General features: G+C 42.9%; 2 protein-coding genes across 5 annotated transcripts in view; one reads left to right on the top strand and one right to left on the bottom strand.

Moving 5' to 3' along the window:
• Positions 1-4,860, top strand: part of UBR7 (ubiquitin protein ligase E3 component n-recognin 7) — a 17,515-nt gene extending 12,655 nt beyond the window's left edge. The window contains exon 11 of the mRNA XM_034992388.1: positions 2,619-4,860. Coding sequence (XP_034848279.1) covers positions 2,619-2,711 — 93 coding nt within the window. The 3' untranslated portion in view covers positions 2,712-4,860. The remainder of the gene's footprint in view (positions 1-2,618) is intronic.
• A 9,789-nt stretch (positions 4,861-14,649) lies between these two features.
• BTBD7 (BTB domain containing 7) lies at positions 14,650-70,447 on the bottom strand. 4 transcript variants are annotated; one of them, XM_034993069.1, is made up of 10 exons: positions 70,197-70,447; positions 68,408-69,487; positions 37,940-38,148; positions 36,358-36,433; positions 32,847-33,007; positions 28,119-28,262; positions 26,409-26,598; positions 23,619-23,797; positions 21,655-22,104; positions 14,650-19,912 (listed from the first exon to the last, which is right to left on the bottom strand). In XM_034993069.1, exons 1-10 carry the CDS (start codon positions 70,276-70,278, stop codon positions 19,097-19,099), a joined length of 3,387 nt encoding a protein of 1,128 aa, XP_034848960.1. In that variant the 5' UTR covers positions 70,279-70,447; the 3' UTR covers positions 14,650-19,096. The 4 variants fall into 4 exon arrangements, with proteins under 4 accessions (XP_034848960.1, XP_034848961.1, XP_034848962.1 ...); XM_034993070.1 differs by having other exon boundaries at positions 19,097-19,912; positions 68,408-68,535; XM_034993071.1 differs by lacking the exons at positions 14,650-19,912; positions 21,655-22,104; positions 23,619-23,797; ... (2 more) ...; positions 32,847-33,007; positions 36,358-36,433 and adding an exon at positions 37,416-37,854.
• Between the last annotated feature and the right edge of the window lie 1,642 nt (positions 70,448-72,089).

Genomic DNA, 72,089 nt, shown 5'->3' with positions numbered 1-72,089 from the left:
TACAGTTATTCCTGTTCCTCTGGTTAACGTAGACTCACACTTCTCTCTTGCTAGAACTGAGAATGTTCATGGGGCTCCTAGGTGGCTCAGTCAGTTAAGCATCTGACTCTTGGTGCAAGTCTTAATCTCAGGGTCATGAGTTTGGGCTCCACGTTGGGCTCCATGCTGGTTATGGAGCCTATTTAAAAAAAACAAAAACATAATGAAGAACGTTCACAGTTGTAACTATTTTAACCTTGGAACTTTTTTTATTCATTATTTATAGTTAACACACTATAATATAATATAATGTTATATTAGTTTCAGGTGTCTCTTAACCTCTGCACTGTTAATGGACATTTGAGGTCTTTCAAACGTGTCAAAGCGTGTGTGTTCATGAGTCTCATCTTGTCCCTTCTGCTCTTGTGCGGTTTGTGGTCACAAGGCTCTTTATTGATTTTATTACACACACTTGAAATCACGTAAAAGAAAGAACAAGGAATTTTATTCGAAGTCTTCACCTGTAGCCTCAACATACGGAGCTTTGTCATCACTAGGACCGCTTTTTATGAGTCTAACATAATTTTTTATCTGATGTGATGATTTAAAAAGACAAAATATTTTTTATTGTTTGTTCCATGACATTAGTAACTAGATCTAAAAAAAAAACAAACGAATAAGAACCTTAAGCTGCAGTAAGGTTAATCTGCTTTGGTTGTATTTGTACAGATAAGAAGTTCTAGATGTTCTCAGATGAGGGACTGCCTTTCATTTTATGTTTGTGTCTGACTATAAAAGAAAGAACACTTAGAAACTACAAAATGTATGAGAAAAACCAATAAAATGATTTATTATTGATCCCCAGTATTTACTCTTTAGCATTTTTACTCTGCATGTTGGCTGTGACCATTTGAGGATCTAGAAGCTTAAAATTGCGCACTCTATTTTCGTGCTGTTAGGTCACCTCTCCCAACATCCTTGCAGGAAAATTTCTTTTCTTTTATTGCCTTTCGGTGTTTAGTATTGGTGATCCACCGTAGGGACAGTTCCTTCAAATTGGAATTTCCAAGTGTCCTATATATTAGCATTTTGTAAGGGTGAATTTCCAAGCCATTCAGCAAATACAGTAGAGCTTTGAGTTTCAGCGTCTCGAGTGGATTAGCCACGCAGATCCTGCATCTGTTATGGGTTCTGATTCTTCACTGGTTGACCAGCTGTTTCACCCTTGGTGCTTGTGAAGCTGGTGTATCAGTTACTAGTCTGTGTTGTTCTTCCCTTTAGAGGACTAATAAGTATCTTACCTTACCCCAAGGAAGTCCTCCAAGTTGGCATGGCTGTGTACGTTAGCAGCACTTACCTTTGGGGAGAGAGGGGGAGAGTTTCACTTTATACGCAAGGATTTATCCACTTTCTTACCTTCTCCCCCTCTCTCCCTCTTGCTTACCTGCATTCCCCAGGCTTTCTTTCTCTCTTTCTCTTTCCCTCCCTCTCCCTGCCCCACCGTCATTCCTTCATAACAATATGTTACCTTTGTAATTAAAAAGTAAATTCGCAAACCTGTCTGTTTTGATGGACTTCAGGGGGCAGTTAGGTTAGATCAGCTGGAGGTCAGATCAGCTGGCTAGACATTCTTGGGGTGAGCAGGGACTCCTTCCAGGTGGTCCCACTTTACTTTTTCATCCATATTGTCCCTTTGTCTTATCTTCTTATTTCTAACATTTTACTTTGCTAATATCATAAACACCTCTGTATGATGCTCTAATCCTTTTTCCAATGAAATGCAAGATAAATTTCTCCTTGCATAAAATGGATATTCCATTTACTAAGCGTAGTGCTTCTTTATTTTTGGCCAATTATTCTTTTTATGTAGCACACATTTCTAATTTTGGACTCATGAAGAGGGCAGAGTTTTTTTCGGTAAAGAAGAAAACACAAATCTCAAGGCAAAACAGACTTTGTTTTCTTTGGGCACTCACACAGAGCTCAAGGACATTCCCAAGAGACAGCTGTGGTCACAAGAGAGGGCAGTGGGCTTGGGAGACCTTTGGGTGCTCAGTGAATGCTGACTCTGCCCCTTTCTTTTCAACAAATGGTTTGTGGTTTGGTTTGGTTTTTTAAGATTTTTATTTATTTGAGAGAGAGAGAGAGAGAGAGCACGAGCGGGGGGGGAGGGACAGAGGGAGAAGCAGGGTCCCCGCTGAGCAGGGAACCCAACGTGGGGCTCCATCCCAGGACCCTGAGATCATGACCTGAGCCGAAGGCAGACGCTTCAGCGACTGAGCCCCCCAGGCGCCAGCAACTGATGTTTATTAAGAACTTACTTAAGGCAGTATTCTTAATAAGAGGCGGTGTTTTACCGGCATCACATCTGATCTGATCTGGTCTTCCAACGACGCCGTTAGATAGGTGCTGCTTTTATCTCATTTCGTGGGAGGAAGCCCAAGTGGGCCCTGCTCTGCTCTTCTTCTTGGCTGTGTGGCCCCGAGCAGGCCCGCGGCTGTGAGACGGAGGCTGTAATCAGTTCCACATTGAAGGCGTTCTCACCAGCCGCCTCGCTTGCCTCGTTTGTGCAGATCATGACCGGTTATCGCTGTTCCGGAGCGCAGAGCCCCTTCCTAATGTGTGCTTCTCACCAACAGGTTGTGAAGAGAGAGGACATCCAGCAGTTCTTTGAAGAGTTTCAGTCAAAGAAGAGAAGACGAGTGGACGGCATGCCGTACTACTGTAGCTAGACGGAGGATGGCGCCTTGTCTCGGCCCGGCCTCCGCAGAGGCCGCTTACTGTGCCAGGAATAAAAGGGGCGCATCGCACACCTGGTCCTGTTCTGGCCTCTCCTTGGAGACGCCTCCCCTCCGGCCTTGAGCTTCCTTTCCTCCTCAGCCACAGTAGCCACAGTATGGATGCTCATTTCACAACCCGCACCCTCCGACTCCGCAGACCGCAGGCCTGCCACCCGACTACCAAATAACCCGCAGGGTGTTTGCCTCGAGGTTTTAAGCAGTTTGATTTGGTTTTGAGAAAGTAAACTAGTTTCTTTGCTAATGATTTGTTCTTTAACCCCTGAACGTGTCTCCCGTGGCACAGAGCTGCTGTGTCCCGGGCCCTGCTCTGCGGGGCGTGGCAGGAGCCTTCCTCCTGCCCGCCAGAACCCCCCCTAGGTCGCTCACCCCTCTGATCATGGTGCCTTGGGTCGGCGCTTCCTCAGGCCTGGTCTGCCTCTTCTCCCACATCCCTGCTTTCTCCAGTGTGGTCAGCGCGCAGCGGCGTCTCGAAACTTGCTTCTCCTGGGCCCAGCCTCCAGTGGAGCCAAGGGCCGATGGTTTTCTGGGCTGGATGTCTGTCGTAGGCAGGGAGGCTGGCCAGTGGCAGGATCGAGGAAGCCAACCTTTGTTAGGACTTTTACTAATAAATTGCAAGTGAAACTTCGTTCACAGTTCTCCTGGCATCCTAGAACTTCAGTACTGTAGTGCTCGCGGGGCTTCCTGGACGAAGTCCCTCCGCCTAGAAAACAGACCGGGTACTACCCTGTGAAATCTGGCTGGTTTACAAAGTCCTCTGGATTTCTTTATATTATCAGGGATATTCGTAAGCATATAGTAAAAACGGACCTATTTTGATACGGTTCTGTTATGAGAGTTTTCTTAGACCCCAGTAAATTATTATTTCCCCCTTCAAATCTGTGTTGAAGAAGAAAGATACTGGTTTAGCTTACTTGTAGCGAGCAGGGCAGTGAGTGCCCTGTTCCGGAAGAGGCAGGCGGTGTGTTAGAGATTCCAAAGGAGGCCCGAGGCTGCACGAATGACGAGCTTTATGTAAATAAAAGTTAACGTCCACAGCTGGTTCTCTAAGGACCATGAGATCTGCTTTTGAAGAACCTTGTGGACGGTTGTATAAAACCCCATATTTGAGGGGAAGTCCTTTCAGTTGGTATGAAATCTCTTGATGGCCCCCCGTCGATGTGGAAAATACCCCTTTGATGAACACAGAGCCCTCGGTTGCTCTCCCTCGGGAGCGACACGGTCACTGCCCACCATAGATGACACGCTTTAAGGTATGGGACTCTAAGCATCGGAGGCTTTGGGGCCACAGGGTTGCATTCCTTTCCCTGTGTGGGTCCAGTGGCGGCCAGTACCAGCCCCTGGATGAGATGAACTCGGCCCAGAGACCAGCAGGGCCTCAAACGGTCCAAGCCCTGGTTTTCCGCACCAAGCCTCTTAATTCCAGGTCCCCGCCAGGAGTGCCGTGTGGAGCTAGAAGGGCCTGTGGCCGCAGGAGATGCTTGCGCGCCCTGAGCTGGTCCCTGTAGAGAGGCTAGGGTGCCAACCTCGGGGCATCTCTGAGATGGTGAACAGGCCCCAGCTTGGGAGCTCTCGTCCGAGTCTGAGGACTTCTGCTCGCCCCGTGCAGGCTTGCGCCAGGCCTTGCGGTGGCCTGCAGGGTACCAGCTTCCCCGGCGTCGGCTCGAACTGCCACAAGGTTCCGGGCTCCCAGGACCGGTCAGGGCCGCGCCTCGGAGGCTGCGCGGACCCAGGCAGCACAAAGTACACGTCTCCCAGGGCAGAAGGGCTCCTCTAGAAAGGTACTGATCCTTCTTTTACATTAACCAGAAAACCTCTTTTTTTTTTTAACCTATGTTCACAACCAGTTTTCTTATTGACCGCACGGACTGTCTCTTCTTGGGGAGACGGATTTTGGCCAACATGTGGCAGTTGACATAAATGCATGTTTTATGCAAAACAAGAATATGGGATTAGTTGCTTTTAAGGAACTTGGCCATCGTATGTGCGTTTTTGTAGAATTGTTACTGGACTTACAATGATATACTTCAATCAGGTTTCTGTAAAATTTAAATAAAACCAGTTCAACAAAATGGTGGCTTTACAGGTTGTTTTTCATCCTATTTATATGTGCACAGCCCCGCGCGCCCCCCTGTCTTATAACAACACAGGTTATAAGAGAAATGAATATAATGGGAGTATTCTAGCAGCCGTTCCTGCCCTGGGGTCCTGCTCAAGCAGAGGGACTGGTTAACTTCTCTTCTGCTGTTCTAGGAGATGTGGCCTGATCTGAGGTCCACCAGCGGGGCCCCTGCACCCACCCTGGCTTTGCAACCCCTCCTGCAAGGGAGGGTCCGTGATTCCCACTGGGGCCTCGACGAGCAGGGGAACAAAGAAAAGGGCTTGGGTTGTGACCGATGGCAATGTGTTCAGGGACTGCTCCTTGTGGAAGGAGAGAGGCCAGGAGCCCACGGTCTGGGGAAAAGTTGGGGTCGCTATTATTTCAAAAGTAAACATGAAAACAAAGCTAAAAGCCAACGTAGAGGCCCATCTTTGGCCTCATCCCAGCTCTTGCCGCCGTGGGAATTATCCAGACGTGGTCATCAGCATGGCGCGCTAAGCTCAGGTGAATGAAGTGCTGTCTACAGCCCCGAAGCTGCCCACAAGTCTGAAGACTCAGGCTTCTATCATCCTCAATGCCAGGAAAGCTGCAGTTCTCCCAGCTCCCGGACTAAAGGACCTTGGTGGGGCGGGAGGAAATTGAGAGCCATCCAAGTACTGCAGGGCCTTGGCCGTGACCTAGTTGGGCTTCCCAGTGAAGAGGAGTGTGGTCTGGGAAATGTGGGAAGTACAGGAAACCAACCCAGTTCCCAGGGGCCAGTGAGGCTGTCTCCCAGTCAGGTCACCTCGAAGTGGCTGCTGGAGGCATGCCTTGGCCTGAGGAGGCAGGCAGCATTTGGCCCTGGGCCAAAGCCAGATGTACCTCACTTGCCCCCCTCCCCCCCAAACCACTGGGCATCAGATAGTGTGTGTCCCCTGCTTACAACCACAGGATCCCTAGATTGGAAGGGACCTGAGAAGTCACCCAGCCTCCCCTTCTGTCAGGACAGGAGGCTCTCCCTCAAGGATGAGCCTCACAGGCGACCTGTGCTGGTCTTGGCCACTTGGCTCCCATGTCTCCATGTTGTTGGGGGCAGTGCCCCAACTTTCAGTGAGCTCCCTGCCCCGCCACTTCCCTGCCATGTGATTTGAGGGGCACTGACCATGCTGCTCCCGGCCGCCGGCTTCTATCTTGTGAGCACCGGAAGGGTCAGCCTTTGGAGGGAGTCGACACCGTGGAAGGCAAAGGGAAGAGAAAGATTCGGTGATTCTGACATCGAGCCACTGGATTAAGCCTTGCCTGAAGCTTGTGCCGCCGGCAGACTTTTCTGCAGCAGAGAACACTTCCATGGTTCACTTGGAGCGACAGAATGCTCGCTGCCTCACAAGGCACCCATCCCCTTCCTCCCAGTCCTTGATGTATTTTCCTGAACACAAAGGCCAGTTGCTGCTTCTGGACTTTTCCATTGGCCTCCCATCCTCATCTTCGGTCTTCTCCCAGGGATTTCTCTAGCTGGAGCAGGAGAGCTGTTCACGGCGCTCTCGGGCACCTGGCCTGGCAGCTCTGCCCTGACTGCCCCACCTGGAGCCTCCCACCTGGGTTTCTCCTCAGTCTTTCCTCCTGTGTGGGGCCCATGGCTCATGGTACTCTGTTTCCCCCACTCACGTCTCAGCCTCCTGGCTTCCCTCTCTTGCCTCTGCCTCGGGCCTGAAGGCTCCTCAATGCAGCTCACCTGCAGTTAGATCGAAAGGGTTTACAACTGTGTTGGGGTTCTCTGGAGAAACGGAACACACATTCATATATACGACATGTATTACCCTATATATATCATAAGGAATTGGCTCACACAATTATGGAGGCTGAGCAGTCCTGCGATCTGCTGTCTGTCAGCTGCAGACCCAGTAAAGCTGGTGTTGTAGTTCCAGTCCAAGCCGGAAAACCCAAGAACCGAGGGGAGCCCGTGATGCAACCAGCCGCCAAGAGCTGACGGACTCTCCCAGTTCAGGAGAAGAACCGTGTTCCAGCTCAGATGGTCAGGCGGAGAGTCCATTTTCCCTTTGTCCGCCTTTTTGTTCTATTCAGAACCTCAGCAGAGGGGACTGTACCCGTACCCCACTGCTGTACTCGGGGAGGGCCACCTGCTGTACTTGGTCCCTCCATTCTAATGCTCACCTCATCTGGGAGATGTCTTGAGAGCCAGGCATCTGGGCGCCCCATGGCCAAGTTGACACAAAATTAACCATCCTAACAACCCATCTAGTTTGTCTCACTCCGCCCCACGCCCTGTTTGTGGAGTAAGGGAGGCCTCTGGGGTCTGCAGGGTCCTGGGGGCCCGTGGCCTGGGCTCTGCCGCCTGTCCCGTTTGCTCTTGCCCCAGGGCACAACTCTTCCCATTGTCAGAGGCCTGCTGGGGGCCACAGGTGGGGGGGTCGGGCAGGCACGTCAGGTGTGTGGCGAAGGTTCTCTAGGCTCCCTCAGGAGAGCGCCACCCCAGTCAGCAGGCCTGCAGCTCTGAGTAAAATGGCAGCAACTGGGAAAATAAGGAGCTACTTTGGAATGACACATGCACCTTCTCCGCAGGTTTATTTACAAAAACTGCAGAGTCAGAAGTTGCTCATCTCGTTCCATGGGTTGGACCAAGAGACCTGAGACGCTCTTCACTGTTGCACATTGTCCTGACCTTAGCTCGGGCAGCGGTGATCTATTTGGGATTTGTTTGTTTAATATCCGCCCTCCTCACTAAACCATAAATCCTGTGAGTCAGGGACTGCCTTTCCAGCTCATTAATAAAGTGCTGGAGGCTGGCCCAATGCCTGGCCCTCCGCCTGACCGTCCACGAGGCTGGACAGGAGCTCCATCGTGACACAGACGGGCATGCTTGCAAGCGTCTGGCAGCGCTGAGCTCGGCCATGAGCTGGAAGCTTCTGTGAACGTGATCTCACTTCACTCTCATATTCTCATAAGAATATGAGATGTAGGAACTGAGGCTCCGAGAAGCAGAAGGTCCACGGCTGGTCCAGGTGACCCGGGATCAAAGGCAGGCCTGACCCCGGGCCTGCTCGGTCCACTGCTCCTGCCTGGCCGCGCTGAAGCGGGCCGCCTGGGACCAGTGGAACATTCCAGGCAGAAATGCAGGAAGGTGCTGATGGGCCTTTGTCTCAATCACAGGATGCCACGTTTTGTCCTGGGGTATGACACTGACCCTTTTCTCGGTTTGGTTTTGGTAAATTGGCTTAGACTCACCCAACAGAACTGGACTCGCTTCTGGGGCCTAAACCAGTCCGGGGAGGTTTCTCTAAACCCTCCGGGAAACCTGACTCCAGCTCAGCCTCCCGAGGCGAGAGGCGGGAATGGAAGGTGGCCCAGATAGAGCTCGTGGAGCCTTGGCCCTGTGATGGTGTGACAGGGGAGAGGGGGGAGGGCCAGGGCCCGCCAGGCAGAGCGAAGCAGGTGAGGCGGGGCTGACCACTCATGGGGATGTCCTCTTGGTGGCTGGAAAGCCCACGCACGGCCCGTGGGCCCATCGTCCAGCCTGTGGTGCAGGCCGCCCGCCGCCCGTGGACAGCCCTTCCTGGCGGCCCAGGCTGCGGGGAGGCGGGGAACAGGCCCTGGGTTCCCGCTGGCCGGGGAGCGGGGGGACGGCAGGCAGCTGAGTGGGAAAGAGGCCTGAGGGGGAGTGAGACCTGCCACTCACCAGGGCAGCGTCCTTGCCAGGGGGTGAGGCTCCCGTGAGAGTCCGGGGCTAGGGCAGAGGGGGGCGCTCCAGCAGGAGGCTGGACAGACCCGCCAGGATCTCCCTGGGGGCACTGGCCTCCGAGCCTCGGGCTCCTCGTTGGCCAAACTGGGGTCACGAGGTGCCTCCCCGGGCTGAGGCGACACTTAGGGGCCTGGTGCAGACGGTGATGGTTAATGGTTAACCAAGTGGTAACCATCACTACTACATAGTGGCCGTGAGGAGACAAGGTAGAGGAGCAGAGCCGAGCCTAAGGTCACTCGGTGGGAGCGAGGCAGGACCCTTGCTGTGGATTTGATTCAGTGAGGTTTTTGTTTTTAAGATTTTATTTATTTATTTGAGAGAGAGAGGCGTGTTGGGCTCTTGAGAGAGGATTGGCCAGACTTAGCTGCTGGCAGGCCCCCAGCTGCAGGGCAAACAAGCAGGGTCCCTCCTGCTCGGCTGGCTTGCCCCATTGACGGAGAACGTTCCAGAGTTTCTGCCCTCTTTGGGTAGCTGTTTCCCAAGCAAGAGGAAGGAGAGCAGAGACGGGCCCGTAGGCAAAGTCTTGCCTGCCTGTTTCCTAACACCAACGCCCAGCAGTTGAGCGTGCTCCCAAGTGCCCTGCCCACCCCCATTTATTGCCGTGAAGGTGGCTGGGGGGGGCAGGCCAGGTGTGGTGGGTGGGGGGCAGGCGGCTGTGGCCGGGGAGGGTGGGGAGCAGACCCCCGGAAGCCCAGGGAGGAGGGCGGCTGCAGCTGGAGGATGCGGGCCTGGCGGATGCGGCTGAAAGGTCAGAGACACTCGGGCGACTAAGTGCAGTGTGAGGAGGTGATGCCCAGAGGAGGTGAGAGCATCACGGACCAAGTGAGGGCCGTTAGGAGACAGGATAGGGTGGACTCCAGAGCCCAGGCGGCAGGAGGGCCAGGCCACCTCCTGGCACCAGAGGGGCAGGGGATGTGGGTGGGGTGTTGGTCCAAGGCCAAAGCTGAGGGAGTGTCCATGTGAAGGCATCTGGCCCGCAAGGCCAAGGAGCAAGCAGGGAGCTGGAGGGTGGCCCGGCGGGAAGGTGGGAGGGGGAGAAGGTAGGAGGGCGGCCCTGGGCAGAGCAGCCGAGGGCTGACTCACAGGGCTGGGCAAGCCGAGCCTAGAGCCTGGGGACCGTGGGGACTGTGGCTGTGTGATTGTCTTCAGTTGTCCCCCGAGGCTGGGTCCAGGCGCCGGAGATCACGTGTCCATTGTTTATGGCTGGAGTTTGGCCAGGAGGATGGGGCTGGCAAGGTGCACAAGGGGAGGAGGTGGGCGCCCGGGGGAGGTTGGGCCGCCCAGGAGTGGAGAGGAAGGAGGTCAGAGGCCAGAGTTCCAGAACAGGCATAGGAGGGGCATCTAGGGGGACCTGGACAGGGGAGAGGGCGGCCCGGGAGCAGGAAGTGAGGTGAGGATTTCAAAGGCGAGCCCTTCTGGAGACAAGGGGAAGGTGTGTCGTGGTGTGGGTGGCAGAAACGGAAGAGCAGGTGGCTGGACTCGGTGAGGACGTGGATGGACAGCACAGTGGCGAGGCTGAACCAAGGCCTCAGGCCATGAAAGGAATGTCCGTGGTGACGGGCGCCGGGGTGGGAGTGGGACAGGCAGGTGGTGGGAGGCGCTACCGAGGGAGACCGCCACGCACCACCCGTCCTGACCCTCGTCCATGGAAAGTGCTGCAAGGAGCCCATTCTTGGGAGCAGGCTGCAGGGTGTCGGGAGAGCTGGGACCCCGCTGAGGTGGAAGAGGAGTAGGAGGGTGTCGGGGCGGGGGGGTGGCAGCAGACCACCACAGGCAGGCTGTCCTGCGGCTGGGGTCAGGGATTCCGTGGGAGCCAGATGGGCTGGATGGCGGAGGGTCCTGAGGGCTGTGGAAGGTCTCGGCAGGGTGGGGAACACAGGTCTGGGCAGCCCTGGGGCGGTGGGAAGTGGGGGGCACTCTGGTCTCTCAGGGGTTTGGGTGCATCTGTTGGAATATGCAGAAATGGGAAGAACAACTGCTTTTAGTTCAGGCACAGAAGGTGGGGAGATATTTATGGTAGATCCAAGAGAAGATTCTGGATACGGGAGGATATTTATGTAGCTAATAGTGTAAGGGTGAAGGGTTTCAGGAGGAGTGTGCACAAGGAAGCAGCTGCCCACAGCGCCTCACAGCAGCCCTTGCTCTGAGAATGGCAACAAGATTTTGGCTCACGGTGCCTTGAGGATTAGGAGGAAAAGTCACAAACCCACCATCAGAGCTCAACAAGTAAACTGCTGTCACGCCACTTAAGGATGGGGACCCTGAGGGTTAGTGCTTAGCCCCCCGGTCCTTCAGGCCTGGCCGTGCCCTGGTTGGCACCCTGGTGACGGTCCTCACTAGGCAGGCCCTCCTTGGGAACACGAGTCCTTCCTCCCTCGGGTTTCCTGGCTTTGGCTTCCTCACTCCCTCCGAAGCCCGGCCACCATCCAGCAGATTCCCCAAAGTTGAGAGACAAGTGATGCTCGCCCCCAGATCCGAGGCTCTCCCCCACCGGGGAGACCTCAGAAGAGGACATCTTCACCCCGGCGCTGGTGCAAAGCTCAGGGCTGACATCTGCGGAAATGTGCATGGCTATGTGGACCAGCCAGCTCTGGGGCAGGTGCGGGGGGCGGGGGGTTCAGAGACTGAAAGGGGTCCATGGGCCAGAAATATGCAGATGGAGGGACATGTCAGGAGGTCACTGAAGTGAGGCCCATGACAAATCCCGATGTCATTATCAATGTCACGCATACAGCTGCGTTTGGAGTGGGGACAGTGCAAGTTTAGCAGGTGACAGAGGGGGCAGAACAATGCAGCTCACTTCCATCCTTTCTGTCAAAGGGAGCACCCTTCAAACCCAGACGAGCTGAGCAAACGTGACAGGGAGGATCTGGGGACCCTGAGGGTCACTTCTGCGGAAGCAGCATGCTACTGTGCTTCTGTACAGGAAGACCAAATACTAGAAAGGAGCAAATGTCTCCGTTCATCTGCCCTGGTACCGTTAAGTGGGGGATGGTAGGTTCTGGTAAATGGGACAGGGCACCTTCACCTGTGTTCCCTCGAGGATTCTAAGATGAACTACTGAACACTCGCAGAAAGCAGATGGATTAGGAGTGGGGTGTTTTAAGAACAAACGCTGCTGAGCCGGCCTCCTTTCCACGTTGATGGGGTCAGCAGTTCTCGAGTGGGGGGGTACGCCCCAGCCAGCCTGCACCCGTGTCACAAGCGGAGATGAAGAGACGGGGCGGCTGGTGGAGAGGACAGCACCAGCTTTGGCAGTGTCCCAGGCCCCCCACAGCTCATGGCCCCTCCGGCCCCGTCCCCTGCACCCCTCCCCCGGCCGGAGCCACTCAGGCCTGTCTCCGTGCGCGTCTGAGTCTCACCTCCATCTGCCCGGCCTCTCTCCGCGGCTCGCCGCCACGCCGCCCTTGCCAGCCTCACTGGCCTCCGTGCTGCCAGCCCAGAGCATCTTTTGGGCCTGATCTTCCCGAATCTCTGAGCAGCAACCACTGGGTTAGCTTTTGAGGAGGGGCGGAATTGGTCCCTAATCTCTTACTTGTAATTAACTTGAAAAGGTAATACGTGCACGTACCTTGAGAATTCAACCAGGATGAAACGTGTACAATTAAGCCCCCGCTGGATGACGGTGCCCCTCGAGGCCGTCCTGGGAACATTCGCACAGGTCCTTGCAGACATTTTCAGGTCTATGTGAGTGTATTGCAGACCTCCTGTGTCTTCTCCATGAGTGGGAGCATACGTATGCGTGGTTTTGTGTTTCACTTCTTTCACTTCCTATATTCTGAAGATCATATTCCCTGCTTTTTAAGGGGTGGCCTTCGGGGAGCCCCACACTGCTGCTTTCCTTCTACCCGGTAGGCCGCCTTGGCCAGAGGCTCCCTCTAGCTGAACTGTAAAGGTTGGAGTTCCTCCAAGTTCATTGGGCCTCCTTTTCATGTCAAACCTTCCCCCAAAGCCAAGCTATCTACTCCCGAGGCTGTCCACGTCAGCCACCTATGTGGCCAACTCCCACCTAGCACCCCCAGCTTGGACACCCAAGCTCCTAGCTCGCACCCCATTGCCACGTGCACACGGCCACCATGCAACTGCCGTCTCTCTGCTGACCTAGCTTCTCCTGCTCTCCCCGCACCCAGCAGGGGCTGGTTCCTGTAGCGGTCACGCCACATTCAGAATCACGTTCAGCAGCCTCCTCCTCGTCTTCTGTTGGCTGTCTGGGCTCTTCTCGGGAAGGCCGCACCAGCCTCCTGCCCGGTCTCCTGATCCGCCGCAGCTCCTCTGCAGTCCGGGAACGTGGAACACACACATCTGCTTACAACTCTGGCAGCTTCCCGCTGCCGCTAGGATCAAAACTGGCAGCCCGCCCTATGAGGGCCCGACGGCCCTCTCACTCCGCCAGGAGCTTGTTTCCTCCGTGCGTCTTCCTGGAAACCCTCCCCCGACACGCCCTCCCCCTGCCCTGCGGTTCTCACTTTCCCTTGACCTGCACTCTCACTCCGAAGGTCCCTTCCACATGAAGTCTTCCCCATCCCGGGGCCAGTTAGATCCCCAGCCTCACCTCTGTAATAATCCAGTGTCTTTTATTCCTTGACAGCCTACAACCGTTATGGGGCAGGGCTGTGTCTCGTTCATTACTGTCACCTCAGGACTGAGCAGTTAGAAGTTACTCATTGCATGAATACATGTTTGCGGAACAAATAAATGCCACGCTTGTGCCCGCCTCCACCCCCTGCACATTATGCTCCCCCTGCCTGGGTCACCGTTCTCTCTGGGGTGCAGTATGTTTCCATGGTTGAGAACTCCAGCTCTGGAGTCACCCCATTTGGGTTTAAGCCTCGGCTCTACCGACCTATTGGGTGTGCGACCTTGGACAAGTTACTTGCTATCTCTGTGCTTTGGTTTTCTCATCTGTGACAAAATGGCACTAATAATAGTATGTAATTCACAGAGGATTAAAGGAAATGCTATCTAATTCATTGATTAAAGGAAAAAAAATAAAGTGCCTGACATTGAATCCGGCATATATTTCTTCCCTCATTCATTCCTGGGCCATGTCAAGCCGGTCTTCCCCTCACCCATGATAACCTCCTACTGCTCTGTACTGCTTTGTTTCTAGGACAAAAGTCATTTCTGGCGAGTCCAGAGTTTCTGAGAATAGGTATCCTGTTGGCTCTGTCTGCTGGGAAGAGCGGACCCAAGAAATATTCCCCAGTGCACCGAGGAAAGGTAAAGCCTGACATGGCTGAGGAGCTGGCCGGCACCCACCATTCCATGGGCCATCTGCAAGTACAGGAATGAACATTGACTTACTCAATTTTTCTTTTTTAGGTTTTTAAGAAGCTCACCTACAAAAAAAACCCTTAGCTTTTATCTCGAGAGTCCACACAGTTAAACCTAAGATGATTACAAAATACAGAGAATCGCCTTAGTGAGACATGAAGGGGGAAAGGCTAGAATGGAACTTATTAGTGAAATGATTAAAAAAAAAAAAAAAGATACTGATTTTACAGCAATTGAAAAGATGGAAATTAGAAAACTTTCTATTTTGCATGTTTTTTCAGAAACCTAGACTAGATCATGACTCCCTTACCCTTTCAATTTGAAAAATATGAATGAGCCCGAGTTGGAAAGAGGAAGAGCTCAGACACATGGAGACCTGTGAGTCTTGGGGAGCATCTGGGTTTCTCATGGCCCGACCACAGCACCTGGCACCCTCCAGGTGTGGGTCCACATGGGTGGGACGCTGAACTTCTTTTGGAGACCCCTGTGCAAGTAACTCTCAGGTAAAATTTGTAAACCGAAATCTCTCAGAAGTGTCCCAGTAAAATAATAGAAGAGAATGAACTCGATTAAATGAAAATGTGGTATTTTCAAGAAAACCATAATAATTTTAAAGAGCCCCTGGTTAACTGAAATCCTGGAAACAGAGAGGAAGTTCACCTAGAAAGCCTCCCAAATCTACCCTTAGTGGAGTACAATCGCTTCTGTAATTAAGGACTGCGTGCTCTAGGGCTCAAACAGACTGTATCCAACTCAGCAGGTTCTATACAAGCCATTTATTTGAAATGCCAACTATATGTAGGATAAAGTCAGTGCTACATGCTTATCAGTAACAGTAGAAAAATAGAACCAGTGGAAACCTTTGTACAACCGTAATGATACTCAAAAGAGAAATGTATCATTTTACAATGCTTCACACAGACGAATTCAAGTTTGGAGGTACCTAAATAAAAATACTATATATTTCTTTAAAAAACACTATGTACAATTGAAGCGTAAACAAGTTTTACAAAGTACTGGTTATGCAGGTTGTAGAAAACACTTGCATAGGACATGGAATCAGTTTAAGAAAAATTTCTGAGCCTTTAGCATTGAAGGCACTTGACTTTACACCGGTAACAGCACGACCACAAGGACTGCAGTGTTGCAGAGGGTGCCGCCTCTCTGACCGACAGATGTGGTACACGAACAGCAAGGGGGTTCAGGGAGCGTTATCTTCCAGCCACCCCATCTGAGAGCAGGATTCCATACCACCTGCCCATGGAACCCAGATACACAGTCACGCGTAGGTACACCATGAAGCTTCCAGAGCTTATCTTGTCTCTTAGAACCCACGTAAACACACAGACACGAGAGGTTATTTTCAAGACACACACTTGCAAGTAATCTTTCTATTATAATATTCAGAACGTGGAAGATTGACACACGGTCTGAGGGTTTTCTAGAGGAAAAAAAGAAATCCAAAGACTTGCTGATTAAACAATTATATAACAGCTATTGCAATCTACAGGACAAAAAGACAACTTAACATTTCATAAAACATTGTTCATACAACAGTGTTAATGGAAAATAGTAAAAATACTTTTTAGTGTGTGACGGTAACTCGTTTTTAGTAAGGTTATGTGTGAGGAGGTTTGAAAGTAAACCACTTAGTAGACAAAGTAAACCATTGCAGAACCGGGAACAGCACCCATCACTGCTGCTTTAATAGTAACTTTCAACTGAAAGTTGAAAGTCAACCAAAAAAAAAAAAAAAAAAAAAAAGTCAAATAAACATTTCCCTTTGAGTTCATTCCTAAGGTAAAAACACGAATGCCTCAGAATTGCAAAACAAGTGTCTTACAAGTGTTTCATGAAACACGTTTCCCCCTGAAAGGTGGATTACACATTATGAAAATACCTATTTTGCTGAGTAGTTACTGAGAAGTGTTCCCGCTTCCCCGGCAGAGACCGGCGCGCGGCCCCCGCCGCCCCGGTCACGCTCTGCAGCATCACCCACGTTCACGTGCACAAGGGCTGCCTGCTACCAGAACGTCAAAAACCAGTCAAGAGAAAACCCAACAATAGGTGGCAACTGTAGTAATAAGAGTTGTTGAGGACGCAAAACCAAGAATTAGGTAAAGTTTCACAGACAGCTCTACAAAAAGACTCAAATATAAAGAACCTGTTAAAAATCCTTAAAATCCAACTGGTTCTGGAAACGCCAGGAGAGCTTAGGTCTAGGGGCGTGTGCCTATAAGGACCTAATGGGGCAGGGGAGGAAGGCTGTGGTGCATGGAAAACTGAAACAGCTGCTTTCCACTGGTAATTTTTGCCTTTCATGCTGCTATTTCTTCTTGAGTCACAGGTGACTTTGAACTTATCCATCAAAATCACAAAACTAAAACAAAAATATAAGGAGAGAACCAACAGCATCTTGAAGAAACATGGGTCTTCTCTTCCCGCTCGAGGAGCTAAATGGTAGTCCTCTAAACCGCAATATGGCGGGCACTGAAGGTGGCGATTGTCTGACGGCCTGATTGTCCGTGGCCTCGAGAGGAGATCTGGTATTTTGAGATTTGGTTCTCATGAAATTTCTAAACCAAGTGAAATGCCAGGTCCTGTGGCCTAAAGTTTATATTATACATACTTTTTTTTCCTAAGAGCAATCTTAACTCAGACTTCACATTTATTTTAGTACAGCATTAACAGAATTTTAATGCCAAGTAAGCGTTGCAGAAGATTGGAGAGGTGGGCTCAAGAGCCAGAGGCACACAGCTATGCAACCTACCTTAGCCACCATCCTTCACAAGATACATCAGAAGTCCACAGACGCCTGCCCTAGCATACACAAGCTGCACCTGCTTACCTTCTGCAAGTCCCACCAGTCCACAGTCCCACTGATTAAAGCAAGTCCCTCTCTATACACAGTTTAGTCAGATCAGCTACTAAATTATTAAAAGCAAACTTCATAAATTAAAGTAGGAACAGTGGCCACTTATTTTTATGTTTGGGGGATATGAAAGAATATTTAATAAGTTTTCAGGAAAATGAATGGTGTGACATCAAACAGCTCTTGTCTAACATTTTAAAAAACACAGGTCAGAGATGAGAAAGCTCTTCCCCACCCAAATTAGCTCTACTCACTCTTCTTTGCAGTACCAGCACAGTACAGTCTGAATTCAGAAGAGAAATTTAAAACTATATCAAAATAACTCATGTCGATACATGTATATAAATACACATTAAGGAATATGATGGAATTAACAATTTTGTTTCTGAAGAGAGACAGACTGAAATAGGCTTCAAAAGACACCATCATCTATTACAGAGTCAAACCTCCTAAAAATGAGCATAGAGTCCTATGTTTTTCTATCTTTAAAACAAGGAGCCTCCAAGGCGATGCTAGCCAACCTCCCAGGGGACGAGCGTGCGCTCCGGGAGGCGCGAGGCTATGCACGCACCACCACCAGCATCGACGACCACGCGAGTAGTAGCTAACGAGGCAGGCAGAACGCGGGGCAGCGCTGTGCCGGTGAACGCAGATAGACTGACATGCTCCCCGTCTTTGAGACTACCTACTGTTAGGATTTTTTAAAATGTCAGATTATTCCTGAGTGTATATCCACAGGGTAAAGTAGGAAAGACTGTTAAGAGAAACTACAGCTTCGGGAGAAATCAGAGTTGTTGACGCCCAATAGAAACCTATTTACTTAAAAGTGCATGTAATTCATTTATATGGTAGCTTGTAAAGGCTCCCTAGCCCTGCATAGTTTTAGAGTGAGTGTGAGTGATTCATAGTTTTATATATATATACATACGTAGAAAAGAGGCTCCCAGACATCCTTCCCATGAGGGAATGTTCGGCAAGTCCCTTTCTTCTAAGTGCTACGGCTGTGTACGTGTATGTGTTTGTAAAAATACAAAGTGAATGCTCAAATAATGTTGAAGTGATTTAAAAACTCAAATACTAATATATTTACATTGGAGAGTAAGAAAAAAAACAGTCCTTAGCTCACACATTGCCCTTCAAAGGGAGAGGATCTTAAAAGATCCCATGTGCTCAGTGGTTCAGTAAAATCCCAAACCAGCGTCCCCAGTGGAGTTCAAGTAGGACATGTAGTGTTTCACTGGAAAAAAAAAAAAAAAGGTTTCTTTTTTGGTGACAAAGCATTATGCATCCTTCAACAACTTTTTTAGGACACCAAAATTCAGACAAACTTTGAAAAACATTTAAAAGAAAACATAGGCTTACAAACACCAAATGACATCCGTAAGACTGAAGCCCTTTTGTTTTTTTTCCCACAGAGAGCAAGAAAACTGAAGGCAGCAGCAGTCATTTCCCGTCTCGGCTGGAGAGTCGGCGCTCAGAACCCGAAATCCCGTCGGGCAACCCTTAAGTTACTTCGCTATTTCCGCTGCTTTAGGATTCCAAGAAATCCAAGGTCTTGAGAACCTCATCTAGCGCTAGGCTAATGCGCACGACCAGCATCAGCGGGGATTCTGACGGCGCCCACACGGTGAACAACGCTACAGCTTCAGCCCGGGCACAAAAGGCTTTGCTCCTTTCGGTTCTTTACTGAACCAGAAAACGTCAGGATCCTGACTGGACTCCCGCTGGAGAAATGAAGACCAGCTCCCAAGACTTGTTAAGGAAGAATGATATTAGACTTAATGGAGATCGAGCAGGAAGATTTCTGAACTAAAACAATTACCAAAGAGAGAGGAGCATTTTGATGTGCTGTTCTTTGGAATTTCTATAATTAAAAAATAAGCACAGAACTATTTCATAAGAAAATACATCTTAGTGTGCAGTCCAATGCACGTGGAAACTGGTAGATGAAAGGTAAAATGCAAAAAAGTATGAAAATACGGTTCCTTTAAATGTGGCAATAAAGTTTGACATACTGATAAAAAATCAATACAGATAAAATAAATGTACAAGTGCAAAAAAATTCCATCATTTGTAAAGAGGAAAAAAAAAGTGCCAGCTTGCTTGCTCTTAAAAATGCTTCCCCACACAACTGTTCAAACACAAAACAGACAGATGCAGCATTCAAAAGAACCCTCGTAGCATGCCACGTCTCATAAACATGTATATACAAAAACTAGAATAAAATAACGTGAAACTGAGTTAGCTGGCATCGATAAACTGGTCTCTAAGTTGTCGGGTTACATCATAAAATGGGATGTTTCACATCTCAGGCACAGACGACTTGGAGGTTGCTCTCAGAGGGCAGACTTTTTGTAGAGGAAGTCTGGCTTGCTTGGTGACCTCCTTCCCCTGCTTATTGAATCTTCCCTTTCTAAATCGGTATTTCGCTGAGCTCTGTGGCCCAGGGACTCGCTGTCCACCAGTCTCCTATTGGATTGCTCTTCCGGAACTTCAGAGCCGCATGCAGGATGTGGGGGTCTGTTGGGAGTCAGCCCAAAAGTCAAGTCAGTTTCTACTGCTGTTCGTCCCCTGACGTGGGCTGGACCACTGCCAACATTTTCTGGGGCTGCCAAAGGAAAGTCTGACCGCTGGGGTGGCTGCTCAACAACATCAAGGTGGATTGGCTCATTCTTTTGTCTGTGAAGATGCCCGTCAGGGGAAAGTGGATATTCTCTCCTAGCTTCTTCCTGCTTTTTCGGAGAGGTCTGGCTAGGTAGGTAGGCTGACTTTAAGCCACTTGGTGATGCCTTATTGTGGCTATATAAATCAGGACCAAAATATCCACCTTGCGAAGGGGAAGGGGTGCGTCGGCCAGGAGCAGGCGTAGAAGGTCTGCAAGCAGCATTTGAGAAGTCATAGAAATCCGGATATTCCTGCTGATTTTCTCGAGCATCTGCTTTTTGCTCTAGTGTGTGTTTCTTTCGAGATGTGTGCGTATGCCTCTGTGGAATACATGACAGATGCTGGGGAGGCCCTGGTCCTACTTCAGAAACGGACTGGCTTAGCTCTGTGTCTACAGCCAGTTCTGGAAGCCTCCTGTCCTTAAGTGACAGTGTGGAAACACCCATGGCGATGTCTGGCATTAGATCATTTAGCACAGGTTGTGTATACTGCCAAGAGAGAGAAGAAAAGGGAGGGTTAAAAGAAAAAGGCCCACGACTCCCTCTTTGTACCAATGATGTTCACTGGTTTTGCTTCCTCATTATAAAAGTGATACATGCTTATTTTTAAGAATGATAACACTATAAGGGCGCCTGGGTGTCTCAGTCAGTTAAGTGTCTGACTTTTGATTTTGGCTCAGGTCATGATCTCAGGGTCGTGGGATCGAGCCTCATGTCGGGCTCAGCGTGGAGCCTGCTTGTCTCTCTCCCTCTGCCTCTTCCCCTCCCGCCCCCGTGCTTGCTCACGTGCTCTCTAAAATAAATACATTTTAAAAATCTAAAAAAAAGATTACAACATAGAAAATCATAAAGGCCACAAAAACAAAACAAAAAAACCCCACTAATCTTCCCTACTGCGATAACCACTGTTAACATTTTGAGGTGTTTTTTTTTTTTTTTCTCTGCTCATATATTATTTTTCACAAAATGTAGTACATATATAAGTCTGTCACTAAATTTTGAGGTTACTATTTAAATGACAGCATAATATTGCACTGTATTGATGAATCATGGCTTATTTAGCCATTCTCCCACTGCTGACATTAAGGTTGTTTCCAATTTCTCTTTATTATAATCAAGACTACAGTGGGGCACCTGGAATGTATAACTCTTGATCTCAGGGTTGTGAGTTGAAGCCCCGCGGTGGGTGCAGAGATTACTTAAAAATAAAATCTTAAAAAAAAAAAAAAAAAAAGACTGCAATGAACATACAAATAAATTACCTTTAAAGGGAATTTTATTTAAAATCAAAAGTAGTAGAACTTTTGAAATTGTGGAACTGAGGGCAAGGCCAAAAGGATGGAAATTTGGCCTATCAAACACTACCAATCCCTACTGTTTCTTCTTTTTTAGGGGCTTGGGGGGACAGCAGGGAGAGTAGGTAGAAGGGTATAAGGTAAGGAAGGATCGTAATTTGACCCAAGGTGTACACTAGTCCAATGTCCAGAAAGTCATATTTTAATAAAGATTCCCTGAACTAATATATGTATCTTTTGTTTTTCTATTGAAAACCACTGACGGACAACGTGTGACTGAGCAGGAAGGTTCAAAAATCACTACTGTTTTTTTTTTCCCCAAAGGTATTATATAAACAGAAATTCAACCTCCAATACAATGCAAATCGACCAGGAATTATTGCTTAGTTTACTAGGTCCTGACGCTAGCTACTGTGACCCCCAGGCAAATGTGCGCTCTGATGGAACAGGCTGCCAGGCCGAAGGACTGATTATCTGTCCATTTTCTGAGCTGGGAGTCTTTCACCACATGGCTCCCGACAGTATACACAGCTATAAATAACTTCCCCTTCCCGGCCCATCAAAGCATTTGGTGGAAGAGTAGATTCTATAGAAATGAGGGCAGCTTCTAGACATGTGCTTGAACGGAACATCACTAAACTGGTAACATCCACTGGCACCGCCCAGTAACGTGACCCCCTCTGAGTACCCGCAATGAACACGAAGACAAGGAAGGTACCAACTAGCCCCGACGCACACGCCGTCTCTCCCCCACGCTCCCACTCTGCTCCATTATCCTTCTCTCTCTTTTCCACAGCCCTGCAGTCTAAGCCCTCAGCTTGTCGATAACACCCCTGGGCATTGCTGAGTCCCAGCAGGGATCCTGGGGTCAGGGAAATTGCTTCTAATATTCCAGGAACATTTTATTTCAGGTAAATCAGCGAAGTGCTAACTTACCACTGGTTTCTCACATGCTACTGCTGCCGAAGGGGGGGCGGCGGCGGCGGCGGCGGCCACGGTCTGTCTCCCCGGTCCTGTGGTGGTGGTGCAATCAGGTGCTGCAGCTCTAACACCTGGCAAGTAGACTGGAGCGGGGCCGGCTTTAGGGGCCGTTCTGGAGTGAAACAGCGAATGATTACAGGGATAGGAGAACGAACGTGAAGGGTGCTGGCTGGGAGGTCTTTGTTTCCAGCCTGCTTTGAGCTGGTTATGGATTGGGGTAGCTGGGGGGTGGTATGGAGGTGGTGGGGGGGGCAAGGGTGGATGGAAGGCCACAAAAGAGTCCAGATCTGTAAACATGGTTTCTGCAGTGGGGGTACTGTTAACACGACATCTCCCGGACTGTCTCATTGTCAAGAGTGGACTTTCATCCCCAAAACGTTCATCCGGAAAGAACTTGTGAGGATTCTAAGAAAGATTTAAACAAACAAACAAAAAGGACATTTATTAGCAAATTTCCTAGATAGAAATTTACAGGTTGAGAGCATTAAGTGAGATCCTGAGAAAACCACATTCAGCAAGAGTATAAGGCACAACATATTCCTCGAGGCCAGAAGCCCAAGAAAAAATTACCTTAGTAACAGCACAAAAGGATACAGTGGAGGCTCTGCAGCCTAAGATATGGCTATCAAGGAGAGCTGCTTAACTAAATATTCCAGCAATCAGATCAGTTATCTCTTGCAAGATCACGTGATAATGCAAAAGCAGGAAATAAAACCTAACTCAAACGTGTCTTTGCTGAGAAAATAAAATTAAGTACCAAAGGAAGAAAAGGCATACAAGTGAGGATCCTCCTAGAATTTTCTGACAACATCTCCACTCTGTCTGAAATAACTATAAAATGCTAATCTTTACCTGTTATGTATGACTCAGTTTGATTAGTATTTTGATAAACATTATATAAGAATATTTAATTTATAAAACTTTTATACATCTTAAGATATCAAATTAAGATACAATTTAGAATGGCAAAAGGAAAAGAAATGAATAGATAACAAGACTCTATTTCAGGGATGGAAACCACGGCAAAAAATGAAAATCAAGAACGGCCTGCTGCCCTGTAAACACCACAACCACATTCCCTTTGAAGACTCAGGCTAAACAAGTCTGGAGTCAGGGGCAAAAAAAATCCAATCACTTGACCAGACAAAATAAAATTTTATTTTAGGCTCTGATTTCGCGACTGTGAACAGACCACTTTACACGTTTTCCTTCATCGCAAAACCGATGATACTGCTCTGGTACTTGGTAAGAAATGAGTTTTTTCCCTGCTCGTTAAAGAAAAAACAAAAAAGCACTCATTCCTTGATTCTCAAGCTTATAGGATTTTTAACTTCCTGCAAAAAATTTCTTATTATCTGGAGGAGGGGAGAGGAAGAAAAGGGGCATCTGGCAGATCTGTTAAGTCTGGTAGTAGGCCACAACCTGAAATCTAGAGACCCAAAGAGGTACAGAGAGCAGTGGAGGGTCAGAATTTTCTACTTCCTCTTTCACCTTCGATGGGGATGCACACCATGAACTTTTAGCGGGCCTATTAGGCACAAGAGACACAGCTGCTTACACACGGCACCTCTTATCTTCACAACATCCACTCTACTGCTATGGAAACTGACACTCGGAGTGGTTATGTGGTTGGCTCAAACTAACTAACTGATAAGCAGCAGAGCCAAGATATAAATTCAGCTCTCCCTCCAGAGCCTGTGCGCTCCATCCACCCTACATACGGTCTCTACAGAGGGCGGGGCGGGGGGATGGGTGCCTTGGACAGGACAGGACTTCCAGGCTATCACAGTCCCTCAAGGCAGCGAAAGGGAATGCGCTAAGAAACAGACGCACGCCGTGAGGGCTCCTTGAGAGGTCTGAAATAACTTCTGCACAATGATCAAGTCTCCCTATTGCACCTAGTCGAATGCCATCCCCACCTGCAAGAGCTCTGCAGCAGCGTCCGCGAGACCAAACTCTCTTAACACTCGAATTTGAATTTCGTAGCTGACCGTGGCGCCTTCCCCACAGTTGAGTGCGTAGGCTCTCTGCACCTGCTCAGTGTGCCGGAGTTCCTGCAGACGTCTGACCATGTCTTTCATAATGAGGAGACGAGGAACTGAAAAAAGAAAGGGTTGGTTCACAAAAGATCGGAGCTGCATGCAAGACCACCCACTGAGCACAAGAAAGAAAGCATGTGTTCTGCATTAGAATCTTCTTATACATTTGTTGATAGCATTTTAATTTCCTGGAAACATAGTAATTTATATGCTGCCTAGAGGAGGGGAATCTGAGTCTGGAAAAAGAGAAAACCAGGCAGTTAAGAAAGTAGAGTGAAGGCACGTGTCTCGAGCAGAAGGACCAGGCATGTGTCAAATGGGCAGGTGACAGCATGGCACGAGCAATGGGCATCACTAGTAGCTTAGGGTTCAGAGGTACAAGCAGGAAGAGTAGGAAGAGAGAAGGCGAGAAAGATGGGTAGCAGATCATGAATGACCCTGCATGTCACGGTAAGAACTACAGGGAGTCGCTTGTACAGGGGAATGACAGGATCAGAGGAGAGCGGTGAGGCAGTAAGCATACTCTGAGAGCAGGGTAAAGCAGGGGATGGCAAACTACAGCCTGGAGGCTGAATCAAGCCTGCCACCTGGTTTGTAAATATAGTTTTACTGACACACAGTTACACCAACTTGTTTAGGTAGTGTCTCTGGTGCTTCTGATGGTAGAGTTAAGTAGCTGCGATGGGGACTGCAGAGCCAACAAAGCCTAAAATATCTACCAAATGGCCCTTCTGGAAAATGTCTGCTGAGCCCTGGTGTAAAGGCCAGAATGGGAGTTAGGTTAGAGGCAGGAACACCAGTTAGGAACCTGGACTAAGGCTGTAGCAGGGGGCTGGGGAATTGGGGACACCGTCTATAAATATCTAAGAGACAAACTGACTAGACTGGCCATGGCTATTATTTCTGGGGAAAGGGGAGCTATCATTTACTGAATGTTTACTTTGTGCCAGGCGAACTCCTAAGCATCTTACTCATGGTACTTCCTCAAATCTTTGTAACAACCCTAGAAAGGAGATATTATAACCATTTCGCAGACAAGGAAATTAATGCTCAGGGAAGTAGTTATCTTGTCAAAAGTCACACAAATAAAGTGGCAGAGCCAGGATATGAGCCTTATTGGCATCTTCTCCAATAAAGCTATAGGGCCTTCCTTAGGGTGAGGTGAGCAAGGAAGAGGGAAGAATCAGGTAACACCAGAATAGGACCAGGTCTTGTTAAATAAGACAACAAAGACAAGTCTTATTTTTCTGAACATACTTAATTGTGAACATCTCTGGGCTTTTTAGGTTCAGTTTTAAGATTAAATTATGCTGCTATTCAATTGTATTAACTCAAGCTGATAAAACCAGGCTAATGACCATAGCTTCAATATCTGCACAAATCAGCTATAGTAGTATTTCTTTTCCTACTGTTGTATACTTTTTATTTATTTATTTATTTTTTAAAGATTTTATTTATTTATTTGACAGAGAGAGACACAGCGAGAGAGGGAACACAAGCAGGGGGAGTGGGAGAGGGAGAAGCAGGCTTCCTGCGGAGCAGGGAGCCGGATGCGGGGTTCGATCCCAGGACCTTGGGATCATGACCTGAGCCGAAGGCAGACGCTCAACGACTGAGCCAGCCAGGCTCCCCCTGTTGTATACTTTTCAAATAAATGATTGTCAATATTTTGCCCACAGTGGCTAAATGTGATAAGGCCAACAACTGATCAGACATCAGTCCCAGAGTAAAATGTATGTGTTCAATTAATAGTTCCTTTATTCTTTTATTTGTCCTTTATTGAAACAGACATTTATAAGCAGAAAACGAACAGTGCCATTTCTACTAATGCTACAGTCTGCTGATGTTTTTGAATCCTGTGGTGGTAATTGGTAAATTGGTAAATTTCTATAAAATTTCTGACCCCCAGATCACTGTGGATTTTACCTCAAAACCTGACACTAGCATCCTTTGGTTAAAATCAACATTAACTGATGCTCAGAAATTTTTGGACATAACAGTTATATCTCTAACTAAGGTCAAGGAAAAAATTTCCTCAAAGTCATGACAGAAGCCTGCGCTACAACAGAATTCACAGAGCAGATCCTGGGGCGCTGGATGGATCTCTAGGAAACCAACAGTGATTGCATTTGGGAGACATGTCTAGATTGGAAGATACAAGTTTATAACTCTCCTCAGAGTCTTATGTGAGCATGCTTTATGGTGATGAAAAATCTGAATTCCTTTGAACTAGTGGTTCCCAACAGCAAGCGATTTTGCCCCACAGAGCACATTTAGCAATGTCTAGAAACATAAAAATGTTTCCAAAAGGTCGTCACAAAGGCGTGCGTGCGTGCGGTGCGCATGCGTGTGTGCACATGCTATTGGGCACCTCGTGGGTATGGGCCCAGGATGCTGCTGAACACCCTTCGGTGCACAGGACGGCCCCTCCAACAAGGAATTGTGTCAAGACCACCAAGGTTGGGAAACCCAGGGCTAACCGGAAAACCTGTACACACTGGAGAATAAAATATGAAACAAAAAACCCTAGCTTAGTAAGTACTAATTCTTTAACGAGAACAATGCAGAATGGGCACTGGAAAGTGGAGAGAATTAGCACATACAAAAGGCTACACAAATGATCAGATTATTCATTTAATATAAATGCCCGACAGAAGGCTACCGTCTCACCTGGAATTTCATTGGCTACGACTGAAGGAGGGCTTGACTGGTGACTGCTGATCTGCTGGTGGCTCATCATGTGACAGCACTGTGGCACGGCGGTGTTGACCATGTAAAGTGTGTCTGGCACGTTGGACATTCTAACCATTCGCAAACGCACAAGATCTGTTTGCTCCACCATCATCTCATCCAGCACTGACTGAAATAATGATTCAGTATTAAGAGAATCTGTCAACTCATCTCTGTAAATCACGTTTGGAGAAAGATTATAGCCTTCATCATATAAAAAAGGAATTTATTGTTTTCAGTGCATGAAGCTTAAAATTAATAGTAAAACGAGAAAGAACCCCTAAGAATCTTTCTGTATCATCTTGGAAAAGAAATAATTATCTTCTGATTGTTTGCTTTTAATTAAAGTATTCGAAATTTGAATGTATAAAATTAGTCAGAAGGAAATTATACCTAAAGTTACTATAAAAACAATCTATACATGAGCTAAATATCAGATCCAACAACAAATGCTCAAAATACAAAATACTGAAGATTGATTTTAAATTCAACAGACCTACATATAAACCCAATTGTTAATTTAGTTTCAGATGAATCTCAACAAACTACAGAATGGCCAAAACGATGTATAAACCCTTCCACATTTCCTGGGGGCAATTATCTATTTAAGTGTGGGTTCAGCCATCAGGAAACAGGGAAGTCCCAGGAGGACTATCTGATTAGCTCCCGCTGCCCCATTCTGAGACAGAGCAGAATGCAGGATCATTTATTACAGACCTTTTCTTTTATCACCAGACACAACCTTTGGTAAAGGCCTCTGCTACTTGCGTGCTGTTAAGCACTGAACTTATTTCCGAAAAACCAGACCCAACCATTTTACTTTTTTCCTATTTTAGATTATTTAAAGTGTCAACCACTCAATAAGAGGTAGATTATTGACCTACTCAATAAAATTAACTTTTCAGAAATCCTTTCGCATATCTTAAGCTAGGAGCTCTGGCAATCAAAATGAGAAAAAAAAATTAAGGTAACTTAATTCTATAACGAAACACAATGTGTTGCCTGTTAATTTGTTTCACAAAGCTTAATTAAGGGTGATTTCTGACTTTCAAAGAGTGTCAGTCAGTTCCTCAAAAGGCCATCCCAAAGTTCTAATGGCCAAATACAGCTAATAAACATCACAGTATTCCATTTTCACATTACCATATTTTCTTGGAATTCTTCATATTATAATACACAATTTACTTAATAAGCCTGAAATTTTATCTTAGTTTTGTGCACTTATTCTCAAACTAAACATAATTTCCAACAGTCAGCCATTACAGAAACACATTATAAGAAACCATGTCATTTCTTTAGTTTAAGAAAGACAAAATGTGTGCAATTTTCTTTCAGAACATTTTTCCCATCTTGAAGATCACAAAATACTATCATTTCAGTAAAATTTATTTTTTTCCAAATTAACAATTTGCAACACAACTAAGATGAGAAAAATGTAAAATGCAATTCAACATGACCTAAGTTATAAAAATACGCTTGATAATTAAACATTTCAGAAAACTATTCCCGTGAATAGTTGAACTAGAGTTTACTTTCATTTTCCCTATTACTGGATATTTAAGCGATTTCTAAATGTTTACAGTACCACAATGAGTATCTTTGCGCTAGTTCATAAAATGTACTCTAATATCTTAAAATGATTTTCATTACCTTCGCTTCCTCCACATAGGGAGAGAAGAGTCGAGGACGAACATATATTCCAGCATTTTTTTGCCGTAACCAGGCATTTGATTTTCCACCTTCTGTTGTAGGAAGCATATCTGATGGAGGAGTACTAATCAAGCCTCTTTTCATCTTGAAAAAAAATTATTTTTAGATGAACTATAAAGATTTGTGTAGACCTAGAATACTATTAAGATAAAAAATAATTACACCTATAAATCATGAAAATTTAGGAATATATGTGAAATTTCAAAATACTCTAAATGTTTAAGAATATTTAAAGGATTCAGCAATAAAAAGGTACTATAATGTACCACTTTTCTCTATACAGGGGAATGATGCTTTTATTTTTATTTTTTTAAAGTTTTTATTTATTTATTTGACAGAGAGAGACACAGCGAGAGAGGGGACACAAGCAGGGGGAGTGGGAGAGGGAGCAGCAGGCTTCCTGCCAAGCAGGGACCCTGATGTGGGGCTCGATCCCAGGACCCTGGGATCATGACCTGAGCCAAAGGCAGACACTTAACGACTGAGCCACCTAGGTGCCCCCGGAATGACGCTTTTATTTATTTATTTATTTAAAGATTTTATTTATTTATTTATTTGAGAGAGAGAGAGAAAGAAACAGCATAAGAGGGGAGAGGGTCAGAGGGAGAAGGAGGCTCCCCGCTGATCCGGGAGCCCAATGTGGGACTTGATCCCAGGACTCCGGGATCATGACCTAAGTGGAAAGCAGTTGCTCAACCAACTGAGCCACCATTTTAAAATGATGCTTTTAAAACAAGAGCTATAGTAATTAAAAATACAGTGAGTTGGATTAGCTTTCAGAACTTTTAATAAAAACCAATTTCTATTTTTTTTCCCTTACTCATTTAGAAACGGATTCCATCCCCACCCCATCCACCTCAAGACAAAGCAAGAACATCTTCTTGGGCCTATATCTAGAGTACAAGGATGCAGGCAGTCTGCCTGGTGGTTAGGGACAGGAGCTCTAGGGGAGGCAGACTGGACACAGATCACTAAGTCCCCATTTAATAGCCATGTGAGCATGGACATGTCCTTTCATCTGGACCTCACTTTAAGGGCTCCCAGATGACCCTGGAGACAGGACTCTGCATGACTAACTAAATGTGGTGGCCTTGTTTCCTCGTCTATGCTAGGAGAAAATAAATCAAGTTACCTATAGCTCATTAAGGTGGCTGTGAGGATTAATGATGGTAATACAGGTAATGCACTCAGCACAGTGCTCAGCACGCACTAAGAGTGTTTTATGCTTAACAGCTATTATTAGCAAACTTTCACTGGGGACTTCTGGGCAAAGCACGGAATTAAGAAGAGAGATATGTAATTTTTCTAAGTCTACTAAACCAAAGTTCTAAATTATCTTTCTAAACCAAAATCAGGGCTCACAAACCTTGGTTTGTGTCCCAGGTTTTTTTTTTAAAGACTTATTAGAGAGAGAGAGAGATCTCATGCGCGTGTGCACAAGTGGGGGAGGCAGAGGGAGAGGGAGAAGAGACTCCCCGTTGAGCAGGGAGCCTGAAGCGGGGCTCCATCCTAGGACGCTGGGATCATGACTTGAGCTGAAGGCAGACGCTTAATGGACTGAGCCACCTAGACGCCCCTGTGTCCCAGGTTTTTTTAAAAAAGATTTTATTTATTTATTTATTTATTTATTTTTAAAGATTTTATTTATTTATTTGAGACAGAGAGCATGAGAGGGAGGAGGGTCAGAGGGAGAAGCAGACTCCCTGCCGAGCAGGGAGCCCGATGAGGGACTTGATCCCGGGACTCCAGGATCATGACCTGAGCCGAAGGCAGTCGCTTAACCAACTGAGCCACCCAGGCGCCCCCTTATTTATTTATTTGAGAGAGATCAATAGCGAGAGAGAGCACGAGTGGGGGGGAAGGGTACGGGCAGAAGGAGTAGACTCCCCATTGAGCAGGGAGCCCAACACAAGGCTCAATTCCAGGACCCCAGGATCATAATCTGAGCCGAAGGCAGATGCTTAACTGACTGAGCCACCCAGGAGTCCCCCAGGTTTTAAATAAAACCAAGTACTGTAAAAAAACAAACAAAACCAGAACCACACATTGTTTTGTGTCAAATATTACTCTTGTTAAATATAATAAATGTCTATTTGCTGCATTAGTTAAAATTGTTTTTAAGGTTTTATTTGAGAGAGAGAGAGAGAGAGAGAGATTATGAGCAGGGGGGAGGGGTAGAGGGAGAAGCAGACTCCCAGCTGAGCAGGGAGCCCAATGTGGAACTCGATCCCAGGACCCTGGGATCATGACCTGAGCTGAAGGCAGATGCTTAACCCACTAAGCCACCCAGGAGCCCAGTTAAAATTGTTTTTAATTAATAAAATACAGCATTATACAGCATTAGATAGTATTTAGAAAACAGAGAAAAACTCATAACTCTAATCTACTCAACTGTAATAATACTTATATATTTCCTGCCAGTCTTTTTTTTTTTTAAAAGGTTATTTTTTTTTTCTTTTTAAGATTTTATTTATTTGCGAGAGAGACAATGAGAGACAGAGAGCATGAGAGGGAGGAGGGTCAGAGGGAGAAGCAGACTCCCTGCTGAGCAGGAAGCCTGATGCGGGACTCGATCCTGGGACTCCAGGATCATGACCTGAGCCGAAGGCAGTCGCTTAACCAACTGAGCCACCCAGGCGCCCTCCTGCCAGTCTTTTTCAAATGGATCTTTACATAATTGAATTCTAGAATACATAAAAACACATTATTTTGTATCCTTCTTTCTGAAATTATATTCCATCATTAGCATTTTTCATGTTGCTATATTAGTCTCTATAACCACTGTTCAAGGCAGCAAAATATTCTGTTGAGTAGTTGTCCTATAGTTTACTTTTATTTTTTCTGCTATTGGACATTTGAGCAGTTTCCAAATATTTAAGGACAATGCTACTAATGTATCAGTTATACTTCCCCTATGGGATGGTAATATTATTTCAAAAAATACTGACTTAATAGGTGAAAAAAATAGTAACTTATGGCTTTATTTTGCCTTCTTTGGTGTGTGTGATTACTAGTGAGACTGAACATTTTTTTCTAATCATAATTATCATAAATATTTCATTATTTTCTTCTACTTTTTCCATGTTTCAATTTAATATTTAATTCTGCAATCTAACAGGGATTAATTTTGTGTGCAAGTGAAATGAAGGTTTAACTTTATTTTTTTTTATTTTTTTAAGATTTTATTTATTTGCGAGAGAGAGAGAATGAGAGACAGAGAGCATGAGAGGGAGGAGGGTCAGAGGGAGAAGCAGACTCCCTGCTGAGCAGGGAGCCTGATGTGGGACTCAATCCCAGGACTCCAGGATCATGACCTGAGCCAAAGGCAGTCGCTTAACCAACTGAGCCATCCAGGCGCCCGAAGGTTTAACTTTACACGAACTCCCCCAGCACACCAGCTAGTCTAGCACCACAATGATTCACTGATATCTGATAGATTATTATATGTTTAATTGTTAAATATTAATGAGGATCTTTTTCTGGGCTATTTTGTCTTTTCTGTTTTGCTAGCATCTCAAGTTAGAGGGTTTTTTTTTTGTTTCTGTTTTTGTTTTTTAAAGTAAGCTCTAGGCCCAACATGGGGCTTGAACTCATGACCCTGAGATCAAGAGTTGCATGCTTTACCAACTGAGCCAGACAGGCACCCCTAAAAATATATTTTAAATTCTGGAAGAGTTAGCCCTCCTTCATTATGTGCTCTTTAGAGAACTTAAAAAAAATTCTTATCAAACAAACAAATGAACATTGGCAGGGGGGAGGGAGGAAAACCAAGAAACAGAATCTTAACTACAGAGGACAAACTGATGGTTACCAGAAGGGAGGTGGGAGGGGGGGATGGGTGAAATAGGTGATGGGGATTAAGAAATGCACTTGTTGTGATGACCACTGGGTGTTGTATGTAAGTGAAGAATCATGAAATTCCTCACCTGAAATGAGTATTACACTGTATGTTAACTAACGAGAATTTCAACAAAAACTTCAAAAGAAAATAAACAAATAAATAAAACACTTGTATGCAATGAAACAAAATTCTTATCATTTTTTTCCAGATGACTTATGTTCCTGAGCAGTTGAAAACACTATCATGTCTGTAAGCATTGCATTAAAGTTATAAACCAACATGTGAAGAAGTAATATTTATAATATTTATTTTTCATATCCATTAATTCAAGCAATTCTGTTAGTTAAAAATTTCACTTTAAAAAAACTATGTAAGTAATATGACCAGCTCCATTACTTTTTAACTGAAATACGATCATAAGATTCAGTCATCCTTTTCACATTGAACCAATCTCCTTCTCTTCTCCCTGATTTATTGCTGTGTAAAAGTCTCCAGAAGTAATCTCTACCCTTTCCTTTGTGAGTAAGATCTACTTGATCTACACTGATAAATGGCTAAAGTACCTCCCCCTAGCCTATCTTCTTGCAAAAGTCAGACTGCTATACCCACTCAACTCTCATTCACCAAACATTTGTGCCAGTGGCCAACACGGGGGACACAATATGGTACAAAACACACGTCTGTTTCTGTCCTCAAGGACTTTACAGTTTCACCATACTCTATTAGTAGAAATTAAGTACAATGATTAAAAAAAAAAAAAAAAAAGATAAACCTGTACATTTTGGTGCATTTTCTTTTCATGAAAGAAAATGAAGAAAGGAACTTACCGCATCACTTAGGACTTCACTGTTTATAGGTAAGATGTGTTCAATTCGCACAAACGGTAGGAGAGAAGAAAGGATCTCTCTAAGCTCTTCAATGTCTAGGTCTCGTCTTTTTACGCCTCTTCTGTTCACACTATGGGCAGTGCCACTCAGTAAGTTTGGCTCTATGAGACAGAAAATGACAAGTCTCCAACCAAATCCAAATTTTCAAACTTTTTTTCTCCAGTACATTTTCGGTAACATGCTTTATACTTAAGTGCATCTGCTCTAAAAAGGATTATAAATCATTTTTGTGTCTTAAGTTTACTTAATAGAGATGTTCTTTGACAAAGACAAAGCATGATATCAACAGGATAGCTTCTTTTGATTGTTCTGCATTTTAAAAAATAAAGAATTCTTTTCCACATACTAACTCAAAGGAGAAAAGATGACAATCTATTAAAATCTAGTTTGACCAAGGGCTTTTTCTTAAGCTTTCTCACTGCTGTGACCAGTCTTTACTACAATTAAGGGCATTATAGGGCAAGTGGCATTTCTGGTCACTGTGGGTTATCAGTATACTCACTAGGCTACCATGTTTACCAGCAACTTAACAAGATATTAATTACCTGGTATCTAAAGCAGTAAAACTCAATGTGCACTGTATTTAACTTTGATTTTTATGATAGTCTCCTAAATTTCCATAATACGGGAATGTTACTGCATAAAAGTGAACACTTTAATCTCTCACATGCCATATATTCCCACTGTTCAGGGCAGAGAGTAAAGGTTTTCTTCATTAGGGATCAATGATAGGAGAAGATCTGAAGTACATATAAGCTTTTAACACTGAGTGGAAAAGAGAAATTACTAAAATTTTGGGAATCTTTAATCATGTCTATAATCTAGGGGCTATATTTTTTTTTCTTAAAAAAAAATAAGATCTTTAAATTTCCAAATATAAGTGCTGTATTTTTTGCAAACAGGTATTTCCCTTAAATCACGTGATAGACACATGGATAGAGAGATAAGAAATAATTGTTTTTTGAGAAGCTAAGCTTTTCCTGGCATCATTCAAGATAAAATTGTTGCAAGATGTGGAAAAGGGTTTTCTTCCTTGCCTTGCTATGATTTGGCTTCATCCTTATACAAAGCACGCTTTTCAAAAAAAAAAAAAAGTTTTTTTGTTTTTTTTTTTAAGATTTTATTTATTTACTTGACAGAGACACAGCGAGAGAAGGAACACAGCAGAGGGAGTGGGAGAGGGAGAAGCAGGCTTCCCAATGAGCAGAAAGCCCGATGTGGGGCTCGATCCCAGGACCCTGGGATCATGACCTGAGCCAAAGGCAGACACTTAACCAACTGAGCCACCCAGGTGCCCCACCCCGCAAATTTTCCCCTTAAAGTAGTGGCATCGTGTTTTCAAATGATATCTTACATAAAACTCCCAAATATGTAACAGGTAATGGCAGAATCTTTTTATTTTTTTATTTATATATTTTTAAGTGTTTTTTTTTTTTTTTTTCTTCTTTATTCATTTGAGACAGAGAGATACAGAGAGAGAGAGCATGAGCAGGGGGAGGTGCAGAGGGAGAGAGAGAAACAGGCTCTCCGCTGAGCAGGGAGGTGGATGTGGGACTCGATCCCAGGACCCTGGGATCACGACCTGAGCCGAAGGCAGAGGCTTAACCACCTGAGCCACCCAGGCACCCGGCAGAATCTTATATATGAAGGTGACTGAAAGGTGCAGCCTGGCGTGCTTAGGTTCCTTCTCATCCCTGTGCAAGAGCCTTCCGTTCTAACCCCATTGGAAAACTACTATTTTAAGGGAAATCTTACCAAGGATGCTCATTATCAGCCCAAGATAAATATGACATTTCATCATTACCAACCTTACATCAATGAACAAGCCTATGGCCTATGATTATGTAGCATTATATACAATTAATTCTTGTTGTTTGGAGTAGCCCTATTCTATAAGGTCAGTGTAAACAATCAGCAAATACTGAACCATTGCTTCTAAGGGAAACACAGGGTTAGGTTCCTGTGAGCCTCTGGTGCCAACAATTTTATCAGCCGATGAAGACATAACCTTGTTTTATGTGTGTTTCTGTTTAAAGACACCTTATTACTATATATTGTTGATTCATGAACACTGCACTCATAGCCAAAAGCACTGTCACTCATGCCTGAACGAAGCTTATTTAACTCTTAGTTTCTCTATAAGGGACATCACAGCCTTCCTGTGCTTGGAAACATCATACAGCACTAAAAGTTACAACGGGAGGCCAGTTTGATCAGTAAGATCACCAAAAAACCCCCATAAAATATGAAAAACATGCACTTGAATAGACTGAAAAGGACACTTGTTTGCAGTATGAGAACTGATATAAGAAGCCAGAGTGTCACCCTGCTCCACCTGAAGCTGGGAACATGTACATGAGGGGACTCAAATTTTTTGTCACTCTGAGCACGTCTGCAATTGACCATGAAAGTGCCATGGGTACTGATTTTGGGGGTTAGAAGTAAATTTTAGCAGGTAGGTGAATTTGCAAATACAGAATCTGCAAATAAGGATAGATGGTATACTGGCCTTTCAGAAAGTCCCAAATTAATAGGAGTGGCTTTAATATTAAAAACAATTCACATCTGAGAACTGCTAAAAGGCTTTTTTTGTCAGCCATAGAGAAATAAATTAGTAGGAGAAACTAAAGGTTTTGAAAGGCAGGTGTAGCTTGAAATTTTTATGTATTCTGAAATGTGACAAAAACTGTAAATGCACTAAAAATTTATCATTGACTTGAACACTTTAAATAGGTGAGCTTCATGGTATGTAAAATATATCTAAGAAAGCCATCAAAATATGACATGAAAGGGAAATCTGTATTTAATTTTACTAATTAAAATGTTTTGAATAAATGTTTTGCTTTGGGCTTGCTATATAGAGGAATACAACATTCTATAAAGGGAGGAGCATGCATACGATGCTTCCACCTCTTCTGCACTATCCCCAGTTGGAAGCCATTAAAAGCACTATTTTGCCTTTACCTTCCACAAAATTGAAAAATAAACAAATACGCTTTTTATGGGGGGGATAGCCATATTTTTTAATTGAGGTAAAATTCACATAACATAAACCTCACTATTTTAACCATTTTAAAATGTACATTTCAGTGTCTTTTAGTATATTTAAAATGTTCTACACATGTCATCACTATCTAATTCCTAAACATTTCCATCAACAATATGCTTTAAATAAAAATCATTAAATGAAAAATTTCATTCTAATACTTCTATAAATCAGTAAACATATATTATTAAGCATATAGATAACATTAAAAGTACCCTTTTAAAGTTGTAAAATAAAATTTTCTGGCGTATTTATTTCTACCAAAGTATACCCTTCTCCACTAAAGGATTTTACGGATTGTGAAAATTTCTATTTTCACCAGGCAATAGTGGCTATTGTCAAGACTGACGCACAGCATGCCTCCGGATAAAAAACTTACAGTATAAGCTAATTTTGTGAGCTTACCTCTGTCAGCTATTCTTTTCATCAACTGATGCTCACCCCATTTAATCAGATATTTAAGGATATCTTGTTCACTTGCCTAGAATAAAAAATGGTTTACATTTATTTTAGTGAAATTAGACAAATGGCGAATTTCATTAATGACTTTTCCTAGGTCATAATGTACACACAGGGTGCAAGTTAACGCCTTTCCCTCTCTACCGGCTGTGTGAAAAGTTCCACTAAAGCTGCAGTCCACCAGCCGCAAATGCATGACTGCTTTGCATGTGTCCAGTAACCTATCTCTTGGCTCCAACGAAATTTTTTATTCTTGTTTTCATCTTGTTTTTTCTTTATCCTATTCTCTTCATCTATTTTAAACTTATTTTATTCTACTATATGGTCTCTATACAGCTGCCTTAAATTCTTCTTGGGACAAGGGAGAGTAAATAGATCAAAGTAAAAGTATACAGATACCTGGTGATTACTATCTTCTGCAGGAACAGAAAACCCAGGTACAGCAACTTGTTTTGGCAGAGACTACACTCTGCACAATGTATGCTACTGACTGGTGAAGGGCCCTTCCAGCAGTCTGTGAAATGGCAAGGTGCCCCTCTTTCTTTGTTCTTTACTGAAAATCTTAGAGCAAATCTAGGCTGCTCTCCAAGGTTTTTACTTTCTCAATAGAAATGCAAAGCTTTCTAAAGACAATAATCTGAGAGAACTGACAAATCCTAACCTCCATAATGCACGCAGTCTGGATCAGGACAATGAAACGAGGTTAATGAATAGAGATCCTAAATAAATCAAATCCAATTACGACAACATTTGTACTGCAATCAAAGCACAGATGCTAAGTGGATTATTAACTCTTCACTGAATCTCTCACTGGGATGGAAACATTTTATTATTTTCCTAGTACAAATATAAAGAAATAGGTAATGGCTCAATGGATTTATGTTTTTGTAACATTAAAACTGTTTGTATAGTTTTCTGCATAAAATTCATACAACCAATTCCAAAAAAATTAAACTTGAACATATGTTACTTGAAAGTATTTTTTGCAATATTTTAAATCTATTGTTAGTTTAAATTACCAAATTAGATTGACATATAACTCAATGACAGAAGAATTTGCTAAAAACTACTTCTGATTACAAATAAGTAGTTGAAAACATTATTATATTTTGGTAAGACACATACACTGAGTTTTCATAAGCATTTGAGTAGATCAGAAATTGAATACTACTCGTAACTTTGTGCTGCTTAAGCTGCTGTCTACAGTCTATCTGATACTCCACCAAAACCAAGAAATTGTTATAGTGAATTAATGGAAGCCAAGAAAATCACTGTTGGGATATGCTTCTGACCTTGCCTACTGCCTCAACCCCTTTGGTGCAGTTGGCTGGGTCCGGGGCTTGTTCACAATGTTGAGTCATAGCAGCAGGTGCATGAAAGGCCAGAGAGCCAGGCTTTTCCTGTACAAATTTGAAGAGGGCATCCCTGGGTAGGCTGATCTCTCTAGATGGGAGAATAATAGAGTGTAGGTGGATTTCCTGGTGCACACATGGATGACAATGAGTTTGAGAGGTGTATAAATGATTACCTGTAGGTAGTCAGACTGGATAGCAGTGAGCAGATGGTCTTTGCTGAGTTCATAAAAAACATCCGAAGTCATGACCTGGGAAAATTCCTCACAGAGGAAATGTAAAGCTTGTCGGTGCACCCACTTAGAGCCATATGGATGAGAGCTCCACTTGAGGATGGCAATTAAGGTATCTAATGAAATGCTCTCAGCAATGATATCCTCACAGCCTAAAAGAGAAGGCAAATACTTCTTAAGATTAGTCATAAATAGTACTTAGGGAACATTAGCATGTTAGACACTACTTAAAAGTAGCAATAGTAAAAAAGAACAAGGAGATAAATAAAATTTCGTGGAAATCACCAAGACTTGGTGGGATGGGTTAACAATAGGTAACAACAGACTATGACATCTATAGGAAACCTGCTGTTCAGTAGAGACAGATCCATAGAAAGAGGCAGAGAATCTTCACAATTGTACAAGAAAGTAGGTATCTGTGCAAATCCAACAATTTGAGTAAGACACTAGTGGAGAGCCCTGGACTGCAAGGGAGAAAAGAGAAGGTAGAAAGGACACAGTTGTGGGAACTGGCCAGTCAGAGAAAGACCAAAGCTGGGAAACACAGTTCATGACATACTGGATGACATGATCATAACCGGCTGAACAGATGGGTGAAAATGAAGGTGAAATAGAACCAGGAAATTTAGAAAGTTCTGTATCTCAGTGAAAGAAAATCAACTGCACAGAAGAGGACAGGAGAGCTACCTTAACCACAACCTATGTAACAGTGACACCTGGGCACCTGAGCTGAACAGATGCAAACCATGACATGGCTGCTGTAGGGCTGAAGCAAGCTCAGGCTTTTAAGATTCAAGCACAGAGTCCTGTGTCGCACTGCTGTCCTGTGGGGTGCTGTGTTCTGCTCTGGGCCCTGTGTTTTAGATGGGGCACTGACAAAATGCCAGGATTCTCAGAGGAGGGCAAAAGAACAGGAGAGAGTTTGAGGCCTGTCACAGGAGAAAAGCTCCGAGCAACCAAGATTACTTGGCTTATATAAGAGAAACCTGAGGGGAGACAAAGGCGCTATGTTTAAATGTCTGACAGACCTTCTTGAGGCAGAGGAGAAATGACTGACTTCCCTGTTGTTCCAAGGGCAGGTCCTGGATGTTAAATGGATGTTGAAAGAAGGGGGATTTTGCCTCAATATTAAGAAATTTCTAACAATTAGATTTGTTCTCCTCTTGTCCCTCAAAAAAAAGGATCCTAGAAAAATACAGGAGCGAAGCCTGGCTCATCACATAAGGGATAGGGTACCAAGAACCCCTATGTTGGATACGGAGCTGACGTCAGATAGCATCCAAGCTGCTTCCACCACAAAGATAAAATCACTTTTAGAAAAGCGGTAACAGAGTATCAGTGTGACAGTAATTTAATCTAAACATTAAAGATTAATTTACTTAATCTCAACATTAACCTGAGATCCTGATAAGGAACACTGAGACCACCACAATGGAATCTGCGTGTAAACAACACCCAAAGAAGTGAATATGCACTGATGAGGAGTCAGAAAAATGGAAAACTGTAAACCGTTCTCATGATTTTATGGTGAGCTTTGCATGCCAGGGGCCAGAGGAAGACCTGTGTCATTCTGCTGCTTGAAAGCAGGCCCTGGACTAGAGGTGAGGAGAATGAGTCAATCTGACAGGAGAGGCAATCTGATAGAGGTGTTTGGGCACGAAGCAGGGGAAGTTAGAGAAAAAGTGGTTATTCAAAAGGATGTTTCACAATCCTACGAAACCAGGATACTGGCAGAGGGAAAGGAGAATTAATTACATCATATATATATATATATATATATATATTTATTTTTTTTTTTTTTTTTTTTTTTTTTAAGATTTTATTTATTTAAGAGAGAGAGAGCATGAGAAGGGGGAGGGTCAGAGAGAGAAGCAGACTCCCTGCCGAGCAAGGAGCCTGATGTGGGACTCGATCCCAGGTCTCCAGGATCATGACCTGAGCCGAAGGCAGTTGCTTAACCAACTGAGCCACCCAGGCACCCAACAACATCATATATTTAAACTCCTGAGAAGTTTTCAAAGAAGTGAGACGTGATAGGAAAATGTGGGCTTTGCAATCAAGACAGACTGGACTTGAAATCCCACTTTGGCCACTTAGAAGCAAAATCATTTTGGACAAATCCTTAGCCTCTTTGAGCTTGAAATGTTCTCATTTGTAAAACTGGATTTATACTCCTAACTCAGGGTTGTTATGAGATATAAATGAGACTGTACCCTTGACACTCTTCATTTGTTCAAACATTTTGCAGTACCTACTTACCAAGCGGTGTGAATACAACACTCTTTTTACCATGCCCTTTCTTGGGTGGTATCATCTAACCCCCAAGGCCTTAACTCCCAAAGCATCCTCACGACTTTCTTTTCTTTTTTTTTTTTTTTAAGATCTTATTTATTTATTTGACAGAGAGAGACACAGCGAGAGAGGGAACACAAGCAGGGGGAGTGGGAGAGGGAGAAGCAGGCTTCCGGCGGAGCAGGGAGCCTGACGCGCGGGGCTCGATCCCAGGACCCTGGAGATCATGACCCAAGCCGAAGGCAGACGCTTAATGACTGAGGCACCCAGGCGCCCCCCTCATGATTTTCAAGTCTATATACAGTTCCAGGGTGCCTGGTTGGCTTAGTCAGAAGAGCACGTGACTCTTGATCTTGGGTTATGAGTTCGAGCCTCACCTGGGGTATAGAAGATTACTTAAATAAACTTAAACAAAAATGTCTACATACAAGGTGCCTGGGTGGCTCAGTCGTTAAGCGTCTGCCTTCGGCTCAGGCCATGATTCCAGGGTCCTGGGATCGAGCCCCACATCGGGCTCCCTGCTCCGCGGGAAGCCTGCTTCTCCCTCTCCCTCTCCCCCTGCTTGTGTTCCCTCTCTCGCTGTCTCTGTCAAATAAATAAATAAAATCTTAAAAAAAAAAAGTCTACATACAGTTCCAACCCAGAGCTCTCTCCTGACTCCCAGACTCATTCCTTTAACTTCCCACTGAAGAATTCCACAGGGATATTCTGCAGACCTCTTAAAGGCAAATCAATTCATTTTCCTCTGGGAAACCTAGTACACCATCCCCCCCCCCCCCCACCGGCCTCCTTAATCCTTGCTTTAGAGAGAGATACCTCTTCCTCCCAAAGCCAGAAATTTTAGTCCTAATAGTGATTCTTTCTCCTGAAGGCCACATCCAATCACCATCAAATGCTGTTCATTCTATTCTTGTTTTAAATACATCCCCTCCACTGAATCTCTACCACCTCCCCATTTCAGAATCTGATACTTTCTAAACCCCGCATCACTGAAATAGCCTCAAAAAGTTCCCATCTTTCTCCCTTCCAATCTGTTCTCCATACTGTTGCCAGATGATCTTTTAAAATGTAAATCAGATTATATATGTAACAAATTATTCAATAGCTTGCAAATAACTTCAAGATAAAATCCAAACTACATATTCTTGACGGTCTGGCCACTGCCAACTTCTCCAGCCCCATTCCTGTTCATATTCTACACTGCATTCATTATAGCATTTCCTAGAGTTCCACCAAACTCTCACCTCCAGGTCTTTGCATACGTTGTTCCATTTTTCTGAAATGCTCTTAATTCTCCTTCTTAACTCATCCACATTTTTTAGACTTAGCTTAGACGCTGCCTCTTTCAAAACCCCACATTGATCTACCCTACCCTACCCCAAGCCTAGGTCAGGTGTTCCTCCTACCTAAAAATGCTGCCCTAGTTCTCTCTATATAATAGCACTAAATTCTCATACTATCTTGTATTTCTTAAATATCAGTCTGAAGCCTCTACCAGACTGAGAGCTCCTTTGGGGTAGAGGCCCCACCTTATGTCATTCTACAATGTCTGACATTTAGTAGCTAATCAATTAAAAGCAAACATAATAGCTAATACTTTCGAAACCTATTACGTGCCAAGTCTGTACCTGACTTAGAATATTTAATTTCAGCACTCCTATTCAAAGAAGGTGGTATGATTACTCCCATTTTGCAGATGAGAAAACTAAGATTCACAAAGATTAATGAGCTTGCTCAGTCTTACCGCTAGGGAGAAGACAAGCTGTATTTAACTAAACATAGCCTTCCCCTCCCACCAGAAAATCTTCCCCTTTTTTATGCCTCTAAACTTAGGTCTTACATGAATCAACGCTCATCAGAACTTCACTTATAACCACTCCTCTTATGAACAGGAAAGCACCTTATAAATATATCAAACATGGTGATATTAACTCACAAATGTGAAAGGAAGGCAATTAGGCAAAAAATTAGAATGCTGAAAGTATATTTTAAGAAGAGATTTATCTAATATTGTCAAATGTAATACTTTCATATTACAGTAAAGGATTTCAATTAGTGGTAATTTGCCTTTTGTCAAGGTTATTGATAATGGAATGAAAATGTAAACACAGCAACAAGGCTGAAGGGGTGCTGGCAGGGAAAGGCCAGCAAGCAAAATGCAAAAAGGCTTCATACAATGCCATTTCCTTGGTAAATTCTGGACCAGTCTTGTTGGTCCAAAACATTACCAGCACATTATCGAAGATGGTTGGATTCCGGCTGACAAAGTGATACTAGGCCAAACCCCATAAGACCAATGTATAAAGGTCCACTTATGTGCAGTGTAGGTGTTTACTTCTAGTGAGCAGAATGCCATGTTCATAAACTATCTTGGGTCAAGAAACAGTTGTGTTTGCTTCTTTTTAAATTTATAATCTGTCATGGATCAATACTTTAGTAGAAACCAGTAAAAACACTGCTTGAATATTGTGACGATGTCAAACTGCCAGGAAGTTTCTAAATGCTTACTCTCAATAACCGTACTTCCCTCACTACAGACACGCTTTGAGGAGCACTGCTGTCTAGAATCCCTTCCCTTCCCCTGTGCCAGTTTCAGGGTGTATGATGGTCAAATTGGTTTCCTCCCATTTGCTACTAATTAACTCTCAGAAGGAACGCTTTTTTCCTCTTCTGTTTCCCTACAGAGTTTATGGACTCTGTTTCCTAACTAGAGATAAAATGATATCCTTTTCTTTAAAGACGACTAAGTTCATAAACAGAATGACTATCTTTTTAATTTTTATCCTGTATTTATTTTTTTTAAGTAGGCTCAATGCCCAGGGTGCAGCCCAACGCGGGGCCCGAACTCATGACCCTGAGATCAAGACCTGAGCTGAGACCAAGAGTCAGATGTTTAACACCGGACTGGGTCACCCAGGTGCCCCTCCTTTATCTTTTTTAAACTAGAAATATAGAGTGTAAGAGTATTATTCAAATATGGCCGATCATTGTACATATTTACCAACACCAGCCCTCTGATACCACCCCACCCATGGGCAGAGTATACATCCCCACCCCAAGACTTTGGGACTGGCCATGAGATCTGCTTTGACCAATGAAATGTTAGTGGATACGAAGTGACAAAAAGCTTCAAAAGCACTTTTTGGGAACTGAGCTTGCCCTCTTGCCTTCTGCCACTGCCATGGTAAGGACATACTGTGGCTGGCTTGTCGATCCTACGGGGAGAATGAGCAGCAGCAGGAACAGAGCCACCCGGCCCTGCTAAACCACAGTGGCAGTCAGAACGACCCCAGCTGCTGCGAACTTCAATCTGTAATTTTACTGGGGGACCTGGAAATCTGTGGGAAATACATATTCATGTCATATGCCACTGAGATGGAAATCTGGTTGTTACACAGCAATGGTTGACTAATACACTGTTTACCTTTTTTGGATGAACTTAAAAGCCTCTATCAATTTCCTTGTAACAGAAAAACTCATCTGTAGCCAAGACCTGGAATGGCTCATAGGTGCCAGGCATTCTGCTCAGGCAGCAGACTTCCAGTGATGCGGTTGTGAGGCTGGCAGATGAAATATGAAGTTAACTTCTTAGGATTTTTTTCCCTGAAAACTGCATTTTACAGACCCCTTGCTTACTTGATTAATCCCTTCTTCTATTCTTTTTTACCAGAATATTTTCTTTCTGGTATGTAATATTTGCAAAAAGGCCTTTTTAAAAATTTGAGATACAAAGAAGTAAAACAAGTTGACATTTAGTAATACAAATGATTGTTCCTGCTGCATGCTGAACAGGAACACTTTCTCCCTCTTCATGCTCCTGTGGTAACTATAAAATAAGCTTCAGTGTCGACAGATTTCCTGAAAACACGGTCAGGATCTGTCTTTATTGCCACTCTCACACTTGTACCACCAGCACCAGTGGGAAACCTTTTCACTGGCTCATGTCCATCAGAAAAGGTAAAAGCAACTTCTAGATTCAGTTTCATATTGGGGCTGAGGTGGGAAAAGGAAGAACACAGGCAAGGGGAAAGAAGCGGAGAACCAGTGGAGGGCGATCACAGCTCGTTATGCAGCACAGACGGAATAGTAAGTTCAGAGGAAGGCTGGCCTTAGAGCAGGCACGGTGCCTCTTCAGCAGCATCAGTTAGAAACAGAAGTAAGACTTCAAGTGCAAATAGGCTTGAGAAAAAAGTTGCTTCAGTTCTTTCCAACTAACCTGTATGGAACGGATTCCAGTTCCCAAGGAAAGGCATCATGAAATGAGAGGGAAGTGTGGGCAGTCGAAAGCGCGTATGGGGCTTTGAATTCTGGCAGTTACATCACTACCTCTTGACTCTCGCCCTTAGCGCCCCGTGCCAGATCAAAGCGCACCCCGTGATTCTCATTTCCTCACAGGGAGGATGAAATAATCCTATCAGAGTTCTGAGGATTATGTTAAATAACATCAGGGAGCCAGTGTGTTCATCAACATTACCCTTTTTCTAGGCTAGAAATCTTAAATCAGCTATGCTGACTCCACCTCCTTTGACATACATATAGAACTAATCGATGCGTCCTACTGATTCTTCCTTCAAGATGCTTTTATTTATTTTTTTTATTCTTATGTTAATCCCCATACATTACATCATTAGTTTTAGATGAAGTGTTCCATGATTCATTGTTTGTGCACAACACCCAGTGCTCCATGCAGAATGTGCCCTCCTCAATACCCACCACCAGGCTAACCCATCCTCCCACCCCCCTCCCCTCTAGAACCCTGTTTGTTTTTCAGAGTCCATCGTCTCTCATGGTTCGTCTACCCCTCCGATTTCCCCCGCTTCATTCTTCCCCTCCCGCTACCTTCTTCTTCCTCTTTTTTTTTTTTCAAGATGCTCTTTGATTAGCCTATTTTCCATTCCCAGGAATGCGACCTCTGTCTGAATCCTTCATACCTCACATATCAAATACTGAAAAGCTTCCTGCTGTCTCCCTCCATCCGTCTTCTAATCCATACTGAGCACACCACGAGAAAGGTTTTCCACCATTGTCCCTGCATCTTCTCTATTTTATTTTATTTTTAAAGATTTATTTATTTATTTATTTGACAGAGAGAGCAGGAACACAAGCAGGGGGAGTGGGAGAGGGAGAAGCAGGCTTCCCCCCGAGCAGGGAGCCCGATGCGGGACTCGATCCGGGACCCTGAAATCATGACCTGAGCCAAAGGCAGACACTTAACAACTGATCCACCCAGGGGCCCCTGCATCTTCTCTATTTTAAACAGGCAACCAGAATTCCAGAGCCAAAGCAGAAAATGATAGTTAGACATGTAAGGGTTCGAAGAAGTCAGTCTGTGCTGCAGCGTTTTTAACTGCCAGTCCTTGGACTCTGCAACTTGTGAGAGCTGGTTGGATAAATACTCCTCTCCGCTCCGCCTCAGGAGGACCAGTCTGAAGACCCAACAGAGCTCCTCAGAGGGTCCTGGCAGGGTTGAAACCCTGGCGCCTCCAGTGGCGACTAGCCCAACACCGCTCTTCTGCTTTCCTTCCTCCCCTATCTCACTCTTCCCGGGCTTGCGTGCCTGTTCAGGGGATTACTTACCAAATAAGCCACCTGCAAGCAAGCCTTTGTTTTAGGCTGCCTCAGCACAGGTTGTGGGGGGATGGGATGAGACACCCATACAACGAGAGGAAGAGAAGTGGCCCTAGAAAACAAGATTCTCCAGTGAGATTCTGGAACTAGGTCACTCACTGAAGAAATGACAAAAAGGACCCTGGTTCCTAATGGTAAGTGGGGTGGTGGTGACTCCTGCATGCAGCAGCATGAAAATACTATGGTTTTTCTCTAAGTGAAGTACTAATTCAGTAGTAGAGGTGGCACCTGAATGGAATGGGAACATTAGGAACCAGGAGGACTTAAAATTGGCTGGCTTTAGCTAACTGCTTTCCAAGTCATGAAAAAAGGAAACAACAGGCTCAGGTTAGCCACCCCTCAGTCTACACATTCTGTCAGTCAGAAGACTTTCAGGTTGGTGTTTTAAAAAAATCCTTATTTCCTGCAGCTGCAGAACTGCCAAAACTCAAGCTCCAGATTTAATTTTAAAGATATGAGACCTCAAAGACTTGAATGCAAAGCCTCAACAAATCTTCTATGATCAAATCTGGGTCCAAATAGAAATAGCTGGTGTCAGAAATCTGGAATGGGGCTATTTGGGTGGATGAGCGAGGAATGTCAAACCCCAAGATTTGTCTGAACTTTCTGGGTTGGGAGACACAGCTCTCCTAACTCCCTGTAGAGGACAGCAGCCTCCTCCTACCAGGAGACCCTGCAGGTGCCTGCAAAAAAAAATGTTTGTCCTCTTTAAGACCTGCCTCTGCCTCTGCTCACTAGCTCCAAACCAATAATGAGGAGCTAATCACTCATGATCACAGTCTGAGCAAGAAAATACAGTTTCTGTTCTTGCGGGGGGCGGGGGAGGGAGGAGAATGTACACATCCAAGAACTGCAAAACCTGGCGATACTGACCGGCACGGTCTAGAAGACCATTTGTGGGAGTGGATCTTGAGAGTGCTGGACCAGGATGCTAGGTCTGTGGCGATATAATACATCAGGAGCAGGAAGGTGTTTGTCTGGAATTCAAGGGATTCACCAGGGCATCTTTTGTTGCTTCTCTGCCCAGTGATAACAGAGACTGGGCAACTGTAGCAACCAAGGATATTTTAGTATATGTGCTGCCAAAGCGAGCACTAGCAACCAAGGATAAAGCAACTCAGAGCTCAGACACCTCTGGGATGAAGCTCTGGGTCAGCCCACCTGCAGGCTACCCAGACCTGCTGAAATACGGGCAAAGGAAAATGAAAACTTAGGTTGGGGGACAGAAGAGGGAGATTGTGCTAATCTGTACAGTTCCATCTTGCTTAAGCCTAGAACTCTTTCCCACAATCTCCATTCCTATATGGTTCCAAGCAAAGCTGGTCAAAAGCAGAAATGTGGGAGATTGGGAGGGCAGAAGTACGAGCATTACTCTCTAAAAGTCACCACAACCAGATATGGTAACAGGCAGACACAGAGGTGCCTGTGGGTGCTAGTTTGTCTTTGCTCTCCCCTGCTCCAAGTCCAGTTCTCTGTCCCAACTGCAGCCCCTGCAGTGGCAACACTGGCCCCAGGTCACCAAAAGATGCTTGGCCGAAGAGCCACTCTTCACATGCTCCCGTACCCTGTGCAGCCTCCTGTCAGTGGCTCAGTGTGCCTGACCTCTCAGGTTGACTGGCTGGTAGCTCCTCTGCATTCTACTTCTCTCCCATTCACACCTTCCCTTCCCCAGCTTTCCCTGCAGTGGTATGAGGCTCAAACCCTAGAAGAATTCCCTTCTCCCATAAGTCAGAGTTGCTTTGCTTCCCTCAATTGAACTCTGAGTGATGGAGTTTTGATAAGAATATCAATTATAGCCTCCAGCCAGTTGCAACAGCTGGGACTGCGACTAACTGCACCATCTTTCCTGAATTGAGTCTTTTGTAGAGGTGTGGCTGGTTATCACCCTGAAGGCTCTGTGATCTAAATTATTGTTTTCTCCTCGTTAAGTTAAATCACATCAAATTGTTGATATTAAACCATTTTGACCTGTGAAAATAACCTCAGAAGATTAAATAATGTATTAGTTTTCTACTGCTATGTAACAAATTACCACAACAGGTTAAAACAAATCATCTCTTATTTTCTGTGAATCAGGAATCTGGGCACAGGTCACGTGGACCCTCTGTCAGGGTTTCATAAGGTTGTAAATCAGGTGTCAACTGGCTTGCCATCTCATCTGAAGAAGTGGGAAGTTCTGGGGAAGAATTTGCTTCCAAGCTCATTCAGATTGTTGGCAGAAATCCCTTCCTTGTGGTTGTCTGACTACGGGCCCAGCTTCCTGTGGCTATTGGCGGGGGGTTCACAAGCAGCTTTTAGAGGCTGCCTGAAGGTCCTGCCATGTGGTCTGCTCAACAGGCCTCCTCATGACAGAGTAGCTTACTTCTTCAAAGCCGGTGAGGGAGGAAGTCTCTCGTGCCAGTCTATTAAGATGGAATCTTCTCTAAATATAATCACAGGAATGATGTCCCATCCCTGCCATATTGTATTGGTTAGAAACAAGACAGATGCTGTGCTCACGCTTAAGCGAGTATAAATATCAGAAGATGGGGATCATTAGGGGTCATCTTAGGGTCTTCTTGTCACAGTAAGTTTATGACCATTCTAGTAATACCACTTCTGACATACCGAGCAATCCAAATCATTTTAGTCTGTCCTGAGTGCTCCTTTCTTTGATCTACTTCAGCTGTCTTTTCTCAGAACATGTCTAACTTTACCACTTCTCTGAAGAGGGTAAGAAAAACTGCAATCAATATTTTAGGTAAAGGTGCATTATAATTTGGCCAAAAAAAGAAAAAAAGGTCAATTAACAAGGGAGTCAAGAATATTCAATGGGAAAAAGACTGTTCCTTCAGTAAATGGCACTGGGAAAACTGGATATCCATATGCAAAGGAATGAAACTGGACCCCTATCTTACACCACTCACAAAAACTAACTCAAGATGGATTAAGGACTTAAATGTAAGACCGAAACCATGAACTCCTAGAAGAAAGCATAGGAATAAAACTCCTTGACATGGGTCTTGGTAATGACTTTTTGGATATGACACCTAAAGCACAAGCAACAAAATTAAATAAGTGGGACTACATCAAACTAAAAAGCTTCTGCACAGCAAAAGAAACAGTCAACAAAATTAAAAGGCAACTTACAGAATGAGAGAAAATATCTGCAAACCATATATCTGATAGGGGGTTAATATCCAAAATATGTAAGAAATTCCTACAACTCAACAGCAAACGAGCTGATTAAAAAGTGGGCAGAGAGGGGCACCTGGGTGGCTCAGTCGGTTAAGCATCTGCTTTTGGCTCAAGTCATGATTCCAGGAGTCGAGCTCCCTGCTCAGCCAGGAGCCTGCTTCTCCCTCTCCCTGCCACTCCCCCTGCTCATGCACACGTGCTCTGTGTGTCAAATAAATAAAGTCTTTAAAAAAAAAAAGTGGGCAGAAGTCTTGAATAGACATTTTTCCAAAGAAGACACACAAATGGCCAAAAAGTACATGAAAAGGTACCCAAATCACTCATCATCAGGGAAATGCAAACCAAAACCACAGTGTACCACCTCACACTTGGCAGAATGGCTGTTACAAAAAAGACAAGAGTTAACAAATGCCAGCAAGGGTGTGAAGACCCTGGTGCCCTGTTGGTGGGAATACAAGTTGGTGCAGACACTACAGAGAACAACATGAAGGTTCCTCAAAAAATTAAAGGAACTACCACAGATTCAGCAATCCTACTTCTAGGAATGTATCTGAGGATGATGAAATCACTCTCTCGAAGAGATGTCTGCACTCCGAAGTTCACTGCAGCATTACTTACAATAGTCAAGATGTGGAAACAAATGAGTAAAGAAAATGTGGTGTGTGTGTGTGTATATATGTGTGTGTGTATGTGTGTGTGTGTGTATATATAAAATGGAGTATTATTCAGCTATAAAAAAGGAAAGCCTGCCATTTGGAACAACATGGATGAACCCTGAAGGCATCATGCTAAGTGAAATAAGTCAGAGAAAGACAAATACTGTATGACCTCACTTACACGTGGAATCTAAAAATGTCAAACTCACAGAAAGAGAAAATAGAATGGTGGTTTCTAGGGGCTGATGGGTGAAGAAATGGGGAGAGGCTGGTCAAAGGGTACAAACTTCCAGTTATAAGATGACTAAGGTCCAGAGTTCTAATGTGCAGCATGGTGACTACCATTAATATCGTATTGTATGCTTGAAAGTTGCTTTGAGAGTACAGCTAAGTGTTCTGACCACCACCACAACAAACTATGTGAGGTAAAGGATGCACAAACCAACCTTATTGTGGTAAACATTTTATAGTATATACATGTATCAAATCATTACATTGTGCACCTTAAACTTACCACAATGCTATATGTCAATTATGTCTCGATAACATGGTTGGGGGGTGATAAAAGAAAAGAAATCTAGATTAAAATCTATTTTCACTGCAAAAAAAAGGAAAAGTAAGTTGAGTTTTTCTGGGTTTTATTTCTCATACTCTTTTGGTTAATGCTCAGAATTTGGTTATTTCTGTTGGGTAGATATTAAAAATAACTTCTATACATAATATAGAGCAGAGTCTTAAAGTACAACATATTTATCTACATTGAAGGATATCTTTCAAGTTTCTGTCCCTTTTAATAGGGGGACTCTTACAAGTTTCTTGCAATAACTAAATGCCAGAGGGCATTAGTAATATTATAGATCTATTCCAAATATCTTTTTATGTTTCCTTTCAATATATTAAAAAAAATTTTTTTTTAAGATTATTTGAGAGAGAGACAGCGAGAGAGGGAACACAAGCAGGGGGACCGGGAGAGGGAGCTGCAGGCTTCCCGCAGAGCAGGGAGACCGATGTGGGGCTCAGCTCGATCCCAGGACCCTGGGATCATGACCTGAGCCGAAGGCAGACGCTTAACTGACTGAGCCACCCTGGCATCCCTCCTTTCAATGTATTTTAAAAGTTATGTACTTAGACTATCTCTGGATGGATTTACATAAAATTGGTAACATTGGATGCTTCTGTGAAGGGAAACTGAGTGGTGGGGGCCAAAAAGTTGGGAGCGCAGGAGACTCTTCGCGGAGTACTCTTTGTACTGTTTGAATTCTGTTCCATCTGAATATATTATCTATTCAAAAAAATCAAATAAAAAACAAACAAAAACCATCAGGCTATGGAAGTTGCCAGGAGTTCCTTCCCCCGGTGCCAATATAAAATCAATCACTGACCACAGAATCCAAGCAAATATTAGAAAGGAAATGAGAAGGTTCTCTGCTTTGAGAACATTACTCCCCTCTGATGGGAGAGAGGCAATCACTGAGATTCACGCTGCTTGTGTGTGAAAACGTACCCTGACTACTTGTATTCTTTATTCTGATAGCTTTTGCCAAGCTGTATGAAAAGGACGGAAAAGATAGGAAAGAAGTTACTGTAGTAACTTGGTAATAAAGGAGGCGGCTAAAGTACACAGATAATTATAAAAGATTAAAGATTTCTCTAAGCAATGGAAGGAAAAAGACAAGACTAAGAACAAGAACACTTAAGATACTTATTTGAATATATATTTATATTGCTTTAATGTTTACTCTATAAAATAATGTTTGGTATGGCATTTTTAATATTTAGGCTTCAGTGTTTTTTGGTGTAAGTGAAAACAGCATGATGAAAGGGAAAAGCCTTCACAGGGATGTTCTCTAAACACAGACACCCTATACAAGCCCCTGCTATACTAGAATGCAGAGGATCAAATTCTGGAGCCTACAGGACACCCGAACTCCTTGAAATTGAACACATATTCTTATGTGTGGGCATCTGACTAGAAGAGAGATGCAAGATACACTATCAGAGTCAGACTGACCAGAGACCCAACCCCAATTCCCTTTAACTATGTGATGTGTGAAATTTTGTCTGTTTCCTCATCTGAAAATGTTCCCTAATCCTCAAAAATCTACCTCTTACTATAATTAAGTTTCCTCACACACCATTATACTGGTGTATTCTAATTCAGAAGCAAGCACAGGGTCTGTGGGGAGTGGGAGAGGGTAGGAGGACAGCAGTCTCAAGAGAGCAGAGCAAGTCAAAGATTATAAAGAGAACAGAAATGCTGACAACCCAAGTGTACTGTGTACTTTCCACTCACACGTCACTTATTAAAATGTTAAATAAAAACAATTCTAGGGGTGCCTGGGTGGCTCAGTTGGTTAAGCAACCGACTCTTGATTTCAGTTCAGGTCATGTCAGGGTCCTGAGAGCGAGCCCCCTGTCCAGGTCCGCCCTCAGCGCAGAGTCTACTTGTCCCTCTCCCTCCCCAAAACAATTCTAGAAGTCTCAGTATGTGAACAACTCAGAGGTTCACATACCTTTAACAAAAAACAAAAAATACCCATTTACATCTATACTTTATTTACTATCCTTAAACCATTTTCTCACTGTGACAAAATAGTAAATTAGTATCCTTAATTCTGTTATAATAATAAGAAAAACCCAAAGGTTTGGGGGTAGAGCCATGTTATGATTTTCAGAAAACTTTTTGATATTTACTGGTTATCTCTTAAATATGATTGTGTCTCCCTTCAAAACAATGTACCTCACAGATCATTTCTTCCCATCCCTCTTCCCCCATGATGGGAAAGCATAGCCCTGCAGTTAGAAAGACTCGGATTCAAGTTTTGGCCCTAACACTTTCTAGCTGAACCCCAGGTAACAGTATTTTCAAGCATCAGTTTACCTATAAAATGAAGAGAATACTTACCATAGATGATGCGAGTTAGGAGCTTAGCAACAGTGCCTGGCAAAAAGCAGGTGCTGAAAAATTCTACTAAATAAATGAATAAATATAGTAAGAAACTTCAAAAAAGAATTAGCAGTTTTTGATGAGTAATTTATAGATTGTATCTGCTTAAAGGATGTATGTATTAAAAAAAACCCCCACTATTTCTGGAACATTTCTCATGATGTCTACGTGCTGATTATGGTCTCAGCCAAAGAGATCTTGTAATCAGGCCATATTACTTGCTGTGCCCAGGATAAAGCCCAATGTCTCTGCACAGTATATCAAGTTCTTTTTTTTTTTTTTTTTTAAGATTTTATTTATTTATTTGACAGAGAGAGAAAGAGAGAGAGAGAGCACATGAGAGGGAGGAGGGTCAGAGGGAGAAGCAGACTCCCTGCTGAGCAGGGAGCCCCGATGCGGGACTCGAGGATCATGACCTGAGCCGAAGGCAGTCGCTCAACCAAGCTGAAGGCAGTCGCTCAACCAACCGAGCCACCCAGGCGCCCAGTATATCAAGTTCTTTACTGCACAGCCCTACTGGTCTCTGGAGCCTCGTTTCTCACCACACCCCTCTTATCTCTGAAACCCCTATCCTAACCCCAAGTGCCTGGCTCTTATTTATCTCTGGGTTTTTCTACCTGTGTTCCTCTCCCTCCCCTCCTCCTGCCTCACCTTTATCTCTAATCTTTACTTAACTCCCATTCATTCTCCAGGTCGCAGCTTTTCTGGGAAGCTCCTGATACTGTCTCCCTTCCCTAATTCTCTATATTGAGGTCTGCGGCTCCTCCTCTTCCGGTGTGCTCCCCTACCATCCAGTGCTTTGCTCTACTAAGACATTTACACTGTAACTGCCTATTGGTACTTAGCACTAGATGATCTTACTCATTACTTCAATCTCAGGGTCTGGCATACAGTAAGTGCTAAATGAATATAAGTATACGAGTCATAGTGCTAATTCTATACCGAGGTCTATCTGAATCGACAGGTTATATTCTTCCTTCTCCTCCATAATGTCCTATTTTCACCTTTATTTGCTGAGAACTCAGGCAGCTGCCATTCTCTCAGGTTTACAGACCTATTATGATGATCAGATTTACAACACTGTATCCATCCACTTCTATTTAACTTAGTATATCTAAAAACCTGACATCAAAATATAGAAGTGGGGCTCCCTACCAATGAAGACTTTAGATACTTAATATTTTTACTGCTTACACTTATATACAAAAAAAATATCAATCTGAAAGTTAAGATGATGCATTAGAATAACAAAGAGACTATTTAATCACAGTTTAGCTTAGAAACTTTTCTGAACCTCTCATAATTAGATACAAGCCTAGATATAAAAGGTTTAGAGAACGAATGTGATGCCTACGTATCTTCTAAAAGTATTTTGGTGAATCAGTCTCAAAATTCAGCATTCCTCTTTAATAAATGTAAGCCTCCATTAGGAAGAAACACACTGACAGTGGAAACTGTATTAAAATCAACCCATTTTGGAAAAGGCCTAACACTATTACGGTTGAAGAGGAATATGGTTAGAAACAAAGACGTATAAGTGTGCAAACTGTGTTTTCGGCACAACTTTCAGATGTGTAGATATTTCACCTTCAAATGCCATGGCATGTAAAGCATGTATCAGAAGCTTTATAGACATGTCAATGCTGAGTAAGAGGTATACAAAAATGTTACCTAAACAGAGCTCAAAGCTATTTATTTTTTATGCTGAGCGAAATAAGTCAAAAAGAGAAAGACACGTATCATATGACCTCACTGATATGAGGAATTCTTAATCTCAGGAAACAAACTGAGGGTTGCTGGAGTGGGGGGTGGGGTGGGAGGGATGGGGTGGCTGGGTGATAGACACTGGGGAGGGTATGTGCTCTGGTAAGCGCTGTGAATTGTGCGAGACTGTTGAATCTCAGATCTGTACCTCTGAAACAAATAATGCAATATATGTTAAGAAAAAAAAAAAGAAGATAGCAGGAGGGGAGGAATGAAGGGGGGGAAATCGGAGGGGGAGACGAACCATGAGAGACGATGGACTCTGAAAAACTGAGGGTTCTCGAGGGGAGGGGGGTGGGAGGATGGGTTAGCCTGGTGATGGGTATTTAGGAGGGCATGTTCTGCATGGAGCACTGGGTGTTATGCACAAACAATAAATCATGGAACACTACATCTAAAACTAATGATGTAATGTATGGTGATTAACATAACAATAAAAAATTTTAAAAAAAGTTTTTAAAAGATTTTTATTTATTTGAGAAAGAGAGCGAGCACAGGCAGGGGGGAGTAGCAGAGGGAGAAACAGACTCCCTGCTGAGCAGGGAGCCTGATGCGGGACTTGATCCAAGGACCCTTGGGATCAGGACCTGAGCTGAAGGCAGACGCTTAACTGACTGAGTCACCCAGGCGCCCTACTTGTTTATTTTTAAAGACTTCATTTATTTATTTGAGAGACAGAGAGTTAGAATGTGGGTGAGAGGGAGAGAATCTGAAGCAGACTCCGCACTGAGCACAGAGCCCAATGTGGGGCTCGATCCCACACCTGGGAGATCATGACCTGAGGCGAAACCAAGACTGGACACCTAACCAACTGAGCCACCCAGGCACCCCTCAAAGTCTTCTAATAAATCAAAGTCATTCCCTTCGTGGAGACATATTGAGTAAGGCTAGCCCATGTTAATTTGTAATAGAAACTGTTATTTTTTTTCACCTAAATATATGAAAAAATAGTTGGAGGCAAGAACTTTCTGGTCAGTTACATACACTCCAAACTCAGATTCAGTCTTTAGGAGTTATTTATAAAAAGGTACCATTTGTTAGCAGTGTTTTCCATTGGGAAGTGAGACTGAAGGGTTCTTAAACACCTTTTGTATTATTTGTATTATCTGAATATCCAAACATCAGTACATCTCTTATATTTTTAGAAACAAAACAAAGGGGTGCCTGGATGGCTCAGTTGGTTAAGCATCTGCCTTCACTCAGGTCATGGTCTCCAGGTCCTGGGATTGAGCCCCGCGTCAGGCTTTCTGCTCAGCGGGAAGTATGCTTCTCTCTCTCCCTCCCTCCCTCTGGCCCTCCCCATTGCTAGCTCTAATAAATAAAATCTTAAAAAAAAAGAAACAAAACAAAAAATGTAATTATTAAAATAAAGTAACTCTACATATTGACATAATTTTTGCAAAGCTTAAGTGTGAAAAAGGCAAAATGATAATATGTATAGTATGGTACTATTTATGCTACAACATAACAAGATATGCATGTGAAATACACACACACATTCACATACATATAAAGTAGATGTGATTAGAAGTGGCTTCAGAGAAGAAACAATGCAAGTATTTTTACCTGCATCTCTAATAACAGGAAGAGCATCTCTATAATAGGAAGAACAACAGTAGCTACCATACCAGTTACCATAAAGATTAAGTGAGGTATTCCACACAGTAACAGCTAAATAACGTCATTACTAATCTATCTTAATTCTTGGAATAGTTTCTTCCAGCCACTTTCAAAACCAGAAGGAGACGAACACCTGTGTGTGGTCAAAGTCCCTTCTACTCTAGACATTTTAGAAAATAAGTGTAATATTTGGTTTTAAGGCAAAAACTTCAATTCTGTATCTCAATATTGTATTTGTACAATGCTGAGGTTCTTCTATCATTTTCCTTCCTCAATCACTAATGTCTTCCCCCAAATAACCTGCAGCTTGGATTGCATTAGTTTGTACTTCTTGGCAATAGAAGGTGTAAGAGTAGTCAAAATTTAACTATGGCAGAGTCAGAAAAACAAAAATAAGTTGGGGCTTTAGGAAAAGGCAACAATTAGGCGACTTCTCTTAGTGTTTCTATGAGAAAAAGTGACTACAATCGAATCAAAGTGGAGTGGGAGTTTACACCAGACAGCTTACCACCATGGGAAAACTCTATGGACCATTTTTTATGGTCTTGTTTTGACAACCAATGTTCAATGTTCTCTGCAATTGTAATCCTATGTATCATAGCTGAAAAAAGTCTGAATCTGGTAATTTCTTTAGACTTTGGAAACTTGGAACCGTGCTGTCAAATGATGTGTAAGAAAAATAACTCAATTCTTATCTTTAGAAACTGTCTACCAGGGGCACCTGGGTGGCTCAGTCGTTAAGCGTCCGCTTTCAGCTCGGGTCATGATCCCAGGGTCCTGGGATCGAGTCCCACGTCAGGCTCCCTGCTCGGCAGGGAGTCTGCTTCTCCCTCTGACCCTCCCCCCTCTCATGTGCTCTCTCTCTCTCTCAAATAAATAAATTAAAAAAAAAAAGAAACCAAGACACATATGCACCCTCTACTCAAAGCCATGTTACAGCAAAAGGGTCAAAGAACATGCCCTTCAGGGGCACCTGGGTGGCTCAGTCCTTAAGCGTCTGCCTTCGGCTCAGGTCATGGTCCCAGGGTCCTGGGATCGAGCCCCACATCGGGCTCCCTGCTCTGCAGGAAGCCTGCTTCTCCCTCTCCCGCTCCCCCTGCTTGTGTTCCCTCTCTTGCTGTGTCTCTCTCTGTCAAATAAATAAATAAAATCTTAAAAAAAAAAAACAAAAACCTGTCTACCAAAGAGTTAATGTAATTCAGTTTTTAGAAAGATTTTATTTGAGAGTGAGCAAACGAGAGAGAGAGAGAGAGAGACGACAAGACTCCCCACTGAGCAGGGAGCCCAACTAGGCTGATCCCAGGACCCCAGGATCATGACCTGAGTTGAAGGCAGATGCTTAACCAACTGAGCCACCCAGGCGCCCCTGTAATTCAGCTTTAAAAACGTTTGTTAAGGCCCTCCCAAATGCAAGCCAGGCATAGAGCTTGGTGCCCACACTTCTGTGAAGAGAAAGGAATAAGCTCATCTGAGGAACCCAGGAAGAATTTATATGGTGAGTATGTGGCCGAGCCAGGATTGGAGCACAGATCTGACCCCAGACTTCATATTTATAAAATACCATTAAATTTGGGTACCGTTATTATCTGTGAACCTGAGCAAATCTCCAAGCTCCACAGGGTTGTTGTGAAGATGAAACGAAAGACATATATGTAGGGTGCCCATCATGAAGCTAGGAACATAGTGACATTCAAACATGGTTCCTTTTAGTTCTCTTCTCCCTGTTATTGCATCTTGCATAGCAATGGTGTTCAAAAAAATGCTAACCTGAAATCAAGTCTCTCTCTACTTCAGAATACATTGCATTGGGCAACATCATTGCAGATGCTTTCCAATATCCTCATGGTGTTCAGAGTTCAGTATACTCTTTAAATAATAAAAGCTCAGCTCTTTCTTGTCCCTATGTTGTTCAAAGTTTTGTGTCCATATCCTAATGACCTGACTACAGCATTTCATCTTTTGACTGATTATATTAGTGTCTACAATGTTCTAATTAAATCTCTCAAATCTTGACTATAATAAACACATAATTTGTGTTGGGGAAGAAAACCAAACCAAAACAAGCAAGTCTTCCTGTTTCATCATTTCCCTCAACTGTGGTATTCTTGGGATTTTAGTATGACAGAGAAAAGATTTTGCATATTATTGAGAAAGGGTTCTAATTGTCCTCAGATTAAACTTTTTGGCTTCAAAAGATTGACAATCTTCCCTGGCTTCCAAGAATATGTTAAATTCAACTGATACCTATTACATATCAATGGACAACAAAAGAAAGAGTTGATGTGACTTTATTTGAAACTTAAAACTGAGTTTAATGGTATGGAATTATATACCATTTTGACCACCTCTAAACTTATTTTTAAAAACAACGCTTCATATTTATCTTCTAGATTGAGATTGAGCATCTTAATTTTATTTGCAACTTCAACGGTTAAACATTTATTACACACACCCCCTTTTAAAAAGAAAAAGTTACTCAGTTTTCATAGGTATTAAAGATAACTCAAAATATGTAACGCATTGATTCTACCTGAAACTAATAATACAGTATATATTAATTAAATTGAATTAAAAAAATTTTTTTTAATGTAACTAAGAGTATACTAAGAGCAAAGTAGTGTGCTAGGTTCTTTGGGTGATTCAAGATGATGAAGATTTTCACCTTGTCTTTAGAGAGTATAGCACACTAGTTGATAGAGGAAATGAGACAGGTACATAGGTAATTTCAAAATAAGTTAGATGTAAGAACCTAAAAGAAAAGTAAAAGAAGTGTTTTAGAAGTTTGCAGGAAGTAGAAAATACTTTTAATTTGGAATGTGTAAGACAAAACAAAGGAAATAGCATGTAAATTTAGCCTTAAAGAGTATGGTAGAACTTGGACATTTAGTGGTGAAAGGCAAAGATATTCTAAGACCAAAGAAAAGTGTGAGCAGAGGATCAGAGGTGGAGAGTTTGCAGTCTGTATGAAAAATGGTTTAAGTTCTAAAATAAAAAATGCAGTAAAATATTACACTTTAGAGCTCTACTCATAATTTTTTTTTTTTTTAAGATTTTATTTCTTTACTTGAGAGAAAGAGAGGGAGAGAGTGAGCATGAGTGGCGTGAGAGGCAGGCTCTTTGCTGAGCGGAGAGCCCGATGTGGGGCTTGATCCCTGGACTCTGCGATCCTGACCTGAGGTGAAGGCAGATGCCCAACCGACTGAGCCACCCAGGCACCCCTCTACTCGTAATTTTGAGTAAAGAATTTCTTAAACGTTAAGTGTCATTATGATTAGAGATGTGTAACTTGAGAGTCATCTGAACTGCTATTCCTGAAACTGAGATTAATTCTTCATCTCTGTTGTATAGGTAACCGAAATCTACATTTTTACTCTTAACTGTTGTTGATAATGGTCTTTAACTTAGCTCCATTATTCTCTAGGAAGTATTGTCCGACTAATTTGCTAAAGAGGAAACAATTACAGATAGAAGCATATTGAACTGCCAGTTCAACTGAACTGAGACAGAAGAAGAATGTCAACACAGAGACAGTGGAGAGGATGGAAGAGGGAGGAAGGGCTTAGTGAGTCGGAACAGTTAGTCTTTACTACTTTGCATTTGTTTTGAATCACACACTCTTGAAATCTGACCAAGTTGCTAAGGGAAAATTAGGTCATAGCTTTCAGTTGTTTCTCTGTTAGATTTCTAACCCAATAAAATATAACCACATGCATTATGACTAAAAATATGGGCAATGCATTATAGAGTCCACTTTGGAACTAGTGTTATAAATACTTTTCATATTCCATAGATTGAAAAATACATTTTTGATCAAGATGAAAAAATAAAATCTGTGGTTTAAAGTGTACTACTGTAAAATGCCCTGACCTGGGATATACACATAGATATTGGTGCTAATCCTGAGCTATTTTGTTCTGAGGTCAAGAGTACTTATAACAAGGAAATGTAAGTTCTTAGGGTAGGCCCAAGGTTGTTAAAATTCATGAGAAAACCTACAGTTCTCCTAAAGAGTGGATTTTTACTCAAAGAATTAGAAATCAATACATATTCTCACCATGGTACTCACATTTTCAGAGGTGTTTACACAGTGTAGTGTATGCTAAAATCATCGTGAAAATCAGTGCTCAAACACCTGATCTTTCTTTTGAGGCTCTTCTAATCTAGCCACCTATTTTGGAATTACGTACACTGGTCTTTTTACTATAGGTACTGTTACCACCCAGGTTTCCCAGCTGTAACCACAGAAGACAACTCTAGTTGGCTTAATTAAAGAGAAAAGGGATTTATCTGAAAGGATACTGTTAGCCCACAGTTCCTGAGAAAGTTGAAGACCAGACTCAGAAAACAAACAAGAGCAGAGGAAGGCTGCAGAGTGAGCATTGCGTCAGGAAGAGAGCCAGTGGGTACCCCAGGCTGCCCACGGCCTGTGACCACCACAGCTCCAGCTCTGTGTACAGGCAATGGATGCCATCAGTCGCATCACCGCCACTGACCTCTCTGCTTTACCGCTAGATGTTGCTGCTCCTACCCTGCTTATACAAAGAATTCTCTACAACCCTTGCTATTCTGTTCTATCAGCTCCCATTCAAAAAGCCCAGGTCATGTGCTTAAACATTAACCACTGAGAAGACTGAGAAAGCAAGTATTTGACCTCTTAGGTTTTTACACTGGGGGGTGGCTTCTGCCCTCCATCAAGACCTGTACCGTGAGGAATTTCTCAAAACTAGGAAGAAGGTCGTGATGCTGACAGCCAAAAAAGTCAAATAACTGACACAGGAACACTCACCGACTCAGGAAAGAATGGCTTACTCAGTACAAAGCCCTCTGTTCTCTGGCTAAGTGCTCTGAAGCAAAGTTTGAGTGGTGACCTACCCAGGCCCTTGCCCCCCCAGTTTTTAAATGTCTTAACGGGGCCCACATTTCCCTCTTACTCCTGCCCAAGTGGTTCAGCACAAATCAGCTCACGGCTGAGATTCCTCAGAGCTGATGCTTCAATCACTAGTCTGCTATTTTGTTGTTACAACTGGGCCACAGTGTCCTCCCACCTTCATCCCTGGAAAGTGGTTCTCATACTGCTCCCCTCTCTCACCATGCCCACATTTCTGGGCTTGGGGTCAGAAGAGCTGGTACGAGTCACAACCTTATTCACAATCTCAGGAGAAGGCTAGTTACTCATCTCTGAGCCCCACCATACTCACAGGTTGTCAGGGAGACCAAATGAGAGAAAGTAAAAGCCCTTTGTAACCTAAAATGATAAGCATGATCTTACTAGTTAACATTATTGATAGATATGACAAATCCCCCAGTTCTTCAGGATTACGGCCTATCCTATCTAGGTCTCTCTGGTTCTTCTGAGCACTGATGTCATATCTTTATTGTACTAAAAAATTAATTTTGTAATCAAAGCAGTATATGTTCATGATCTAAAAGGTCTTGTAGCTAGTAGTAATAAAAAGCTTATTCTAAAGACAAAACCATCTGCCCTATGTCTTTCCTACTCCCAGTTCTGCTCCCCATAGGCACCTCCTCTCAATTTTTTAGTTGTTTCTTCTGGTATTTACCTCTCTGTATTATAATTTTTATTAAATCAATATTCAGTGTTCATATTTAAATACTGCTTATTGTGAGCCAAGTGGCATACCAGAGTTATATTTTCTTCCATATGTAATTTTAAATTTTTCTCGGAGCTATTATTTTCTTCTTTTCCCACTTCTTTTTCTTTTTTTTAAATTTTATTTTATGTTATGTTAATCACCACACATTACATCATTAGTTTTTGATGCTAGTGTTCCATGATTCATTGTTTGCGTATAACACCCAGTGCTCCATTCAATACGTGCCCTCTTTAATACCCATCACCAGGCTACACCCCCCTCCCCTCTAGAACCCTCAAGTTTGTTTCTCAGAGTCCATAGTCTCTCATGGTTCGTCTCCCCTTCTGATTCCCCCCCTTCATTTTTCCCTTCCTACTATCTTTTTTTTTTTTTTTTTTTTAAGATTTTATTTATTTATTTGACAGAGAGAGAGACGAGGAGAGAGGGAACACAAGCAGGGGGAGTGGGAGAGGGAGAAGCAGGCTTCCCGCCGAGTGGGGAGCCCGCTTTTTTTTTTTTTTTTAAACATATAATGTATTATTTGTTTCAGAGGTATAGGTCTGTGATTCATCAGTCTTAACACAGTTCACAGCGCCACTTCCTTCATTTTCTATAAATCTACTGTTAAGTCTTCATAAAAGCACCAAAAGACCCATGAAATCTCTTTCAATGTCCCTTGTCATTTAATGTTCCTAGAGCCTTTCACCCTCCTGGTCCAGTCTAGACGTGATGTCTGCTAGACCTACTATATAGCCAGTACTTAGGATTTCCCTTTCTTATTTCCTGTGTTTGACGCCATTTCCTGGGTCCCACACTTCTTTGTTCTTGGTTCACTTCATCATTTAGTGGAATACATCCTTCCTCAGGAGGGGTGCAAGGGAGATCAGTTCTTTGAGGCAAGACTGAAAAAAATGGCTTTATCTAGCCTTACACTTGATTGACAGTTTGGCTAAATACAGAATTTTGTGTTGAAAATAATTTTCCATCAGCTTTTCAAAGGCACTGTGCCACTGTATCACAGCTTTCGGCTGCTGCTACTGAAAAGCTCAGTACTATTCAGAGTCCGGTTTCTTTGTATGGAACCGAATGTTTTCCTCTCTGTAACATTTTAGAATCTTCTCTTTTTCCCTAGAGAAAGGGATAAAACTTTTTTTTTTAAAGTAGGCTTGAACTCACAACCCCAAAATCAAGACTCAAGCTGAGATCAAGAGTCGGATGCTTAACCAACCGAGCCACCCGGGCACCCCGGGATAAGACTTTTTAATACAGAAATTCCTTTAGCTTTAGCAGTATTTCTTATATTACTCCTCAGATACTGGCTTCTCTTCCATTTTCTCTGGTATGTTTCTAAAACCACCACTTGTTAAATTGTTATACCTTCTGGACCAATACTATAGTTTTCTTATTTGTCTCCACTGTTGTCCAGCTCTTTGTTATTTGTTTTAAAGGTTTCTTCAATTTCACCTTTCAATCCTTCTATTATATTTTTAATTTCTGCTATCTTATTTCCAAGAGTTCCTGTCTTTTACTCTTACAGTATCCTATTTACATCTCATTGATTCAACAGAGCACTCTCTTACGTAAGGGTATTTTACTTCTGTTGTTTTCCTCTGCTTTCTTCATGGTTTCTGCTTAATACTTTGTTCTGACCTCTGTCTCAATTTGGAAGCTTTCTTCAAAAGTCCACTGAGCCTTAGACGGGTTTTCGTATTTATGAATGAAGCACTAAACTGCTGTGTGGAAGCTCTGTTGCAAAAGTAGGACTGCTGACTACAGTCTTCTCTGTAGAAAAACGAAGGCAAACTGGTTTTTTCACCATGTTAACTCCTGAGCATAACTTCATCATGGAACTCCACAACATTGGTCTCCATCAGTCTATATTCTCTTGGGCTGTTCACCATTTCTAGAGCTCTAATTTTTTATCTTGTATCTGCCTGGCTTAGACTAGAGCAGGGGAACGGGAGTGATTTTGCCATTTACTTTGTAGGCTTTGACATAAATTCAGATTTCAACCTTGTGCTTTACCCCACACCCCCACCCACCCTTTTCGTAGCTATTTCCAGATTTGAAATCTCTCTAGTTTGATTTCTTTAGAAAATAAATCTTAAGGTTTCTTGTGTTTGGTTGGGGGCGGGGGGTAGAGAAGGGAATTGAAGGGGCAGGTTAGGATTTGCCAAGTGGCACAAGTGATACTTATGTAAAGAACAAACAGATGGACCACTGAAACAAAATGGAAAAAGTACCAACCCAAAATACTTGGGAACTTAGAAAAAAAGGTAGCACAAATAAGAGGAGAATATGGATTAATAGAGGGTACTCAGAAAACCAGCTCACTATATGGAGTAAAACAAAACCCAATTCCTTTCTGACACCACCTATAAAGGTGAATTCCACGGTGGGGGGAAGGGTTGATCCATTCAGTAGTCAAGACTTAAAATCAAATCTCTCTTTTCCATTTGCAACACTTACCTCTTCTTCCCAGAGTACTAAGTACCCCCTGTGAATTGCCTCTCTTATCCTCAGTAGCCCCCTTTATAGGCTCTAGAGTTACAGACTGTTCCTCTGTTTTAAGTCAGTGATCAGTCCTTATCTGCTTTTCAGCTTCCAAAAATTTCAGTATCCTTTCTCCACTCTTGTTTTCTTCTTGGGTATCTTTGTCCTTGAGGGTTTATATTTGTTTTATTCCTTTACTATACCATTAGGGCTTTGGAAGAGCCAGAAATAAACTTATGTTTAATCTGTGTAGGAAATCAAGTGAAATTAAAGCTCATCCTAAAATGCCAGGCCAGTACCCCATTACCTATTAATTGACCTCCCTAATAGTGACTGCCTACTTGTCTGAATAAAACGCATTCTCAGTGTAGGCCAGGAAGCTGCCCTTTTATCCAAACCACTCTGGCTGTCTGCCTATACCGCCTCTTTTTACGATGCTCTTGAAACTATTAGATCATCTCTCCATCTTGAAGGACGTATTTAGTCTCAAGGTCCCAGCCTCCCTTGACAGAATTTGTTTCTTTTTAAAACTGGGCTTTAACTTTTGAAGTTAAATCTAATTAGGAATAAAAAGTAACAGTCATTAATTCAGAATCATTTACTGAATGCCCACTATGTCCCAGGCACAGGGGACACAAAGATGAGAACAATAAGGTCCTACCCTCAAGCTGCCCAACAGACTAGTCTCACAGCGTTGCTTAACTACAAGTTAAGCCCTTGTCTGAATCATAGAACAAAGATGATTTTGGTGACTATTTTCTTAATTCTCTCCAAAATGGTACATAACTATTACTATGCTGGATGCATCAGAGAGATGCTAATTCATTATACACAATATGATGCCTCAGAGTATTACAGGCTTAATCTGCTTGTAGAACTCCTGCTGAGAAAAACCAATTGTAGAATGACAAATAGCCAGATATTTACAATAGTTTGATAAGTGGCATGTATCATCTCACTAATGATAAAATTATAAGAAAATTTTAAAACTGGTAATAGTAAAAATCTGCAAAATATAGTTAGTATTAGGTTTAATCAATAGTTATAAAATTATTTTTCTGAATGTAAATAGTTTTTTTTTCTTTTTATTAAAGATTTTATTTATTTGTCAGAAAGAGAGAAAGAGAGAGAGCACACAAGCAGGGGGAGTGGCAGGCAGAGGGAGAGGCAGGCTCCCTGCTGAGCAAGGAGCCTGATGCAAGATTCAAACCCAGGACCCTGGGATCATGACCTGGACCGAAAGCAGACAATTAACCAACTGAGCCACCCAGATGTACGCCCCCCTTTTTTTCTTAGATTTTATTTATTAAAAGTTAGTTTTAGAAAAGAACGTGGTAGTGAATGAAATATGTTCTGATGATTATCATTTAATGGCTAATATTTATTGAATGCTAACTATGTATCAGGCGCCAGTCAGATCACTTAACATATATTATTTCCTTTAATCCTCATAATCCTACTTTACAAGGTTACTATTTTTATTTTATAAATGAGAAAATAGAAGCTTAGAAAGGTGACTTGCTCTGAGGTCAAGCACATTAAAACATGGTAGTGAAGGATTCAAATCCATCTGTCTGGTTCGAGTCTGAGCTCTTAAACTTCATGGTATAAAATTACTCTCCCAGTGACCAAATATTCTCCTTCCCAAAGAAATGGGGTAAAAATTATGCTGAAGGTATGGTCTGTTATAAACACTAATATGTACAGTATCATAGGCATGGGGGAAAAATAAGGCCTACATGGAGTGCAAAAATAAAAACATCAAATAACCTAAACTCTGTATTTTGAATAATGAAAGGAAACAGAGAGCCATGTACACCCAGGTTTAAGGAATATATATATATACATATATATTACAGTAACCAAGACTAAGGTAATACAAGGAGTGTTATATCTTTAAATGTACTTAAAAAAATACAATTTCTAGCTAAATGATAAAAAAAAGTATTTAAACTCACTTAACATAAAAGAACTCTAGATCAAGTATTACCTAAGAGCTAAGAGCTGGCTCACAATTTTACTTTTCACTCAAAACTTGAAACAACAAACCCCCAAAGAACTGTATTAGGGGATGCTTTCCCATTTTTTAAAAACAGCAAAGTGGGGTGCCTGGGTGGCTTAGTCGGTTAAACGTCTGTCTTCGGCTGGGGTCATGATCCCAGCGTCCCACGACTGAGCCCCACATCGGGCTCCCTGCTCAGCCGCAAGTTTGCTCCTCCCACTGGCCCTCACCCCACTCGTGCTCTCTTCTCTCAATCACTCTCTCTATCAAATAAATAAAATCTTTAAAAAAAACCCCAGCAAAGTGTATACAGTACACTTTGGTTTATTATTTAAACATGTCAAAAAACAAAACCAATTTGAGAAAACAGAGGTTATTACACATTTTGGGCAATGTCACAACCTTCAAATTTTTCTGTAGAGGCATTTTCTGACAAATTTGGTTTTACAGAATAAAACAGTGGTAGGTCAAGCTGCTAGGTTATTTTTGATAACATTATTTTCCTGTAGTCTGACATCAAAATAGCCTACTATTATTAATGTAATGTTGTTTTAAACTGATAAAAATATTTTAACATTTTAATTGTGGTAACAAAACTAAATTCGTACTATTACTAAAAAGATAATGGTAAAGTAAGATTTCAAAAGATCCTTTATGTAACAGAAATCTCAACTTTTTTCACTCAGGTTTATTAGTGCCTTCTTTTGTATAATTCCTCTCATGTAATTTATTTCTTATTGTTATTAAGCTGGGGCTTTATTTTATTTCTCAAAGTCCTATTAATTTGCTGATTGAGACATACAACACACATTTTTATTTTCAAGTTAGAAAAATGCGTGTAGCTTTCATTATTCCTTAGTTCATTAAATTCCTGTCTTTTGACCCAGCCATTAACCTTTTCTTTTAATTGGCAACTTCTAATGTTCTTTCAGCAAATACTCATTAGCTAAATTTCTCAAGTAATTTCATGTCATATAGCTTTCTTTTTTTTTTTATAAATATTTTATTTATTTGAGAGAGAGAGAGAGAGAGCGAGAGCAGAAACACAAGCAGGGGGAATGAGAGAGGGAGAAGCAGGCCTCCCGCCGAGCAGGGAGCCTGATGTGGGGCTGGATCCCAGGACCCTGGGATCATGACCTGAGCCGAAGGCATACACCCAACCCCAACGACTGAGCCACCCATGTGCCCCAGCTTGTTTTCTTTTAAAATACAGCCACTGAAAGCAAAGAATGCATTCTTTCAAGACCACAAATTCCTTTTGTTCCATGTGGAAGGTCTCTTTCCAGCTCTGAAATGTTAACATTCTAATGTTTACCAATAGATAGATAATTCTTTTAATGTTACCTTCATGTATTCATTTGCCTATAACCCCAAAAATGTGCCTTCCTGACCTAAAAGTTTTAGTTTATATTAAATGAAGAAGGCTCCTGAGTCTAGCACTGACCGTGCCTTACACACTGTAGGCTGTTGCTGGATATACAAGTTGAGTTTGAAAAGAAGATACAGAATACTTAAAAATTTAAATCAGGGGCGACTGGGTGGCTCAGTTGTTAAGTGTCTGCCTTCGGCTCAGGTCATGATCCTGGGGTCCTGGGATCGAGCCCCGCACCGGAATCCCTGCTTCTCCCTCTCCCGCTCCCCCTGCTTGTGTTCTCTCTCTTGTTGTGTCTCTGTCAAATAAATAAATAAAATCTTAAAATAAATAAATAAAAATAAAAATTTAAATCAGAAACTCTGCCTAATTCTTTGATTCAAATAAACTTGTATCCAAATGTGATTATTTTCATTTTTGGAATGAATTTTCATTCTTTTTCTAAACATTCAAGCATCAATAAGTTAATGAGTATAAAAATGAGACTAAGTTACCCCAGGAGTCCTAGATCAAGAATAACCATGACATCTGGGGAACGAGGCTAGTTCAAAGCTTGGGCGCAGACAGGGTGCAGGTGGTAGTTATATATTCCCACACGTATCATCTTACATTAGGGAATTAAGAGCCTCACATCTCATCTATTGCTCTTAGTCACTAGTTTTGAATGCTTGGTTTTAGTACTAAATGAACACCCACATTAATGCTGACCCTCAATTCTTTCTCAGATTCCTTAACTACATACTCAAAATAACTGACCCAGGCACATCCCAAACAGTGAAATCATATTGAACATACTGGCTGTGTTCTGAATTTGGAAGACAAATATGTAATTCGAGAAATCAAAATTAAAAACCAGAATTTCATACCTTGTGCAAGCATGTTAAATTCCAAGAACAGTGCTATGTGGTAAAGTTCCATGGCTTCTTCTGCCCTGGTCATGCTTGGCTTCCCTGCGACGAGAGCCTGAACTTCACTGAGACTCCCCACCGAGGGGCTACAGTGCAAAACAGAGAGGTCCACCGCATCAGTATACATACAGTGTAATATAACTTTCGCATATTTTTTTGGTATAATGGATTCATCTAATATAATTCTTGTGGGAGTCCTCAAAGTTCGGTCTGTGATTTCTTCACCAGTCCGTATCCTCCTTTGTAATAAATTCCGAAAAAATGGGGACCGTGCTGAAATAATAGCCTTGTGAGCTTTGAGCTCTTCATCTAAACAGTTCTGATTTCCACCAAAAGCTTCAACCAGTTCAGAGTCTGAAGAAAAACTAAGGACGACATCATAATAACACATGTAATCAAAAAGTCCACGCATATCTACATCAAGGGAATTCGGTGTTCCAAATTCTTCACTAAGCTGAACGAGGATATCAACATTTTGAAACCTTGAGTCCTCCATTCCAAACTCTCCTGTATAAAGGTAGTGTAGCAAAGCAGAAAACATGGGCATGTCTATACCAGCTGTATTGATGTCCATAACAATCTCTGCCCCATACTCCGGTGAGGAAGAAAGCAGTGTTTTAAAGAACGGACACCTTGCTGCCAAAATGGCCCGATGAACAGGAAAACAAGTTTCTTGAAATATTAAGTCTACATCGGTACAATACTTGTACTCATAAAGATCGGCCATATCTTTCTGCAATGTCCGAGCTTCTGGTCTAGCCAAACTGGCTTGTAGAGAAAGCTCCTTTAAGGCTGAAGTTCCCTCATATTCCTCCACTAAAGCATTAACATCTCTAACATCCCACCCAGAGAGGAGTTCTCGCATCTGCTTGGCGTGATCGGCAGACCTATTAGATTTTCGACGCTTAATAAACTTCTTTTTGAGGGTGGCAAGGCCAGAGGTTCTCTTTTTTTTGTCTTGTGGTTTCTCATGGCCATGGTCAAGGCTATATAATTTTGATTCACAACCATAGCCTTGCTGAGAATAGGATGATGTCCCTAAGAAGGAAATCAAACAAATGAAAATTTGTTTCTTTGTTCTTAACATTCATTTTCAATGTTCACTTTAACACATATTTCATGCTAAAAATTTTTACAGATATTCTTGAACCATTCAAATAAAATTAACTTTTATTTCTATGAAGGAAGTTATAAAAAGTTAAGTTTACTTCTATATTAAATAAGGAATAGAGACTAACAGAGTAGATTATTATTTACTTGACAAAATCTTTTTGGTTCTCTGGCTATCAAAAACCAAGTTATCACAGATTTTAATCAAGGATTTTTAGGAAATGAGAGTTAAGCAGATTTGTAAATTAAGAATACTACTTGTATGTAAACGTGAAATTTTTTTTTCTTCTTCTTAACTATACCAAGGCTGCTTTGCACTGGGGAAAATAAATGGACCAGGATGCAAGAAGCTTGTATTCCACTATTTTTACACCAATGGAGAGACTGCCAGGTTTCTGAGGGCAACTGGCAATTATGGTTAAGACATCAAAGATTGAAAGTGCTATAGCAGCTTGGTCAGGATAAAAATCATACAAGATAGATTTACATTTGTGGGGAAAAAACCTAGATGTTGCAGAATTATTATCTATAATAACTTTTTCACAGTTCAATTCTCTTTTCAGCCAAAAAGACCACTGAAAACACAATTCTATTTATACCCACAAAAGAAAATGAAAGTAGAAAAACTGAAAGTTACCTATAAAAGTCTGTTGGGCTTGAGAATTTCCCCCTACCCTCGGGGAACATGAATGAGGATAGTTAGATGCATTAGCACCCATTTTCTTCAGTCACTCAGGCATTCCATCTGCTGGTTCTTCAGAGTATAATCCCAGAGGCCTTTACGAACTTTCAACCCTGGATCCAGCAGCCTCTTTTCATCCATTTCTTGGTATGAAACAAAAATAATTTTATTCATTTTTTCAAATGTATTTCAAATTGCACAGTAAAAAAAAAAAAAGCAAGCTAGTGAAAACTGCTTTTATTTGCAAATGACATGCTGTCAAATTCACATGTAGAAATTTCGGAAAATGTAAACAAATAGTTAAACTTGAATTATGAATCAGTGGTAGCTGCAATTTTGAGCCATAAAATGTACCAATTATATACTTTCTAAGGCAGTGAAAAGTAACAAATCAGACTAATTTAAATATATAATTATGGAAAGAGTATTTCAAATTACAAGGAAAAGTATTTAGAGACTAAAAAATTTTTCAATTTTTTTTTCTTACTCCTTTAGAGGCAACCATCAGTTATTATAATCTAACATTCTAAGCAATTTGTAAACATTGAAGAGGTTGGTGGGAGGGATGGGATGGCTGGGTGATGGACACTTGGGGAGGGTATGCACTATGGTGAGCGCTGTGAACTGTGTAAGACCGATGAATCACAGACCTGTACCCCGAAACAAATAATACATTATATGTTAATTAAAAAAATGTGGGGAAAAAACCACACTGAGGAGGTTGATACTAGAGGTGGTCCTCCTCATGAAGCCCTGAAATAAAAATACTGCCTTCTATTACCTGATATTATGACTTAACATGGACAGGGCAGTACCAGTAAGAGATAATTTTAACAATTACAGAATAAATTCCACACCATGGAGCCCTAACTCTCAGAGCTGCCGGCAGAAGATATATGCACAAAGAGAAGACACTCTAAGATTAGAGAAGAGGGTAATAGGAATACTGTATCTGTTTGGCATCTGGATATATAAAATTTATCTGACTAAAAGGGATAATGGTTTAAGAGAAAACACTATTTTTTTTTTTAAAGATTTTATTTATTTATTTGACAGAGAGAGATACAGCAAGAGAGGGAACACAAGCAGGGGGAGAGGGAGAAGCAGGCTTCCCGCAGAGCAGGGAGCCCGATGCAATACGGGGCTCAATCCCAGGACCCTGGGATCATGCCCCAAGCCGAAGGCAGACGCTTAAGGACTGAGCCACCTAGGTGCCCCGAGAAAACACAATTTAAAATCTATTACTGGAATTGTTACAAAACCAACCAGGAGGTAATCTAGCCTCATAATGAAGGATGAAGTGTTTTAACAAATAATAAACACACACACCCCAAATCACAAAAAATATGCTAGAAAACAGAACGGTGTCAAGATTCTTGGAATTTATTTTCATCTCTGTTACTGACACAGCATAACCTTAGGAATTCAAGTTTAAGAAAATCACTGTTAACATCTGTGCTTCCTTCAATCTTTTTCCATTAAATACATGCGAATTTAAGCATAGAATGATCTACCTATAATGTTCAAGACTGGGAAACCTTCTACAAACTGGATAATATGCCAAGTGACAGTAACTTCAAATCACACACTCACATAAGCAAATTTCTTAGTTGAAATTCACCTACCTACCAAGGAAAACACAGCATGTTAGACTTTTTACTCCGGGTGCCTGCTACTGAAGTCAGAGAAAGACTATGGGTAGACAGGGATTTGACAGTGCATTCTGTAAGAACTACCCCGCAAGGAACCCAAAGAGTTTAATATACTATTTTGTAAACATTAAACGGTCAAGAAAATTACTTCCTCCAGGAAAGTTAGTTTTTTTAAAGTTTGGTGCTTAATGTAAGT

This window comes from Mirounga leonina, unplaced genomic scaffold (genome assembly GCF_011800145.1).
Source record: "Mirounga leonina isolate KUSES-001 unplaced genomic scaffold, KU_Mleo_1.0 Mir_82, whole genome shotgun sequence".
Lineage (NCBI taxonomy): Eukaryota > Metazoa > Chordata > Mammalia > Carnivora > Phocidae > Mirounga > Mirounga leonina.
This window is presented reverse-complemented; position numbering and strand designations above follow the sequence as displayed.

What these genes read in the sequence shown, in the direction of transcription:
- BTBD7 (XM_034993069.1), bottom strand. Translation starts at nt 70,278, where the DNA reads ATGGGTGCTAATGCATCTAACTATCCTCATTCATGTTCCCCGAGGGTA. An exon ending in AGCCCAACAGACTTTTATAG is followed by an intron (nt 69,488 to 70,196) that starts GTAACTTTCAGT and finishes TTTCCTTCTTAG; the next exon opens with GGACATCATCCTATTCTCAG. An exon ending in ATTTAACATGCTTGCACAAG is followed by an intron (nt 38,149 to 68,407) that starts GTATGAAATTCT and finishes CTTCTCTTTTAG; the next exon opens with GCTGTGAGGATATCATTGCT.